At 44.5% G+C, this 72,089-nt stretch overlaps 1 protein-coding gene across 1 annotated transcript; it reads left to right on the forward strand.

Annotated features, from left to right (window-relative positions):
- Window positions 1-22,108: 22,108 nt before the first annotated feature.
- LOC109756787 (inactive protein kinase SELMODRAFT_444075) lies at window positions 22,109-27,260 on the forward strand. Its single transcript, XM_020315624.4, has 10 exons — window positions 22,109-22,375; window positions 23,258-23,503; window positions 23,790-23,929; window positions 24,115-24,209; window positions 24,303-25,315; window positions 25,491-25,654; window positions 26,000-26,076; window positions 26,154-26,301; window positions 26,561-26,710; window positions 26,812-27,260. The coding sequence occupies exons 1-10, from the start codon at window positions 22,372-22,374 to the stop codon at window positions 27,043-27,045; spliced, it is 2,271 nt and encodes a 756-aa protein (XP_020171213.1). The 5' UTR covers window positions 22,109-22,371; the 3' UTR covers window positions 27,046-27,260.
- Window positions 27,261-72,089: the final 44,829 nt, after the last annotated feature.

The following is a 72,089-nucleotide window of genomic DNA, read 5'->3' on the forward strand; positions in this document are numbered from 1 at the left end:
GGCAAGTCTCTTTACTCGTTTCGTAATACATCATCTCACAACTAACTCATTAGTCACATTGCTTGCAAGGCTTATAGTGATGTGCATTACCGAGAGGGCCCAGAGATACCTCTCTGATACACGGAGTGACAAATCATAATCTTGATCTATGCCAACTCAACAAACACCTTCGGAGACACCTATTGAGCATCTTTATAATCACCCAGATACATTGTGATGTTTGATAGCACACAAAGTGTTCCTCTGGTATTCGGGAGTTGCATAATCTCATAGTCAGAGGAATATGTATAAGTCATGAAGAAAGAAATAGCAATAAAACTATGGATCATCATTCTCTAATGATGTGATCCCGTTCATCAAATGACAACACATGTCTATGGTTAGGAAACTTAACCATCTTTGATTAACGAGCTAGTCAAGTAGAGGCATACTAGGGACACTCTGTTTGTCTATGTATTCACACATGTACTAAGTTTTCGGTTAATACAATTCTAGCATGAATAATAAACATTTATCATGATATAAGGAAATATAAATAACAACTTTATTATTGCCTCTGGGGCATATTTCCTTCACAATACCCCTCTGATCATGAACATTAATATGTTTTGTGAGTAGTTACTTTTGTTTATGAGGACATGGGTAAAGTCTTGTTGTAAGTAATCATGTGGATTTGGTATTCGTTCGATATTTTGATGAGATGTATGTTGTCTTTCCTCTAGTGGTGTTATTTGAACATAGACAACATGACGCTTCACCATGATTTGGCCCTAGGGGAAGGCACTAGCAAGTAGCAAGTAGATGATGGGCTGCTAGAGTGACGAAAGCTTAAACCCTAGTTTATGCGTTGCTTCGTAAGGGGCTGGTTTGGATCCACATGTTTAATGTTATGGTTAGATTTATCTTAATTCTTCTTTCGTAGTTGTGGATGCTTGCGAGAGGGGTTAATCATAAGTGGGAGGCTTGTCCAAGTAAGGACAGCACCCAAGCACCGGTCCACCCACATATCAAATTATCAAAGTAGCGAACGCGAATCATATGAGCATGATGAAAACTAACTTGATGATAATTCTCATGTGTCCACGGGAGCGCTTTGCTTTATATAAGAGTTCGTCCAGGCTTGTCCTTTGCTACAAAAAGGATTGGGCCACCTTACCGCGCCTTTGTTACACTTGTTACTTGTTACCCGTTAAAATTATCTTATCACAAAACTATCTGTTACTGATAATTTCATTGCTTGCAGAGAATACCTTGCTGAAAAACCACTTGTCATTTCCTTCTGCTCATCGTTGGGTTTGACACTCTTACTTATCGAAAGGACTACGATTCATCTCCTATACTTGTGGGTCATCAGTGGGCCAGGTTAGTCATACACGGGCGTGGCAAAGATCCAAACGCGCGGAAAGCCCCTAGTTTGTCTCGGGTTTGCGGGAAAAAGTAGGTTTCGACCGGTCGGTGAACCGATGTAGGACGGTGTTGTGTGGCAAAACACGTCCGGCTGCACGGTACAAACGGATGTGGGCGGTTTGAGGGTGGGGATGTCCCTTAATCAATTTTCTAAGAGCATCTACAATCGCAATACCCAAAAGTCAGCGCACAAACGCTCGCGAACGACCCAGGTTTTCCCAGGCCGGGGGCATTCACGGACATTTACCGGACACCACATCAAAGACGTCCTCCATAACCATGCATCTCAAACTTCATGCCTGAAATCCATAATACACATGCAAATAAAAGCATATGTACTACGTACATAAGTAAAACTACTCATCGCCGGAGATCTTGATGATCTTTGTGCCCCACGCGAGGTAGATAGGCAAGTGCGGAAGCTCCTGCGCTCGTGGAAGCTCCGACACCTCCTGCACCTCCGCCTCCGCGTCCAGTTCGGTGAACAGCGCCTCCGCCGCCGCCTGTTCTTGCGGATGAACTGCCAGTTGGCCTCTGCTAATTGTCCTCCCCAACCCAAACTTGTCCCAAATCTAGGCACAAATGGGTACGAAATGGACAGAAGCGGACGCTCTCGTCGACTGTTGTCGTCCGCTCGTGTTCGCCCTTGGTCCACCTAGCAGTGACTGCGCACGAGCTGGCGTCTACCCCCACAACCGCCGCGAGGAGGAGCGAGGCCACATGAGCAGACGGTCGACGCGCTCACCGGCGAGCCCCCCCCCCTGCGCAGGCCGCCGTCACGCTCACCGGGGAGATCTCCGCCGCCGCGCTCACCGGCGAGGACCCCTGCGCATGCCGCCGCCGCACTCACCGGTGAGATCTCCGCAGCCGCCCATCACCGCTTCCTGGTACTCCTCCTCGTGCTCACCCTGGCGCTGTCGCGAACCATGCTCATAGTCAGCGGACAAGCGAGGAAGACGTACATCTTCCGCGTCGACCATCGGGCCAAGCCGTCGGTGTTCCCGACCCACGCGCACGAGTACTCCTACTCGGCCTTTGCATCGGCAGCGGCTCTTGCGGGCGGTCCGCGTCGCGCGACGAGGAACTGCAACGCCACCCGGCCGTGCTCGCCGCGATGGGGATCTGGGGGGCCGACGGCGCGAGGGGAGCGAAGGGGCACAGTAGCGCGAGGGGGAGCGACGGGGCCCGACGGCGCGAGGGGGAGCGGAAGGTTACGGCAGCGCGAGGGGGAGAGGAGGGGCGGCACGAGGAAAAGGAGGCGGCGCGAGGAGGTGTTGTCCGGTCTGTCCGCTTTGTTCACGCGTTGGGTGCCCGCTGTGCCCGCCCCATAGCGGACAGGCGACCCAAACGAACAAAAAAAGAGACAAAACCCTGTTGACATCAGATTTTGGCGTGGTCAAGAACTTATTTAAGATGACCTCAAATGGAGAAGTGATCTACATCAAAGAGTTCCATATTGTTGATATGAACATCTTTGAAGTTTGGGCCATCGCCATCCAATCTCATCTCGAAGGCCGAAGTTGTGTTCGAAATACTGATATTTTGTATTCGGAACACTATTCGGCTCATTACGCCCCCAAGACTGTCTCATATGGAAAAATGATTTACATGGATTGTCTTCGTCTCGTAGAAACGATCGTTTTTGATATAAAACTTGTTCCAATCGGAGTTTTTATGCAAAAGTTAGAGCCATCAAAATGCGGCTCTGTCACGAGGCAGAAAATGGAGCGCCCCACCAGACACCCTGTCTGATGGGTAGCGCGAATAATAGCTTGTTTTGCGCGAGGTAGCGCGAATAATAGCCTGTTTTGCGCGAGCAATTTGACCTTCAAGATGACCTCTGATCAAAAAACGTTCAACATTAAAGTTGTTCGCCTCGTCAAAACGGTCAAGATGGCTTTTGGACTCGTTTTCATCCGAGGTCCTTTACTACCACAAAAAGGACCCGCAAGGTGCAGCCAGTTTAAACCGAACAGTTTTGGAAAGTTCAGACAAAACCAATCCGAATTTGACTAGGGTTTTGGACGTGAATCCAAGCATTTTCCTTGCACGGGAAGTCCAGCCGCCTCTTATATATCTAAGGGGTGACGGCCGATTGAACAACACACAATCGACAAAATCATCTACCACTTTTTATCTTTTATCTTTTCTCCTTAACCCTAATTCTTCTTCTTCCTCGTTCTTCGTTCGTTCTTCTTGTTGCAGGGCGGCGATCCACGAGGTCCTGGGGGCGATCAGGTCGACCTAGGGCAGCCCATAGCCGCCGCGCGTCCAGACGGGGTCCCTCCAGGGCGTGTGGGTTTCGGGTCTACAAAAGTGCCCCCCGGATTGCCTGCGTACCGCGCTTCCGGCCGGGTATCCTGCGACGTGAGCTGCAGTGCATCACCCTCGGCGTTGGAGGTACACGGTGACATGTTCGTGTGTGGACACACTTTTTGGCGACCCCGCTGGGGACCGAAGCTTTGAACGGTCTCCAGCTCGTTCTTGCTACGAAGAGATCGTCATCTAGGGTTTGCAATCTACAAAGGTAATATGAATACCCAATTCCCTACTATAAATGCAAATAATTCATATGGTGTTACTAGATCGTTCAATGAGTATACTCTATCGGCCAGCCCTAGTTTGTTCAATCATGCATATACTTATGTGCATAGGCCGATTCAAAGTAATTTACATGCTTCAACTTCTTATGATACTAGTAACATGCACCATATGTATCCCAACTCTCATGCATCGGCAACCCCACAAATCGTTATGCCGATGAACAACATGGTGAGTTTGGTTAATAAATTTGAAACACCTCATGTTAGAATTTCCAATGCCATGCAAGAAAGTGTTTCACTCTTTTATTCATCGGCAAGTAATGTGCAATATACTAATCCAACCATGCCGATGAACGAGAGAATTGGCCATGCTACTACTAGCTATTCGGCCAGTTATTCTCAACCGTCATATGCTACACCTCATGACAATAATTTTTCAGCACCATACACAACTGTAGATGTTCATAATTCGGCTTTCGACCTTCCTGGTCATAGCCGAATAAATGTAAATTTTACAGGAGCGGTTGAGCCCAATATTGCAGAAGATGAGGTAGTAGTGGCTGCATTGAAGAGTTTAGCCCAAAATAAGAGGATTAGTACTCTTTGCCTTGAACAACATGAAAAGGGGCTACTTCCTGATTATGTCGCAATAAAAGCTAGAGTTTTGCAAGAAGATGAATATTTGCCAATTGATAAAATTGGCGAGCAAAAATATGGTTTTACAGCAATGCATATGCCTTCACCTAGTACTACATCATATTATACACCCCCTACACTATTGCAAAATTTCGGCAACACCCGTGTGTCATTGCCGAAAGAATCTAAAAACATTGGGGGGCAATCATATCCAGAGTGGGCTAAAATTGAGAAAAAGCTTAAAGCCAACTTTGCCGCTCGCCGCTAGAAACAAATAGAAAAAGAATTGGCTCAGATAAAAGAAGCATTGCCAATTGGTAGTATCAATTAAAAGAAGGATGATTCGGAACTTGAAAGTGCTTCGGTTGAAAAAGCCGAATCAAGTAGTATATATTCCGAATCCATCAAATCCAAAGAGGCAAGCATTATTGAGAAAGGGCATGGCAAGCATAGCAAAACAACCATGCTTGATTTTTCTGAAGTTAATGGAACCTACTTCCTGCCCTATGAGTTTCGTGCCGTAGAAATTGACAAGCCTCAAGGAAAAGAGCAAGTAGCCAAAGAAAGTTCGGCTGATAAGGTTCTTGTAACATCCCAAAATTCTAAATTTTGGAATGTTATAATAAATAGATAGATTTGATTGATTGTTTGGTTGTTGTGTGATTGACTGACTGAAAGTGAGTGAAATTTGAAACTTTTTGAAAGTTAAATGAGAGGGAATGAAAGGACTTTCCCAAACTTTCATTTTGCATTTTATGATCTCCGTGAATTCAAATTCTTTTCACCACAAAACCCTGGAGAGAAGATGACATGACTTCTTCCATTTATTTAAATGAAAAGGGGTGTTGAAAATATTTGAATTCATTTGGAAATATTTTCCAACTCAGAAACTTTAAGCAACTCAATGATTTTCATGAGAGAAGATAAAATGACTTCTTCAAAACATATGAAATATGAGTTGGAAGTTCAAAAAGGATCGAATTCAAAGTCCTTTTGAAATTATTTTCAATTTGGAGTTATTTGGGTTTTATTCAAATTATTTTTCTCCAAAAATAAAATATACGAAAAATAGGGTAACATGATTCCCTACAATAAAAAAAATTGGAGACAAATTACTTTGAAATCATTTTGGTATTTTTTAAATGATTTTTAGTGGGTTTTATTGCACCAGAAGCACTCTTTGCTTTATTTGAATTTTTGAGGATTTTCTTTGATGTTGCTAAAATGTTCATGCTGTAGGAAATATTTTTCTGAAAATTTCGATATCTTATATGCCTATATAATATTTTTTATTTATATTGTTTTATTTGTTTTTTATCGTCTAGAAAATCTTTATTAAAAAAACTTCTTTCCCCGCGGGCCAACTGGGCCGAAGCCAAGCCAGCCGGCCAGCCCAGCGCCGCGCCCCGCTCGTCCCCGAGCTCGGGACGGACTCCCGCACCTGCACAGCGTCGCCGCCGCCGTACGCCGCCCGGACTCCCTCCGCGGCCTCTCCGTTGCCCCCTCGCCCACGCCTCGCGCCTCCTCCCCTCCATAAATAGCGCGCCCCGCCGCCGCGCCGCTCTCGCCTCGCTTCGCCTCGCCTCTCGCCGCCCGCTGCCGCAGCCGCTGCCGCCGAGGTCAACCGCCGCCCGCGCAGCTGCCTCCGCCGCCCACGCCGCAGACGCCCCGCTCGCCGGAGCCGTCCGCCGCTGCAACCGTCGCCGGAGCCGCTGCCCCGATCCAAACCGCCGTCGTCGGTTTATTCGCCCCAAGCCGGTAAAAAACCGATAAAACCGCCCCGGTTTTCTTTAGTTGGTTTGGTTTTATTCTTTCAAACGGTTTAGTTATTTTTGCGAGCGTTCATCAGTTAGGGTTCTGTAGTGAATGGTTTTCGTTCATTAGCGTTCGGTAGCGAACGTTCGGTATTTAGTTTTTCCTTTTTCTTTTTAATTTCGGCCAGGGACCTATCTGTGATGATTTTATTTACAGATTAGTCACTGATTTTCAAACGATCACTACTTTTTACTCGTTTGTCCAACTCTATCTAGTAATCCCAACGCTCGGTCAGGAACGATTTTCAAACGAAACCAACGCCCACTTCTTCGTTATGATCCCCTCTATCTAGTAATCCAACTCAAACATGTTTTTGAAAGTTTAAAATTTGAATTAGACCAGATTTGAAATCAAACTTCGTTTGATCGTAACTTGAGTTTCGTAGCTCCGTTTGAGTTGATTCTTTTTGTTAATCGAAGATCTTGACCTAAACTTTTTGATAAGTCCAAATTTACATAATTTTGGTACTGTTAGAAACTGTTTTATGTTGCAAGAGTTATTTCTTTGGTTTTGATGTTTTCCGAATCGTCTTCTTCGATCTTTCTGATCTTTTGAGTGAGTGCTTATGTGTGGTTACTATTGCTCGCTTACGATAGATTGACCGGAGTGTGAAGAGTAGAGCTATCAAGAGTTTTGAGTGCGAATCATCTTCATCAACATTGCAGGCAAGTTCACACTTTGATCATATCCCTTTCATACCCAGTTTTTATGCATTAGTTTCACCCTCAAACATTGCATGAGTAGGATTGATAACATGTGGGTATTGGGGAGTAGTTGATGAGGTAGGAACCTATTGCCATGCATTCAAACCTTGGGAGTTACTATTACGTTATGCTTATATTGCCATGCTATGCTCGTAGACGTGATTTGGGTTTGAGTGTATTCCATGACAGATGTGAGATGTTAATGAATGGTTCAACTTAAGGTGGCAACTTTAATACACATCTGGGTGGATTGAGGCACCTAGGGAATCCAGTGATTGCCTGTATTTTTGGAAATCCCAGGGTACCGTGTGATTCTCCTATGGACTGCCACCCAGGCTCAAAGGGATCATAAGATTATTCATGCTAGAAACTTCCGTGTGCAGCCACAAGCTATTATGGGCTCTAGCATAGTTGATTAAGTCGTGTGAACTCTTACAGTGGTAGACTAGCAGATGTAGGGGATGTAGGTGTACCGGTCTACCCATCGTAAGGTGCTAACGCTTCTGAAAGACTGTGTCTCGGTCATCCGTTTCTCAAACATTATGTAGTGCGAGAAATCCAACGGAGGAGATCGAGTCTTGTGGGGAAAAGTGCACAAACCTCTGCAGAGTGTACAAACTAATCATGATTAGCCGTGTCCCCGGTTATGGACATCTTAAGTATCTGGTTCTTGGATTATCATGTTGATCTCATCACTCTATAATTAATTTGTTGGGTTGTTAATGATTACTTTTAATTGGGATTGAGAGGGGGTTTACCTTCTCAATATTTTTCAACCAACTTTGTAGTTAAATAAAATATATTCCTTTGCAGTAGGGAAAAATTGGCTTTTCGCAAAAACCTTATAACCATAGAGCTTTTCCACCAACCATATATGCATGTAGTGATAGCCTTTGTTCATCATTTCTCTATGGTGTGAATTTGCCAGTACATTCAATGTACCGACCCTTTGTGGCTGCAACGTCTCATGTTGCAGGATTCTTACGACGAGTAAGTGATACGTTGGGGTTACGATTTCTACACTCAACTTTGCCTTGGTGTTGATGGGAATCCACAACCTTGTTACTTCCGCTATTTTGGATTGAGGTAATAGTATTTACGTTACTTTATACATGTGTTTTACCTCTGTTATAAATCCTCGACTACTATGTGTGTCAGCAAACCGATCCAGGGATGACACTTAAGCACAGAGACTTGACCGTCTGAGGTCGGGTCGCTACAGTTCTTCAAGGTAATGATGCACAGAACAAAGAAAAAGATGATGAAAAGGCGTTGGAGAGTCATCCAAAGACGAAGCTAGATATTGTTCAAGTCACACCACCATCATGCTCTCCCAACGTATTTGAAGAGGTATGCATAGCGAGTAATTTACCTATTTTCAGATTTGGTCGCAACTTCATTATTGATGCATCTATAAGAAATATTCTCATAAGTAATTTCGAAAGACCAATGAAGAAGGGTAATTTACTTGTTAGCAATAAAATTGTTATGGAACATATCGGTCAACCTATTGCGCCATTTATAAAGAGCGATGATGACTTATTGTTACAGCCAAAGCTTTCCCCGTTGCTTTATCTAAAGTTCATATCTAGTTGGGTAGCTTTGTTTATTTCGTACTTGGCTTGCACTTGGTCTCAACTGAGACATGTATGTTCTAAATATCTTCGTTTCAGAAATTTAAAGCCAAGGTTAAATTCTATTGAGAAAACCAATGCTAATATAATATCTTATCCAAAGACGTCGGAGATAGAGTGGAAAACACAATGCATAGCCGAATGGGAAGATTCCAAATTTGAACCATTCGTTTGCTTATCTCCAAAGCCGTTCACACAGCAAGATCGACTAGAAAACAAGAAGTATACCTTCAATTCAAGCATGTGTGATCAAATATTTGATTTGTTGCTCAAAAACATTACAATTCTTGATCACCATGTTAAGCCATCAATCCAAGAACGAATGTACTGTAAGTTGCATGATTCGCCCAAGCATATTGAGTATTGCAACATGTTTCGTCAAATAGTTAAATCGGCCATTGAAAAAGGACGATTGAAGTTTGTTGAAACACCAAGAGATGACCAGTCTATTCCGATTGGTCCCAATGGCAAAAAAAATTGCATCGGCTGCTTCAAGCCGATCCATTTAAAGAGAAGGTAAAAACTGCAGGTGATGGGATCAAGCTTTCAAGTAAAGAAGTTGTTGAGGAGCATAATGAACATAATCTTGAGGGCGAGAATTCCATCAAAGCTATAGTGGAGACGCCAAGGATTGGGGGCAGCAAGGAAATCCAATGATCGATGAAAGTAAACCAAAAGAAAACAAAGGCCGAAAGCGCAAGTGTAAGAGATCAAAAATCACCTTCGCTGAACTATTGGAAAAATATCAAAAGAAGAGTGAAGAAAAAAATGCTTATCAGCCAAATCATGCAAAGAAACCAAGATCACCACCAAGGCGCAAATATGAGGATAGGTATTGGCAAAGTGAGAATTTTAATGCAATATATTCATATCCTTATTTTGGGCGGCCAATGCCAATGTCGTGGATGCCTCCCTGTGCTCATATAGATCCATATCCATCATGGGACAGGTATGATACAAGGGCACATTCTCCATCTTATTTTAGACCATCTCACAAATATTATGCAGCTCCGAGAAGATCAACACTTGAACAATCACATGTTAAAGACCGTTTCAATCATAAGGAATCGATCCGGAACTCAAGGAAGAAGAAAAAGGTGGTCAAGCAAGTTTACCGTGTTAAAAGAGATGGTCGTAAGAGTGGAACTTCAGATTTGATCTCAAATGAAGAAGAGCCAGTTAAAGTGTTGACATTGGCTACTAAAGGCAATGAGACTAACCAGCCAATTACTGAGAATCAAAGTGCCAAATCTGAAGAAGAGAAGTGGAGAGTGCACAAGGCCGAAAAGGAATTGCCATTGGTAAAAACAGAATCACAGCCGAGATGCCCACTCGGCTTATCATATTAGCAAAATAAGGAATTACAAAATCTTAGTGCACAAGAGCTGAGACAGAAGAACATGGCATGGGTTCCCAAGAGGGTCATTCATAATAAAAATGATGTGCATGCTTCTATTGCGACAAGTGCAATAAAAGTGAAGAAAGAGAAGAATGGAAGCAACAAAAATTAAGCCGAAGGTGTGCATCACAACATCAAAATCTTCGGTTAACACATCATCCATTTTCTTCAACAATTCCATTGATGCCTTTGCCATGAAATTCATCCACAGGTATGATCAATTACCCTCCATGGACTTATTTTGGTCTATGGATGCAACATAATTTTCTATGTCATGACAGGGTACTACCAAATCACTATACATTTGGTTAGTTATATTATTGTTGCTAATACAAAGGGGCCGAAATATTTTATTGCTATTTCATTTGTTTATTTCGGTTATACATACTTTGGTGAGTGAATTCTACATGAACCTTGTGGTAATGGCCGATATTTATCTATCGCCCTAAGAATATATCTAAGAATGGCCGGTGTGGTATTCTAACATCGTCCTTAGTTTGAGTAGAGATTGAGATAAGTGCTTGCATAGAAATCTGTCAAATTGATGTCATTGAACATATTATGCATAGACCAATCCACCAAAACTGCAAAGTGGACTTACGTTTTGATTGGGTGTGCTTTGGCTTATTAGTTTTCAGAATTTATGTAAAGCCAAATCATGGTTGATTTTATTATTGAGCATCATATTGACATCATGCATAATACTGATGTTAGCTTTATCTCTCTAGTACCATGGTGATTATATATTGATGATTAAATTTGTAGCAATGGCCAAGGTCTTGGTGTTGTTTATATATCTCCTTATGGTGCTATTCTATGAAGCCTCATACCGCTTAAAATATTTATGCACAAATGATCAAAGCCGAATATGCAATGTTACTTGGTTTGGAGCTTTTTGGTGCCATAGGTGCTAATCATATTGAGGCTTTCAGTGATTCATTATGAGTAGTGCAACAAATATCCAAGGGTTATCAATGTTTTGACGAATCACTTATAGTTTACCTTGAGGTATGTCTAGATATAGAATTTACCTTGGGTTGCTTTAGTATTGTTCATATATTTAGACATGATAATTCGAATGAGTTGGCACAGCAAGCATCCGGCTACTATGTTAATCATGGTGTACTGCATTTCTCTCAATAGCCGATGCTTCGTCTCGCCAATATAGGTAAGGCCGAACCGAAGTCCACAGCTTCGGCCGCTAATGAAACTTTTATGCAGGCGAAATAAGGATAGGAGGAAGTTCATTCTTGATTATCTACAAAATCCTAGCAAAAGGGTGAACAATATGGTTCGGAGGATGGTTTTGATCTATGGAACTTTATCACCGGATTGTTATAGAAATTGAGAAGTTTTCACCCAAGTTTGCATCAAGAGGTTCAAACAAGCAATGGTCGATATAGAATTATCATCCTAAGAATATGCAAAATGGCCGATGGAGTGTTGACATCGTCCTTAGAGAGCAAGCTATGTGCAATTTATTTTTCGGCACACAAGCTTTGCCAAAAACAGGGGGGTATGTGTTGACACCATATTTTGGCACGGTCAAGAACTTATTTAAAATGACCTCAAATGGAGAAGTAATCTACATCAAAGAGTTCCATATTGTTGATATGAACATCTTTGAAGTTTGGGCCATCGCCATCCGATCTCATCTCGAAGGTCGAAGTTGTGTTTGAAATACTGATATTTTGTATTCAAAACACTATTCGGCTCATTACGCCCCCAAGACTGCCTCATATGGAAAAATGATTTCCATGGATTGTCTTCGTCTTGTCGAAACGATCGATTTTGATATAAAAATTATTCCAATCCGATTTCGTATGCAAAAGTTAGAGCCATCAGAATGCAGCTCTGTCACGAGGCAGAAAATGGCGCGCCCCACCAGACACCCTGTCTGATGGGTAGCACGAATAATAGTCTGTTTTTGCGCGAGGTAGCGCGAATAATAGCCTGTTTTGCGCGAGCGATTTGACCTTCAAGATGCCCTCTGATCAAAAAACGCTCAACACGAAAGTTGTTCGCCTCGTCGAAATGGTCAAGATTGCTTTTGGACTCGTTTTCATCCAAGATACCACAAAAAGGACCCGCAAGGTGCAGCCAGTTTAAACCGAACAGTTTTGGAAAGTTCGGACAAAACCAATCCGAATTTGACTAGGGTTTTGGACGTGAATCCAAGCATTTTCCTTGCACGGGAAGTCCAGCCGCCTCTTATATATCTAAGGGGCGACGGCCGATTGAACAACACACAATCGACAAAATCATCTACCACTTTTTATCTTTTATCTTTTCTCCTTGACCCTAATTTTTCTTCTTCCTCGTTCTTTGTTCGTTCTTCTTGTTGCAGGGCAGCGATCCACGAGGTTCTGGAGGCGATCAGGTTGAATTAGGGCAGCCCATAGCCGCCGCGCATCCAGACGGGGTCCCTCCCGGACGTGTAGGGTTTCGGGTCTACAAAAGCGCCGGCCGGATTGCCTGCGTACCGTGCTTCCGGTCGGGTCTCCTTCGACATGAGCTGTGGTGCATCACCCTCGACGTTGAAGATACACGGTGACGTGTTCGTGTGCAAACAAACCCGTATCGTTTGGGTCACTGCGTTGAAGTTGCTCAAACTCCGCATGCATTGACACGGAGCAACGCTGCTAACCGACCGCATCAATTGACAGGCAATCGGAGCAAACGCTGGTAACCGGACAAAATCGAGACAGTCCAAATCGGAGTAAGCACGACTCACAGGCGCGCTGTCCGTCCTGTATCCCAACGCCCCCCGATAGCCGGCGGTCCACGCAAGCATGAAAAGGCGCTCCGCCACCGGGACACATGCCGCGCTTCACGCCCCCAAACGACCCTCGCCGTAGAACAGACGCCGACCCGAACCCCAAATCCGGCGCGGCGCGCACACCGCACGACGGCCTACGAGAAAGCACGTGCAGCAGCGCGACCACTGCACAGCTGACCGCGGGTGCGGACAAAACGGCGTTTTGCACGCAGCCAGCAGGGAACGGTGGTGCCGGTCGGAGTCGGAGTGGCTGCCAAGAACAATCCATGGATCCAATTAATTAGTCGGTCGCATTGTTAGCTCTCGCTTAATTTATGTGGGCGGAGCAGCCTTCTGGAAATGCTCAATTATTGTCAGCTTCTGCTATCGCTCCAGAGTGGTGACAAAGTCACACCTTCTTTGTCATTTTTAATATCTGTAGACTTTTATTTTCGTTTGGCCGGGACCCGCAAAGCTAAGAAGGCGAGTTGTTGTCGACTCCCCCGGAAAGCAGAGTGTGTTTCAACGGGCACTGAGCGAAGTTAGATCCACATGCGACACCACAAGTATTTGAAAGATGCCTCCAAAATACTCAAGGACATTTCAGATTACTTGCGCGAGATACGGCATTTCAAGCCGTCTTTTCATTTCGAAAATGGTACTTCTAAGACAAGTCGCAGGGGCAGATCAGTTGCCACACCAAGGAGGCAAACCACTCGTTTATATAATTTCTTTTACACCCAAATAAAAAGGAGGCAACGACCAGACCCACAGCCTCCAAAGCTCCAAGGACAAAAGGCGGCAATAATTAACCAAACCGTCCTCGTAATTCATTGTCGTGCCACGAAAGCAGGCAACACCTCAGATTCAGTGGGTTCTCCCTCTCCCTGAAAGAAAATCTCGATCTTGTTTCTGATCCGCGGTTGGCGCGCAAACCACGACGTCAATACGGCGACGGCAGTTATGGTGTGACGGCGACTGCGGGCTGGACGCTCATGGGCGGGGTATGCTTAACGGCGTCAAGTACCAGTCTATGTGGGGCCCATTCGGCCTTGCACTATGGCACATGTACTAATCCACCCTGCCCTGCTCGTTGAAACCGGTGAAGGCTGACAAGCGATCATGGCCATGGGTGGTGCGGTTATTTACGGGAGTGCCGCTGTGAGGATGCGCTGCTCGCATGGCGCATGCGCGGGAAGCGGGTGATTCAGGTCATGTACTTCCTTCTTTTCGGTTTGTAAGGCTTGTCTTAAAAAAAAAATTGTTTTTCGATTTAGAGGGCTCATCTAATGGTCTGTAATTAATCCAAATTAATGTATGAGTTTAATTGGGGTAGTTCTTTAAAGTATGATATATATTTCTTCACTCACAAAATGCCTTGGTTGATGAGATTTGAGATTTGAGCCATATAAATCAAAAGGAAGGGAGTATTTATGTGTGCACAATTGACGCACGATCGCAGATTGGTCCGCGTACACTAGTGTACTGCTTTTATTGGCCTACCATGCTAGTGATAAGCTTTTATCACCTGGTTGATTACACTTTAACTACTTGACATTCATTAGTTCAATCATAAATTCAAAACACGTATCAACATCTATGGCTGCCACAAAAAGTTAATTACACTATAGTGCATGAACTTGCATGACATGTACACATTCAGCAACAACTTGAAAAATGACACAAATTGGTTGTCTAAATTGAGTTTCCGAAACATTTGAATACATTTGTCAGTCGCCGTCAAGTGGACTATTAACTGCAGCGTGCCCAAATTCCACGACACCCTGGCATCAGGTCCCACCTGTCAGTGGAGAGACAAAGAAATAGAAATACCTATATGCCACACCACCGTGGCATCAGGTATCACCCCTCAGTGGGACATAAAGAAATAAAAAATACCTATATGTCACACCACTATGGCATCAGGCCCCACCTGTTAGCAGGGAGAGAAATAAATAGAGAATAAAATGGTGCGCAACAAGACCTTGCATGATGTAGGTTCACATGCAAGCGCGGGTTAGCCAAGCGAACCGAAGCAAGTTGTTGTTGTATACAGAGATAGATTAGTTTCTATTATTATCGACCATATGTGCAGGTCCACTTTTCAGTGGGGGAGACAGAAAGAAACAGGCCCGGTCGTCTGGTCCAAGGAAATAAAATGGCACACGACGTAATGGGACCGCGGTCCTTGTGTTTGCATGCAATTTGTGCTGCTATAATGCTTGTGCTCATCAAGTGGATAAATAGTTGTTCAAAATGGCAATGCTTAAACAAGCTTGGTTTAAGTAATAAGCAAGTTTCTTAATAGCTCAATTAGTTCAGCCAAAAGAAGCATGAAAGGAAATTAATCTTGAGCACGTACACTCGCTACAACAAAACAACTGACTAATAAAAACATATGAACAAGCGATGAGCGTATATGCAGACCTGGATATTCTGTGCAATGCGTTCTAGAGTAGTCTTGGACACTGAATGCATGCATGTTCCTATAGCTTTGAGAAAGCAGTGTACACAACGTATACATATGTAATGGATCAGACAAATAATTTGGGCCTAAAGAGCAAAAATGGTACACACACACAGACCTTTTATAGAGTGTTACAAGTCCTCCCTTAAATCCTCTCCACCCCCATGATTTTCACCCCGGTGGGGTCACTCACCCCCCCCCCCCCCCCCTAATGTAATGAAAGCATGCCAATTGAGCACCAGCACGTAAACCTTAAGTAATTTGTCCGTTGATGTAGCATTTCTCGCCTAAAAGGGATATAGAATAGTTTAGCAAAATGGAGCATGTGGGTAGTGCTTTTCTTGTGTGAGCAGGTGTCTCCGGATTGAAACCCGGTTACAATTAATTTCTCTTGGTTGTTGCTCGGATGGATCCACATGATGACAGGAAGAGAATGTGGGCTTGCTGGCGTGCCATGTAACGACAAGTGACGGAAATGTACTCAAATGTTATCGAAACTCAAGTTATATGATAGATTTGTGTTATTTTCCAAGTTGTTGTAAGAGTTTGTACCCTCCATGAAAGTATGTGTACCGTAGGTGTAATTAACTCTACAACAAATGCTGAGATATGATGAGCGAAATTCATTTGATTTTTTATCCATTCGTAATCCTTATAGCGGAATTATTCCCATTTTGACAGTATTACTTATATAATCCTAGTATCCAAGGAATTTAGTACCTTCCCAAGAGTATGGAGACGAAACAATAGTAGATTATCAAGCCTTTTATATGTGAGAATATTACATTTAATGTACACAAAAAGGTGCATAAAATCCATATACTAATCAAGTGACTTTTCACTTAAGATTATCATTCCTCACCATCCACCACTCTACGCAATGATCGTGAATCTTATTGGCTACCGTGGTAGTAAGTAGAGAGAGTGTAGAGAGCAGAGGATCGCGAAGTTAACACCTTTCCTCAGCTTGGGAGAGACGCCCTATTAAAGAGCCAGCCACCAGGTGAGGACGTTGCTAGTAGCGTCAGACATCTAATTCGGCAGGCCGATCCAACTCAGGACATGAGCCTATACCTCATCCGCAAATACACAACACACCAACAAGTGCTTCCAAATGTGGAGATCTCAACTCCAATCGATGTGACCAATGAAAGCCATTTCATACACCAATCTGGTAGAATGCAACCTGGATGGCGTCCACTTCCATGTACAATTGTTCGTGCCAGGAAGAAGGGGGTAACAAGAGATCTTGGTCCAATAGTCAATGAGTTTGAGTATAACTGCATTCGACAAACGTCCCCGTAGGTCATCCATCTAGGAGGTTGTACAAGAGCTTGTACAATATTATTAGTTCCATGGTCTAATAACAAGAGGACGTAATATCTTAATTGTAGCTATTCATACATATCTGATTTATTTTCATATATCTATAAATCTCTACAAGGGATTGCTGCTAGTTTGCTTTGATATAGGTTTATGGGTTTTTTACACATGGTTGAGCTTAGCCTTGGCCACAACACAATATTCGGGCTTAGGATTGGGCCTAGGCTTGATAGTTGAAATTCGGGCTTGTAAATTTACAAGAGTATGCATAGGTTTACTACTTCCTAGGGCTCTTTACTTGTTTGTGTTAGTTGGGGTGTTTTTTTCAGAAAATGAGGAGAAATGCCTTTTGGACTCTACATCAATTGACGCACATTACCTTCTATTGTTGCAACATTCCAACACCCAACTTGTTAGTCATGGCGCATGCGTGGAAGAAGGTATATGATGCTAGAAGCAGTTGTGTATTCCTATTTAGGATTGTGTTTTGTTGTTATTGTTAAATGTCTTTGAATATGCATGTTAAAATGTTCCATTGAGATAAGATGTTGAAGTCCAAGTTTTGACTAATTTCGAACAAGTAATATAAGTGTTGATCCACAAATTCAAGCGGTGGTTGCAGATATATTCAAGATTTTAAGCAAAATCTGAGGTGTTTCTAGATTCTTGTAGTTATACTAGAGCAATGCCCGTGCGTTGCAACGGGATATTAATATTCTAGCACGTTAGCTTGTGATTTATTTGTCAATAATAATGCGATTGTGTAAATAAATGTTCATTAAATTTTGACCGTGAATTACCTTATATTTTGATTAGAAGTTTGATAAGTAAATTAAAGTGCAATTGGTTCAGAAGGCAAGTAAATTAAGGTGATTGATTATCATATGCATGGAAGATTGGACGAAGGGGTGGTGGGAAGAAAGGTGAAATGGGAACCTTACATTTTTTTTAAGTAGTAGATATTTATTTGCAAGGTCCGACCTCAAACATCAACATGTACCACAAGAAGGCCTCAATGACATTGTCGGGCCTGCCCATGACGACATTTATATACTTTTTGGTTGTCACCATTGGAGCCCATTTTTCAAAGGCTGGATTTAGGATACCCAGTAATTTGCGGAATATAGAGCGTGGGAGCGAGGGATCTCTCTACCGCACAATATCCAATTGTTCGTGACATATTGTTTGAAAGTTGATGTAATTGTGTAGCTCAAGTGTTTACTCCTAAAATGACAAACATCCTTTTGGCTCTAATTTCATAAAGGAGCATATGTAAATGGAGGAGATATTTTAAAATTGATGTAACTTTTTCTGTAACAAAAAGCATTAGGTGTAGTTACACACAAATTAGCGAGCAATATATAGAGCAATCAATACCAATCAAAAATCACATATGACAGTAAGGGCTTCTTTTATTCGTAGGATTCTAAAAACACGGGAACAGGAAAAACATAGGATTGAAATGTCATGGCCATCTCAATCCTACATGATTTTCTGTTGTTTGATTGCATCATAGAAAAAATAAAGGTTCCTCCAAAGAGGTTTGAGTGGATGCTAGAAATCCTATGGGAAATAGTACAAAGAAACCTTAGAAAAAATTCCTATATGATTAAATCCTATGAATCAAACAACCAACAAAGGGAAAAAATCCTAAGAATTATAATCCTCCAAATTCCTATCAAAAAAATCTTTGAATCAAAGGGCCCTAAGAGATCTTGAGTTCCCGTGATCTCGGGTAAAAAATAATAATTTCTGACATCAAGTAAAAAGAAAATCAAGTATGCACAAATCGCTATGGAAGGGGGAAGTCGAGCAAGTGAATACTCAAATTTGTAGCACTAAATTTTGCTTTAGGCCCCTTTCTACGGTTATTGTGGGCCAATCATGAATCAAAATTGTTTTCACGAAATTTTGCAGCGCCATATTGTATTCCCATGTTTACATGTGAGACTATCTTCATTTTTGGGTGGAACTTGAAACCTAATATCTTGAAGGGAAAAAGATAACGAAAATGCTAGCATCCACTCGACTGACGGAGCTGTGCGTTTCGACCACTTGCACATCCATCATACCCATTTCTGATCGGAAGGCTTGTGACCATCTCCACACCTTTGCAAATTGCCTCCTATTGGAAAGAAAAGAGGGCAACATGGCCATTATTGTAAAGCTTCTCCTCAAACCGGTTGATTCCAACGCTCCATCAGTCGCTGTTTCATCGCAACTGCCGCTTTCCCAACATCCACGACTACCTGTTCGAGCCCAGTGAGTTGTGCCGCCCCTTTCCCCTCAACCGTTGTTGTAGGCCTCGCCTCGCTTGGAATCAAGCTCGGCGCCGAGCGCCAAGGCCGTCGTGGAATAGATTTGACGGTCCGCGCCGCCGGCGAGTCCCCACTCCCCAGTTGCGCCTTGTGCTCCAGCATGCCCGTATGGGCCGACACATGCCCATGAGCTGGTTCGGTGCTCTCCGCGTGCTCCTCCGGCGAGCCGTCGTGCGCTCCGTTGGAACAACGGTGTTGCAAACAGTGGCGGTGAATGATGGCATTGTGACAAGGGACTGAGAGTTGTGATGAATTTTTGTGTGCAACAAGGGCCCTGTTGCTATTGCAAGAACAAGACTCTTGTTGCCCGAGCCACAGAGCCTTTTGGCAATAAGACTCTTGTAACAAGAACATGTTGCGACCAATGCGATCAGCGCACGTGTGCAGATAGGACGACCAGCGACCGAGCAAATCTTTTAAAAAAAATCTGCTGACCGACACGTAGTACGCGCCATAAGATAAAGAAGCCATAAGAACTTGGAAGCCAAAATTCATCTCTCCTTTTTTTAAAAGAAAACTTCTAATCTATTTATCTTCAATCATGATAGTACAACAAACATTAGAAATAATAAAAATTAGATCCAGATCTGTAGACCACCTAGCGACGACTACAAGCACTGAAGCAAGCCGAAGGCACGCCGCCGTCATCGCCCCTCCCTCGCAGGAGCCGGACAAACCTTGGTGTAGTAGACAGTCGGGAAGTCGTCGTGCTAATGCCCATAGGACCAGAGCACCCGAACAACAACCGCCGCCGTTGAAGAGTAGCATATATCATAAAGATTCAACCTGAAGACGCATGAACGTCGACAAACTACGACAAGATCTGAGCAAATCCACCAAGGACAGATCCACCGGAGACACACCTCCACACACCCACCGACAATGCTAGACGCACCACCGGAACGGGGACTAGGCGGGGAGAACCTTATTACATCTTCAGAAAGCCGCCCCGTCTCGTCTTTCTAGCGGGACACAAAGCCTAACAAAAATTGAAGGAACATCTAAAGACGGAGCCCTCCGCGGGCAAGGGCCGTGATCCACCGCACCGCCATGGCCCTAAGGCTACCGGAGACGAGGCGGACCGGCGGCAGAGCCGGCAGGAGACGGTGGAAGCCTAGCCTTTTCTTTTCTTTAGGGAGGTGCCTGTCAATCTATTCTACACTTCCATTTTTTTGGATATCCTCCACAACGTCCATTTATGTATAGTGAGTATTTAATTTGAAAGGATAGTGAGTATTTCTTGTTGATGTTGTATACTGCGCAGATGGCTCTTCAGTGACACATATTGTACGTTTAGCGTGGAAAATAGTGTTAGGCTGGTCATAGTGGGGAGTATCATATACTAGTATCATGCATATGATACTAGTGTATGATACTACATTCATAGTGCATAGTAACATAGATTAGTATCATAGGTGGTCTCATTTATTGCCATGCATGACACATACTCCCTCCTTTCCGGTTTGTAGGGCTTATCTTAAAATTTTAGTTTTTTCATTTTATAAGGCTTAATTTGATTGTTTCCCATCACATGTTCAGATTCCAAGGTGCATTAAATTATTGCATGCAAGTATTAAGAGAAAATTGACCAATGCATGTAATTTATGCATGCATGTATTGCAATTAATGCATTGGTAAACATATTTTTTTAGGAAAACAAGAGCATTAATTGGGTGCTTTTGCAAACTATAAAAAGTATTTCACCACTCACCATCTACCTTGGTTGGTGAGATTTTTGAACTAAGCCTTATAAACCGGAAAGAAGGGAGTAGTAGCATAACATTAATTATATTACGTTATCTATCTATGTTACTATAACTATCTCTCTCCTTTAATTGACTGCCACATAATCATGTTTGTGAGTCTCAAGTACATGTTACTACTTATGTTACCCTACTATGGCCAGCCTTACAAGACAGGCAAGAATACACCTACAAACCTACTACGGATCGGAGGGCCACTGAATTGTCTGCAAGCGTACCAGCAGTACCACTTGAGTGGGGACATCGGCGGTACGTTTCAAAGGGCAGCCGGAGCTCATCATATTTTCTTGTACATATATATAGTGCACACAGTATACACGCTGACACATAGGTAGATAATTGGATTGTTAAAACGCTACGCACATAGCCAAACTGTTGGTTGCAATCATCTTTTGGGCGTCGCCAACGGTACACGGCTCTTTGCATGCTCACTTAGATAATAATACTCTCTCTGATACAACAGCTCTAATACAACTTTGATATGTAGTATTAATATTCCTATAGTGTAGTGATATCATCTAAAAACAATCTACCTGGGTCCTCATCTCATGTTTTCATTTTCTTCCAGTCGAATGGCCAAGGCAAAAACGTTTTGCACCTACATAAGCAGTGGCGGAGCTAGACCAGGAAGATTGTGTGTGTGGGGGGGGGGGGGCAAAGAGAAAAGACAGTGGAAAACATCTCTATTTTTTAATCTAAATCTCTCTATAAAGGGGCCATGGCACCTGCAGGATGCACATAGCTCCGCCAGTGTACATAAGAGTATACGTAAAAAGGGTTTTAACCCATTGCCTTGTCACCTTTTACTAGTTTTAACCCATAGCATCCGTTCGTCGATAGCACCACTGCTCTCACATCACATCGCAATGGAAAGTACAACACACAATAAACACAAAAAGACATGTAAGTCCCTATACAAGGTAGCCCCTACGGGTTGCTGCATCCATCCAAGGGAAGAAAAGCCTGTAAAAAGGCTGGGAAATTTTCCGCCAAACTGCAGCAAAAGTTCAGAAATCAGATCAACCCTGTAGTAGGAGTAGGAACGAGGCGACGGCGATGGCCCACCAGGACCATGTCAGCGCCCTGCTCGTGCACCGGGACCACGCCGGGGCCGTGCACTGCCTGACACTGTCGCGTGGTCCCCACCTGGAAGCTGGGACCGCCTGCTCACGAGACAGCACCCTGAGCCGCATTCAATCCTGCGAGACTCCTCGGCCGTCCGATCCCAATCAGATGGCCGGCGATGGCGACCGGTTTTCAAACGCGTCGCATTTGAGTGGCAGCGCCGTTAATGCGACCAAGCCTGGAGGGTAGAACGGGTAGGCTACTCCTGGACGGCGAACGACGGTACCACTAGTAGGAACTGAAGCCTGAAGAGGTTAGCGTCACGCACAGCAATGGAGGTTTAATTGCTTGCGCTCCTTGGCTCTTTAATGGCCACCGCCTCCACCCGCCCCCGCTCCCACACGTACGGCACTATAGCGCCCTAGGTTTCGCATCGTACCCAGGTCAGGTCGTAGGAGGGGCGGCAGCGCGCGAGGCGGAGCTTCCTCTTCGTCGTCTTCTCCGGCGGCGGGCCGGGCGCTCCTCGTCTTATCTTCTCGATGGGTCTCTTCTCTTTCCCCATTTTGATTGAGCTGTCGTTTTCGTTTTTTGAATAGCTTCGATTCGCGTCGGTTCAGATGCCCCCGAAGTCCGCCCTGGAATGGCGGGCAAGTTTCCCGGGTATTTGAGAAGAGTAGGTGTTCGTTTATGGAAGGCAATGCGAGTCAAATATCGCGTCGGAGATCTGCTTTTGCATATGGAATGGGGAAATTTCCGTAGAAATTGACTCCATTTTGTCCCACTCGTGGTCGTGGAGGCCAATTTCGAGGCGGAGAGCGCGGCGAGATCTGTGCGAAGATTCGAACGATTTTTCAATGATTTGGGGATTCCTACGGCGTGCTGGGAATCGTGTAGGCTGGGAGGACGAGGCGGCACTGTGCAATCTGACCGGTTTGGCGCAACGGGGAGGCGGGGTCACCTCGTCGTCTCATCCCAGACAGCGAGAGCGAGCTGGAGCTGGAGCTGGGCTCTCTCCCCTTCCCCGTCTCCCTATTCCGGCTACAGTGGCGGCGAGGACATCCATTCACAGGCGGCAGTGGTGCCCGCTCTGCGGCCAGCCATAAAGTGGGCGATCTTTCTCTCAATCCGCAGCAGCTTGGTCGTCGAGAATCCGGGACCCAGCTGAGGAGGAAAGGCCGTCTCCTTTTTACTGCCTTGCCGCCATCTTTACTGGTCTTTGGCTGCCTTTTGGTTCTGTGAACAGAGTTCGGTGTCCAACGCCGCTGGCAACTGTCAGTAGCTCCTCCTATCTCATTTGCATTTAAGCACTTGGGGCTGGTTGTTGCGTTGTTTGTACTAGGCATTACTACTCCTACTTGTTTGCTTCTTGGGTTTGGCCAGCACTTCCGTGGTTCGGCTGTTTAGAGGGAGCTTCTTGATTTGTAGGCATCGCCGGAGAGGAGGTGATGGCGAGCTCTATCAAGCAGCAGCAGCTGCTGTTGCAGCAGAGGAAGGGGAAGGCCGTCGCCGACAAGGGCGCACCGGCTGCTGCTGCCGAGGAGAAGGTGGTGGTGGCGGTGCGTGCTGCCATTAGGGAGATCTCCAAGACAGCCATCGTCTGGGCTTTGACGCACGTCGTGCAGCCCGGCGGCAGCATCATACTCCTCGTTGTCATCCCGGCACAGAGCTCTGGTATTGTTTCCTTTCCTTGCAATCCTGTCCGTCCTTCGCAAATGCAGTTTTCTACTTTTGTTGTACTGCGGTGTTGTTTTGGGGGCTTAGCTATAATAGTGCATCCTATATGCACATTAGTTGCACAGCTAAATGCATATATGGGTTGCCATCATTGGTCTCTAAACTCTTCTGTTACCATGATCACTGAAGTTGCTGCACTTTGTCCAGTACCTTCCACGAGTTCTGGGTTGAGTTTTGAATTTTGTGGTAGTGGCCTTAATGCACTATGGTTTCCCTCTTTCAGGCAGGAAGTTCTGGGGCTTTCCTCTATTTGCGGGAGATTGCGCAAGTGGCCATAAGACCATGTTGGATCAGAAGTCAGATGTCTCAGAGCTGTGTTCGCAAATGATGCTCAAACTTCATGATGTTTATGATGCAAGCAAGGTTTGTACATGCTTCTGTACATGTTTTTTTTTGTGCGGTGGAAATGGGAGCTTTATTGATTAAGTGACAGAATAACAATCGGTAGCCAGCAGGCTAATCAGGATCACTGTTAATGCTTCTGTACATGTTTTCTTGACTCCTATCATATACTGCAATCTTTTTTATGACGATTCTCATTTGTGCAGATAAATGTTAAGGTTAAGGTTGTTTCTGGATCTCCTCCTGGTGTCGTAGCTGCTGAATCTAAGCGAGCACAAGCAAGCTGGGTTGTGCTAGATAAGTAATGATCAACACTTACTACTGTAATTTTCTTTTGTACGTTCAAGTATCTTGTGTTTTCTCTTTGCTTAGCTGCCCATGCTGCTGCTCTTAGGGAGTTGAAGCATGAAGAGAAGCGTTGCATGGAAGAGTTACAGTGCAACATTGTTGTCATGAAGCGTTCTCAGCCTAAAGTTCTCCGTCTGAATCTTATGGGATCTCCCGATAAAGAGTCCAAAGGATCCTGTTCACTTCCAGCAGTGTTGGATAGTTCTGTTGGTAAAACAGCAACTGATGTAAAGGAGCCGCGGAGTTCAGTTCGAGGACCAGCTGTAACACCAAATAGCAGCCCAGACTTAGAGACGCCTTTTGGAAGTACCGAAGCGGGAACATCCTCAGTCTCAAGTTCAGATCCAGGGACTTCCCCATTTTGTGCTTCTGAAACAACTGTTTCTCTAAAGAAAGAGGTACAAGCAACAAAGGATAAGATCCAGCATTCGGATGTCAATATTTCTGATACCGACAGTGAAATATTGAGCCCCTCAGCAACCTTCTCGCTTCAGCCATGGATGGTCGACATTCTACAGGGATCTGCATCCTCAAAACCACCACGAAAAACTCGCACACCAACTGCAGATACTTTGCTTGAGAAGATCTCCAAGCTAGATCTTTTGCATGAAATAAGTTCTATGAGAAGCAGATCAGACTTAAACTTTAGAGGAAATGTCAGGGACGCTGTCTCGTTAGCAAGGAGCGCACCTCCTGGGCCGCCTCCGTTGTGTTCGATATGTCAGCATAAGGCTCCTGTGTTTGGGAAACCTCCTCGGTGGTTTAGTTACGCTGAACTCGAACTTGCAACCGGTGGTTTCTCCCAGGCAAATTTCCTGGCTGAAGGTGGATTTGGATCTGTTCATCGAGGCGTCCTTCCTGATGGCCAGGCAATTGCTGTCAAGCAACATAAGCTTGCTAGTTCCCAGGGTGATGTTGAATTTTGCTCAGAGGTGGAAGTTCTGAGCTGTGCACAACACCGTAATGTTGTAATGCTCATTGGTTTTTGTGTTGAGGAAAGGAGGCGTTTATTGGTTTATGAGTACATCTGCAATGGATCCTTGGACTCGCATCTTTATGGTATGATTTTTCTCTCTCTTGCACGTATATATAGACACATTTTCCAGTCTGCAGGCTCACTATTGCACTTAGTATTCATTACATGCGTATTGTTGTTCTGCCTTTTACCAGTAGTGAGCAAAAGTTAGTGATAATGTTTGTTTACCTGTTAAGCTGTTTGTGAAATATCTTTCAGGTCGCAATAATAAAGACACACTGGAATGGGCAGCTAGACAAAAGATTGCTGTTGGTGCTGCTCGAGGGTTGCGGTATCTACATGAGGAATGTAGAGTTGGCTGCATTATCCATCGGGACATGAGACCAAACAACATCCTTGTCACACATGATTTTGAACCTCTGGTATGGACTACACTATTGGAATTTACTAATCAGCATTTGTCCTCTGGTATTGCATTGAACGTCTTTCCAGATATGATGTTAAATTTGTGTGCCTGATGCAAAGATGAAGCCATTCCGTATACTTAATTGGGTTGGCCTATCTTGTAACTACAATTTTCTAGACCATAATAGCGTCTTGTCTTGTGTAAATTTGATTAAATTGCAATACTTTCTGTTTAACTTCCCCAGTATTATCTTACAGACCTTTTTTTTTTAATTATGCCAATATCCAGTCTTATATTATGCTTGGCCACCAAGCATATAATTTCCTGACATGGTTGTGTGTTTTCAACCATGTTCTGATAGGTTGGAGATTTTGGTCTAGCGCGATGGCAACCCGATGGAGACATGGGTGTTGAAACAAGAGTCATTGGCACATTTGGGTATGTACTGGAATTTCCAATAATTTGTCACCTTAAGCAATTTGGAGCACTCGATGATTCTTAACGACTCGTTGCAGTTATCTGGCACCAGAGTATGCTCAGAGTGGACAAATAACAGAGAAGGCTGATGTATACAGTTTTGGTGTCGTGTTGGTAGAACTTGTCACTGGGCGCAAGGCTGTTGACATTAACCGACCTAAGGGCCAGCAGTTTCTAACTGAATGGGTGAGTTTCTTTGCAAGACGACTCCTTTTTTGCATAGTTAGCACGCTTAAGGTTGGTGTTAATGATATATGGTCTATGGCCTCCATCTTCTCGCAAATTGTCATAGTTTTTGTTGCGAAATGGCAATCAAGTCTTTTTGACTAATAAAACTTACGCTCAAGGATTTCAGAGTTGGCTACAATGCTAGTGCATGTCAAAACTGTGTGCACGGTGTGATTGGAGTATTAATGAGTATTAATGAAGTTTTTATGTATGATAGGCACGCCATCTCTTGGAGGATAATGCAGTCGACGAGCTGATAGACCCATGCTTGGGGGACCGATACAGCGAAAATGAGGTCCGTTGCATGTTGCATGCCGCAAACCTGTGCATACGACGTGATCCTCATTCAAGGCCTCGCATGTCTCATGTAAGTTCTTTCTGGGCTCGACCTTCAGTTATTTTGTGTAAATGCCTGTTGGGAAACTAAAATTTGCCAACTTGTACCGTTTTCCCATATCTTTCTTTTAGGTTCTTCGCTTGCTCGAGGGCGACATGGTTGTCGATTCCGTCTCCGTTTCGGCCCCGAGTAGCGATTCTGCGAGCAGGAGCTGGCGAAAGGCAAATGATCAACAGCATTATCAGGACTACAGCAGCCCAGCCCGGCAAGATTCGCAGCGAGTGGTTGGAAGGAAACAACAATCTTACGACGCTTTGAGGGCTGCCTGGGACCGAGACAAGAAGAGCATCTCTAACCGATATTAATGCTCTTCCCTTCCCTTAGCAACTCAATTATGTATTATTCCCTCCCCCTCTGCTTTTGAGTAATCGTAGGCCCAAAGCTTTTGCTGCTACCTTGTTCTCGTGTATAGTAGGAATGCCAATAGGTTTACAAGTATATTGAGCTCTGAGTTAGCTCTTCTTTTGTGTATCAGCCGACGAAACGACATCTAGTTGTGCGAAGATCTTAGTTGTGATAACTATTGCAATCGTCAGTCACCCTGATGAGAATGGCAGCCATGCAGTGTGCGCCGTTTGTAGATCTCGATGTGGTCTCCGCACTGCTGCGCCTACTGGGCTTCGGGGGCATTGCCCGCTGTTTGTCAATCAATAATGGCGTTGTTTTGTTTTGTGGTGGTATTTTTCTTATTCTTCTCTTTCGGGGGTGCATGTAATCAGTTGCTTCTCAGCAAGGTCACATGGCATGAATAGTTGCCTCACACTGAACGGAGGAGAGGAGGGGCCCTGAGCTGTTATGTTTGTGCATATGGCAGCTCGAAAATCTTGGACGGAGATACGCAGCAGTGTGGCCGGTGGGGGTGCGTGCGACTATTCAAGGGTCTTCTTGTACTACTCCCTGTGGACCAACCAATAGTATGCTGAAAAAAGAGATCTACAATTCTGCTATTTCTATAAGAACACAAACTCGCATTTGAGATGACTTAAACCTGGGAGGCTGGGTTGTATATGCAGGACGCAGCTTCTGGCTTCGTGATGCCAAGTCTCGCCGTAACTTAGCCTTCCTCTATCAGCCATCCATTAAATATCCGACGTACCAGATTGATTTTCCAAAGTGAAATTTTTTAAGCATTCAGATCTTTTTGAAAAAACCCAATAAATCATAAATGTTTCATTTATATTGAGGTAATATCACCGAAAGTCACATAATTTGCGTTCGACGTTCAGTTTGGTGCTAAAACTTTAAAAATACAGATTTATGGTCATTTAACTTGCGTTCTCGTACAAATACAGTCACTTCTCTGATATTCAGAGGTATCCTGCGCTTATGTGACACGACAACGTGGCTATGCCCCCTTTCAGTGATTAGAGCTACTCTATGCGGCGTGCACAATTTTGTTTTGCATAATCACCCTTTGTATTTAATTAAACAGAAGCCCATCAATAACACATGTGGGCCCACACATATTTTTGCATAATCACCTCTCGCTCTGTATTTAATTAAGCAGAAGCCCCCCAATAGCACGTATGGGTCCTACCAGCACGGACGGTGGGAGAAATGAGAATAAAAAGAGGGTGTTGGGGGTTTCAAACTCCCGACCTCATATAGAGTGCACACACTAGCCAACAACTACACCGACTACATACTCATGACTATTCGAACTCCCGACCTCATATACAATGTACATACTTCTTTTTCTAGACTCCTTTTTTCTCCGGTTTCCAGAAAATATTGCCTTTTTGGGCCCAAAAAAAGGCGTCAAAACATATAATGCTTTTAGGGGAAAATATATAATGTTTAATCCATTACGTACAAAACTTTTCTGCAAGCGAGATGTTTTTATTCCTTTTTTCCGGAAGGGGCTGGAAAATCCGGGTTTCAAAATATCTCAATAATTCTAATTTTTCGCCTAAAATTTTGAAATGAATTTTGATTTCATTTTTTAACATCTAAAAATATTTAGTTTGACAATTTTTTTTAAATAAGTTAACATAACTTCGTCCGAGAGAGAAAAACAGAAATATGAGTAGTTGTCATCGCAAAATTATCAAATTAAGTGTTCCTCTTTGTGGGTAGTAACATGTGCTTGGTGTTGTGGTTGGCTCGTGCACTAACACGCTCGAAGTCAAGAGATCAATTCCGTTCATTCCCCTATTTTTCTGCAAAATTATCCATGCGGCCGAACTTCAATCTAACACACGGACTGATGGGCCCTGCGTAAATTAGTCTAATTACCTGTTTAGCCTAACCCGTTGTTAGTATCCCACTGACTAGCGACCCCACCCCTAAATTACCCATTAAACATATGGGCCTATGAAAGGATCGATATAGTTGACTAGGGGGGGGGGGGCTCTGAATAGGCAACTAACAATTTTTATCTTTTCTTTACCAAATTAAACTTTGCATCAAAGTAGGTTGTCTAGATATGCAATTAGGTGAGCAACCTATATGATGCAACAACAACAAGCACACAAGCAAGCAAGGGATACAACACAATATAAGCTTGCACAAGTAAAGGTGAGAGATAACCAAGTGTGGAGCCGGTGGAGACGAGGGTGTGTTACCGAAGTTCCTTCCCTTTGAGAGGAATTACGTCTTCATTGGAGCGGTGTGGAGGCACAATGCTCCCCAAGAAGCCACTAGGGCCACTGTATTCTCCTCACGCCCTCACACAATGCGAGATGTCGTGATTCCACTATTGGTGCCCTTGGAGGCGGCGACCGAACCTTTACAAAAAAGGTTGGGGCAATCTCCACAACTTAATTGGAGGCTCCCAACGACACCACGAAGCTTCACCACAGTGGAATATGGCTCCGCGGTGACCTCAATCGTCTAGGGTGCTCAAACACCCAAGAGTAACAAGATCCGCAAGGGATTAGTGGGGGGAATCAATTTTCTCTTGGTGGAAGTGTAGATCAGGGCCTTCTCAACCAATCCCTAGAAAATCAACAAGTTTGATTGGCTAGGGAGAGAGATCGGGTGAAAATGGAGCTTTGAGCAACAATGGAGCTTGGGGAAGGAAGAGGTAGTCAACTTGGGGAAGAAGACTGTGACGCCCCCGATTCAATCGTACACTAATCATACACGCAAACGTGTACGATCAAGATCAGGAACTCACGGGAAGATATCACAACACAACTCTAAAAATAAAATAAGTCATACAAGCATCATATTATAAGCCAGGGGGCTCGAGGGCTCGAATACAAGAGCTCGATCATAGACGAGTCAGCGAAAACAACAATATCTGAGTACAGACATAAGTTAAACAAGTTGCCATAAGATGGCTAGCACAAACTAGGATACAGATCGAAAGAGGCGCAGGCCTCCTGCCTGGGATCCTCCTAAACTACTCCTGGTCGTCGTCGGCAGCCTGCACGTAGTAGTAGGCACCTCCGGTGTAGTAGGAGTCGTCGTTGACGGTGGCGTCTGGCTCCTGGGCTCCAGCATCTGGTTGCGACAACCGAGAGGAAAGGAAAGGGGGAAAAGAGGGAGCAAAGCAACTGTGAGCACTCATCCAAAGTACTCGCAAGCAAGGATCTATACTACATATGCATGGGTATTAGTGTAAAGGGGCAATATCGGTGGACTGAACTGCAGAATGCCATAATAAGAGGGGAATAGCTAGTCCTGTCGAAGACTACGCTTCTGGCAGCCTCTATCTTGCAGCATGTAGAAGAGAGTAGATGGTAAGTTCACCAAGTATCATCGCATAGCATAATCCTACCCGGTGATCCTCTCCTCGTCGCCCTGTGAGAGAGTTATCACCGGGTTGTATCTCGCACTTGAAAGGGTGTGTTTTATTAAGTATCTGGTTCTAGTTGTCATAAGGTCAAGGTACAACTCTGGGTCGTCCTTTTACCGAGGGACATGGCTATTCGAATAGATAAACTTCCCTGCAGGGGTGCACCACATAACCCAACACGCTTGATCCCTCTGGTCGGACACACTTTTCTGGGTCATGCCCGGCCTCGGTACATCAACACGTCGCAGCCCTACCTAGGCACAACAGAGAGGCCAGCACGCCGGTCTAAATCCTATGCGCGCAGGGGTCTGGGCCCATCGCCCATTGCACACCTGCACGTTGCGTGGGCGGCCGGTGAGCAGACCTAGCAACCTCCATTAAAAAGGAAGTTGCGTTACGCGGTCTAACCCGGCGCGCGCTGCTCAGTCGCTGACGTCAAGAATGCTTCGGCTGATACCACGACGTCGAGTGCCCATAACTGTTCCTGCTTAGTTGGTTAGTGCGTAGAGGCCAGTGGCCAGACTCAGATCAAATACCAAGATCTCCTTAAGCGTGTTAATTGACGTAACCGCGGACGCCGACCAGGGCCAGGCCCACCTCTCACCTAGATGGTCTCAACCTGCCCTGTCGCTCCGCCACAAAGTAATAGTCGGGGGCCGTTGGGAACCCAGGGCCACCACTACCGGGTGGAACCACCTGTCCTTTCAGCCCCCACATCGGAATCACTTGCGGGTACTCTACGAGCCGACCCGACTTTAGTCACCACATGTATCACATAATATCTATGTAAGTATATACCCAGGATCAGCTCCCGAGTGATCACGGCCCGGTAGTATAGCATGGCAAACGGACAAGAATGTAGGGCCACTGATGATAATCTAGCATCCTATACTAAGCATTTAGGATTGCAGGTAAGGGTAACAATTGTAGCAACAATGATAGGCTATGCAGCAGAATAGGATTAACCGAAAGCAGTAACATGCTACACTACTCTAATGCAAGCAGTAGAGAGAAGGAATAGGCGATATCTGGTGATCAGGGGGGAGCTTGCCTGGTTCCTCTGGCAAGAAGGAAGGGTCGTCAACACCGTAGTCGTACTGGGTAGCAGTGGCGTCGGTCTCGAGGTCTAGCGAGAGAAGAGGGGGAAGAAACAATAAATATAATGCAAACATTTGCATGACGATGCATGACATGACAATGAGCGATGTTAGGTGTGCCCTAACACGGCAGTAGGTGATACCGGCGAAGGGGGAAACATCTGGGAAAGTATTCCCGGTGTTTCGCGTTTTTGACAACTGAACCAGAGGGAAAAAGTTGCATGTTTGCTATGCTAGGGGCGCGCGGCGGACGAACGGGCTGCGTATTCGGATTTGTCTCGTCGTTCTGAGCAACTTTCATGTACAAAGTTTTTCCATCCGAGTTACTGATTATTTTATATTAATTTTTAAAGATTTAATCATTTTTAAATTGTTATTGTTAAATTAATTCGAAAAATAGCATTATTGCATCAGCATGATGTCAGCATGACATCAGCAGTCAACAGAGGTGTTGACTGGGTGAAACTGACATGTGGGGTCCGCATGTCATTGTCTAAGGCTAACTAAACATGTTTAATTAGTTTATTTAATTGATTAGGTTAATTAAACACAATTAATTAAGTTAATTAATTAATTAATATTTGTATTCATTATTATTTTTAATTCTTTTTTCGATATCTTTTTTAACGTTCTGGGGGTGGGGCCCCTTTGTCATAGGCCCTTGGGGCGGGCCCAGCTATCAAAGGTCCCTGAGACCTTAACGGGCGTTGGGTCGCAGCGGGGGACGGATGCGGGGGACGGGTCGCCTGGACACGGGCGCGCGGTTTTGCTGGCGGCCATGGCGGGGCACGACGCCTGCCATGGAAGGGAACGGGCCGCAGCGGATGCGTCGGCCAGGGCGGTAGCTGGGGCGGCCGGAGGCGGGAGCACGCGGGCGGAGGCGGGATGCAGGGGGCCGGCAAGAGCGGCGGCAGTGGGCGCGAGGTGAGCACGGCCACGGCGCCGGCGGCCTCGGAGGCGCGGGGGAAAACGGGGACATGCCAGTGCGGCGACGACCGAAGCAAGCCACAGAAGAGGCGGGCAGAGGGGGGGTGCCATAGAGCAGCGGTTGTGGCAGTAGCGCAGCAGCAGCAGCAGAGCAGGAGGCGGGGCGGCGCGGCCGCAGCGGAGCGGGAGCCGCAACGGGGCAAACGGTGGGCGCAGCCGGGCGCGGCCACCGCGCGTGTGAGCGGCCAGGGCGAGTGGCGGGCGAGGCCAGCGCGGGCGGGCGGTGCAGCGCGTGGCCGATGTGGCCGTGATGAGCGGGGGCGGGCGCGGGGGCGCCGCAGCAAGGCCACGGCGGGTGCGCGCGTGCACGACTACTGGGCGGCGCGAGGAGCAGAAAGGAAGAGAGGCGGGGCTCACTGGGGCAGTAGGGAATGGGCAGTGGGGCGCGGGGAGGATGTCGGGGACGACGTGCGATGGGGTGGCAGTCCGGCGAGGTGGCTCTGGCGTCGGCGGGGTCCAGCGAGGGGCGTCGGCGTGGTGGCGACGGAAATCGGCGGCGGCGGCGTCGTCGGCACGGTTCGGTTGCCCTTCCCAATCCAGATTTGGATCGGGGAAGGAGGAGAGAGCGACATGAGGAAAGGGAGAAGTGGGAGCGGTCGTGGGTTAGGGTTTGATCGGGGTGGGGGGTTATGGAGGAGTGAGGGGGCGGCTTGGGCCGGTTTGGGCCGGCCCGGCTAGCAGCTGGGCCGACTGGCCCAGTAGGGGGTTCCCTTTTTTTTTCTGTTTTCGTTTAGTCCTTTTTTTATTTCCTTTTCTGTTTTAATTCATTTTAAAGTATTTAGGCATTCTGTAAAGGTGTGGTTTCTTCACCATAAATACCTAGGCATTAATTGGCACACTCCGAACATTTTAGTTTATTGTTTGAAATTTTTTGATGTTTGACAAAAATTCAAATTTGAATTTGAATCGTTTTGAATTAACGCGAGATTAGCGACAGTAACGGAGGTGAAATGGCATCATTAGCGGAGGTTCACTCTAGATTAATTATCCGGGCGTCACAATTCTCCTCCACTACAAGAAATCTTGTCCCGAGATTTAAGAGGTAGAGTAAGGGGGGAAAGTCTGGTTACGAAATTCTAACGGATCTTCTCGGTCTTGGCTGCTCTTCTTGAAGAAGTTAATCCCTTTCGTTGATGTCTTCAATTCTCTATTTCAGGTCATCATGATGAAGTCGACATCTCTTTTTTTGGGAACTCCATCGTACTTACGAAAGAATAAAGGGTGGCTATTCCGGGAGAACGGACCTCTACAAGGTTGACTATCTGGTCGATAACATCGGGGAAGGTGGAGGAAAGTAACTCTCGAATTGAAACTTAAGAAAATATCAAGAGTAAAGTAAGGAGGTATCATGGGAAGTTTCGAGCGGGCAGGCAATCGTTCGTTGCCTGAAACAGGGCATGAAAGGGGTTCCAAGCAACGGGAGTAAGTATTGTGTCTGATACCAGAATTGATGATCTCTCAGACAGTGGCTCGTGAATTACATACGAGGCCGCACGCGAGGAATAACTTCGGGAACAGGGGGTGTACAGGAGAGTCAGGTTTCGATCCTGTGGAGCTGTGGGTTATGGGCCCACCATGCGGGTTAAAAGCAAGGAGGGCGTTGTCATCTTGCACAATCATGAGAGCAAGGCATGTCAGAGAAGAGACTATCAGTTATGTCGGCAACAATATCGGTACCAAGGGTGAGGGATGAAGAGAACCAATTTCCTACTCGTTGAACGAGGTGGACCAATAGGCAAAGTTCTCGTCCATCGGTGGTTACCGGATTGTCATCAACACTAGTAACAGGGTCTTACTGACAGATTTGTACACCGAGGTGTTTGCATAAGCAGAAAATATTACTGCTTAGATCATATAGATCACAATAAAAGTTAAACAAGACAATGGAAAGGAAAATTTGATTATTAGATTAAACATAACAATGGAAAGGTAAATGTGTTTAAACACATATTTCGGGGGTATATCCTTCCCAAGGACAAGCAGAGCATGATATCCACGACAGGATATAAAGTAGAAAACCCTTTAGGTAAGGGGAGAGAAATTTCATGACATTGCCCATACAATGGTGGTTGGATAATTGATAAAGAAATTTTAGCATTGTGCTTCGAATGTTCTTATTTGAAGATCAGAGTACCACAAACATGCTTCGAGATAGCATTGACATGGTTTTCAAGTAAAGGTCGGACTCTGGATCCACAAAGGACTTATTAGGAACAACTTATAGAATAAGTCTTACAATTTCCTCATGGAAGAATGGTTAACCTTGCTAAAGAGGAAACTATAACAATAGGTCCTCTGGTCAGGTGTGCTAGGCATGACATCACCTTAATGGGCCATATAACGAAAAAATATTATAACTCTTGGAAATATGTTCCAACCATCATATCTGACCAAGATTCAAATCTGATTGGTGTCAGGATACCTCAGACTCAGGAGGCCTGAGAAGGAAAGGTGCAACACAAATTGTCGAGATGACATTGTAAGATTCTCGGGGAATGAACTATGGAAGCGAGTTCCGAAACAAGAGTTCATCATTAAACCAAGGAGAGAGTGAGGAGTTGGCTGATAGACTTAGCGACAATTCATCAAGAATTCCAACAAGATGGATTTCCACAATTATGTGAACAAGGAGATAACATTGGTTAGATCAAAAGATGTAATGATGTATGCTCGAGGAGAACATCCACGAGTAAACATTGGTTGAAAGGTGCACCCAAAATATGGGCTTAGGTAGCATGATCAATGTTAGAATGGTGATTCGATAACCAAAAGACTTAGAATGAATCTATCGACCATTCACTTCAAAGCAATAGAGTTGCTAGAAGTTTTGAATTCACGCATCATAGTTCAGTTCTCGGTATTCCGGTTAGAAACAACACGGGGACCAATAATGAATGAAGATGGCAAGAAGTATCACTTGTATTAAGAATTCTTATTAGGTGATGAAATTCTCGCTACATTCTTGACATAAAAGATGGCAATACTGAAAGGTAAAGAAGAACAAATGCTGGATAGCATGGAACTCAAGGTATAACACAAAACACGAGCAAGTTTGTGTTGAGCGGAAGGCAATAAAATGGCCAATGATAACACAAATCATCGAGGGCAAGGATGGTATTTCTCATCATGAATTCAATCGATATACTGGAAGAGCTCAGAATGCTGATGATGATCATGACACATTTGCCGAGAGATTTCATGATGATGTAATCGATCGGTGATGACATCAAGTCAAAGGAATGATGAAGCAAAAGGTTATTGGAACCAAGGGTACAACCCAAACTCGAAATTGATCTTGCTGTTCAAGGTTAAATGATTAGACGAGGAAGATTGGCATAAGGTTATCTCATCGTCGAAAATTGTGCTCCGAGAAGAAGGACCGGGTAGCACAGTTAAAATTTAGCACAAAATGATATAGCCGATCAGGCTAGGAATGACGTGATGTAGTATTAAACTTCTCAACCACAAAGTACCAGGAGTACTGAATCACATGGGTGATTCGATTCACTAATCGGTGTTCTCGGTTGACGACAACCCAGAACCCATGGAGTGACTATGACGGGGAAAGGCACTACTTCATCAGAAATGCATAAGATGCAGTGCAATCGGTTGATATCCTCGAGGTACCAGGAGGTAATACTCGAAGGTAGATCAAAATAGAGGTTGAGCAGGTATATTGATCTGCAGAAGGCAAGTACTTTAACCTGCCCTAGAAATAGAATCAAAGGAGAATCAATCATGGTCGGAACAACGGCTGCAAAGGACCAAACATAGATACAAGATGGACTTATAACAAGGGGAATATTATTATCACAAGAAGCTTCCATGATAAGATCCACATCGTGTCCATGGGCATGAACACAAAGTTCAAGGTCGACTCCCACTTCCCCAATGCATAACCGTTCATTCACTTCTCACTTTCAATGAAGTTGTAGTGTTGAAATATTATCTGGCAAATCACCAGAAGAGTATGACTCGTGAAAACTCTCGGGTGCATACGGTTAGGGAAGGTATAGGTTCAACCCATAGGGGCATCTTAGGAACATATACCACAAACTTCAGGAGCAAATAACTCCAGCTCGGAAGTAGAGCATGGTTGACAAAGCAGAAGATACAGATCGTCAAAGATATTATGTATCATGGGATGTGAAGGATACTAACGGATAATAACCCAACAATGGGCCTGGCGGTGGACAACGGAGTTGATATGAGTATCGGTACTCAATAAGAGGAGGAAAGAATGCAAATGCATCGGATTATAAAACATCTGAATAATTCGATGCTTTGATAACAAAGGAATTATGAATTCCAAAATGAAGGATCAGAAGCAGACGCTCTGATCAAAGATGGATAGTAGAATAGACATAGGGGCATACAATCGACGGCAAATTGATTGGTCAAGAACCATCTCATGTCCGGAGTGACGTCTGAGCTGAAGGGAAGAATTCTAATTGCTTGATGATTGCGAGCATTCGCAAACATATCAAATTAGTGTACTCAAAATAATAGTGACAAAGGGTGCCAATAAGATTACTAGACTTATGGGATTAACCATAATGCAAGCAAGCAAGGATTTCAAGAATAAAAGGCTGTTGAGGATTTTCGAAAGATCGAATAGTATTTCGTAGACTTTTGTGAGACACGTGAACAAATGGGGAGAAACAAACCCTCGGTATGTGTGAGGATTAATTTGTTGGTGTATTCGGGTGACAAGGAACTGCAAGGCAGTAGGCACAAAGGATCCTCGGAATAGCGGGAAGTAGTTCAGGGTATCTTGTACTAAAAAGAGTAATTGGGAATGAAGGTATAGACGGCAAGTGGAAGTAGCTATTGAAAGATCGTGGATGTTGCCTAGAGGGGGGGGGGGGGGGGTGAATAGGCAATTTGAAATAATTATGGTTTAGGCTTGAACAAATGCGGAATAAACCTAGCGGTTAATTTGTCAAGCACAAAACCTACAACAACTCTGCTCACCTATGTGCACCAACAACTTATACTAAGCAAGATAAACAACTATGTGATAGCAAGATATATGACAAGAAACAATATAGCTATCAGAAAGTAAAGTGCATAAGTAAATGGCTCGGGTAAGAGATAACTGAGGCACGCGGAGACGACGATGTATCCCGAAGTTCACACCCTTGCGGATGCTAATCTCTGTTTGGAGCGGTGTGGAGGCACAATGCTCCCCAAGAAGCCACTAGGGCCACCGTAATCTCCTCACGCCCTCGCACAATGCAAGATGCTGTGATTCCACTAAGGGACCCTTGAGGGTGATCACCGAACCCGTACAAATGGCAACCCTTGGGGGCGGTCACCGAACCCGTACACTTTGGCAACCCTTGGGGGGCGGTCACCGGTACCCGTCAAATTGCTCGAGGCGGTCTCCACAACCTAATTGGAGACCTCGACGTTTGCCCGGAGCTTTACACCACAATGATTGAGCTCCGAACACCACCACTATCTAGGGCGCCCGAGCACCCAAGAGGAACAAGCTCAAGGGTACCAAGCACCCAAGAGTAATAAGCTTCTCAACTTGTAACTTCCACGTATCACCGTGGAGAACTCAAACCGATGCACCAAATGCAATGGCAAGGGCACGCGGAGTGCCCAAGTCCTTCTCTCCCAAATCCCACCAAAGCAACTAATGTTAGGGAGGAAAATAAGAGGAAGAACAAGAAGGAGAACACCAAGAACTCCAAGATCTACATCCAAGGGGTTCCCCTCACATAGAGGAGAAAGTGATTGGTGGAAATGTGGATCTAGATCTCCTCTCCCCCCCAAAACTAGCAAGAATCCATGGAGGGATTGAGAGATAGAAAGCTCGAAGAAGGTCAACAATGGGGGAAGAACACGAGCTTAAAGGATAAGGCTCAATGGGGAAGAAGACCCCCTTTGATAGGACCTCCCGAATCCAACCGTTATGTGCTCACGTCGTGCACAAGCGGTACTACCGCTTGGAGGAGCGGTACTACCGCTTAACACGGTCAAAACAGCCAACGAGAGAGAAAAACACGAGCTGTAGTTCTGCCAGAGAGGTAGTACCACTTACCACTTATAAGAGGTACTACCGCTCAGGAGGAGAGGTAGTACCGCTTACCACTTATAAGAGGTACTACCGCTCGGGTGGAGAGGTAATACCGCTTACCGCTTATAGGAGGTACTACCGCTCTACTACCGCGAAACCCGACATGAAAAGACGCATCCCCAGAAGCAGCGGTAGTACGCGCGGCACAGGGCTGCGGTACTGCCGCTTACAAGCGGTACTACCGCTCTAGAGAGCAGTACTACCGCTTGAGGCTTTCAGGAACACAAGAGAGAAAACAGAGGATGCAATAAAGCCTAAACTGCCACAACTTCTGCATATGAGCTCCGAATTGAGCAAACTCAAGCTTGTTGGATAGATGATGACGAGTAGCATCCAATAACGACTGATTATAGTAAGAAGTGGCAGGGGAGGTATGCCTAATTAAATAGAAGAGTGAAACCTCCAACAGAGAAGAATCGACATAACCTCCAACATCGAAAACATCATAGAAGATGCATGGGAACTCCGTTTTTTATGAACTCGAGCTTGTCATGAAAATGACCATAAGCTCCAAATCTCACAAGGAGAAGAACCAAACAAGAACCAATAAAGATGATGCAAGGATGCAATGGTTTGAGCTCTCTACGAACGATACGATCAAACTACTCATCGAGAGCCCCCCTTGATAGTACAACAATCGAACCTATAACCCGGTCTCCCAACTACCACCATGAGACCGGTAAAATAGAAAACCTATCAAGGGCAAACCTTTGCCTTGCACAAGGTCCACTTGAGCTAGATGATGACGAACTTGACTCCCTCAAGATGGACCACTTTTCTTGATTGTGTTGGCTCGATGAAGACTAGTTGATTGCGCCCCCATACTCAACTATGGGTAAGCCACTCTTCCACACATCTTCACAAGTCCATTTTCACCACAATGGACGGCAAGCTTCAAGCATTTGATATCTTCATGTTGCTCCGCTTGAACTTGCACACCGCAACCTAACCCCACAAAGAACTCTCACGAATACCATGGGTTAGTGCACAAAGCGTAATGGACAATGCTTACCATACCATGGGATCACTTGATCCCTCGGTACATCTAGTACGCTTTGTGTGTTGATCAACTTGATTCACTCTTGACTTAGTCTTGATCAACCTTGATTCTTTCCAACTCTCTTCATTTGGATGATGTCTAGAAGGTAAACATGGATGATCACACAATCTTCTTCTTCAAGACATGCTTGCAATAAGCTCAACTCTCACATGACCAATCTTTGGATAATTCCTTAATAGAACCTTGGTCACCACATAAACTCCTTGAAACCAACACATGGACTTCAAGAAATGCCTATGGACAAATCCTTCAAATATAACTCAAGGCAACCATTAGTCCATAGAGATTGTCATTAATTACCAAAACCAAACATGGGGGCACCGCATGTTCTTTCAATCTCCCCATTTTGGTAATTGATGACAATCACTTTCAAGAGAGTTTATATAAGGAATTATGCATCACCATGCAATGCAACAACCAATAATGCATGCATATGAGATGCAAAGCTAAGGAGACAAAAACCAAAGCAAGAATAAATAAGTATCTTAACTTCTCCACAAAACTCTCTTCTGAAACTTCTCCCCCATTGGCATCGATTGCCAAAATGGGCGAAAAGCTTAGAAGGCCAATATAAATTGTGGTCCTCCATAAATTGTGTATTTCTCAACAAGAGAGTGGAATGCAATACACATATCCAAAGATAAATACTTGGAGGAAGACAAACTATATTGATGCCCAAAGATTGCAAAAGAAAGAAACAAGCAATCAAACAATCAAAAGATACCAATTGAAGCAAGCTATCAAAAGATACCAAATTAACCAACTAGACCAATGATCCTACATGCCACATGAATAAAGGATATTACGATATGAGCAAAGGAGTGTTCTAAAGAAACTAGAGAAGCTCCCCATGATTTGTGCACACATAAGAATTTTTGTATTTGGATACACCGTACACAAAATAGGATCATAGCGCCCCCAAAATCAATAGAAACTCACAACAAGTGCAAGTGAGCATATAGGAATCAAAGCCTAGCAGTGGCAATAAACAAATGGTTGAGCAACATGTAAAAGAGGCAACTTAAGAATAGGCTCAACCAAAATGATGTGTGCGAGTCATGACAAAGCACTTGAGAAGACTAATAAGGATGCGCATAAAGCATCAACATAGTCTTGGATAAATGACATACACGGTGCATGACATGTCCTCCCCCCACACACCCAACAAGCAAATGGGTTCACAAGCTCACTAAAATGTGAATTAACAACAAGGCTTGCGACAACCCATGGTGAAGATAGAAAGTGAAAGCCTTATCAAGACGACGGATACCAATTAAGATGGCAAAAAGCCTCGTCAAGACAAGCATGATGAAAAAGATCTTCACCACACAAGAGTGCAACAATTGCAAAGATATAATATCCGCACTCAAGACAAATCCTTTCACGGAACCACCAAAGTAAAGGTGGATGTGAAAGAATAAGGATATCACCTAGAGATGTAACTTCTCTGAAGTGTACAAGATTCTAGGTAGATGAAAATCATGATGATATCAATCCACAAAGAAGGATGTACACATGAAATGGTTACACAAGGAAATAACAAGATATCCCCAAGGAAGTCATAAATATACCAATAATATATTTGCTTGAAAGCATAGCACATGGCTAGATATGGTCTTATTGTATATAAATGAAGTCCAATCACACGAACATCAAAGACATCACAACTAGCAACAAGAGATCATTGTTGGTATGCTTTGAGAAAGGGAACAAGTATCACAAGAAGGAATGAATTACATGCCATGATACAACCTACACAAGGTTGATGCAAGAAATGTATGCATGACGTAGATGATGATACTTGTTACCGAGATAACATTGGAATGATGTAGTAGATACCAATTGAATGTAGTAGATAATAGTTCATTAATCATCCTAGCTTGACTCCAATAAGCACATGGTGACACCACCTTCCTTGTGAGTGAGTCGAACCTCCAATGCATCTCCAATTGTTCCTAGAACAACACCACAACCAAAATGGTACCCAAACTCATTGGGACCAAAGAGTTAGAAACACCAATACATAGGACAAACTCCACATAAATATGTGCACATAGATATGAAAATAAATATCATGCACATCTCATCCAATTTGAGACTTGGTGGAGTTTCCCCTATATATTGGGTCAAAGAAAGAAAGCATGCCAAAGAAACTACATGAAGTTAATATGCATGCTCAAGACTTTCAAGAAACGATACCAAATGAAAAAGAAATACAGATCGAAAGAGGCGCAGGCATCCTGCCTGGGATCCTCCTAAACTACTCCTGGTCGTTGTCAGCAGCCCGCACGTAGTAGTAGGTACCTCAGGCGTAGTAGGAGTCGTCGTCGACGGTGGCGTCTGGCTCCTAGGCTCCAGCATGTGGTTGCGACAACCGAGAGAAAGGAAAGCGGGAAAAGAGGGAGCAAAGAAACCGTGAGTACTCATCCAAAGTACTCGCAAGCAAGGATCTACACTAAATATGTATGGGTATCAGTGTAAAGGGGCAATATCGGTGGACTGAACTGCGGAATGCCAGAATAAGAGGGGGATAGCTAGTCCTGTTGAAGACTACACTTCTGGTAGCCTCCATCTTGCAGCATGTAGAAGAGAGTAGATGGTAAGTTCACCAAGTATCATCGCATAACATAATCCTACCCGGCGATCCTCTCCTCATCGCCCTGTGAGAGAGTGATCACTGGGTTGTATCTAGCACTTGAAAGGGTGTTTTTATTATCCGGTTCTAGTTGTCATAAGGTCAAGGTACAACTCCGGGTCGTCCTTTCACCGAGGGACACGGCTATTCGAATAGATAAACTTCCTTGCAGGGGTGCACCACATAACCCAACACGCTCGATCCCTCTGGCCGGACACACTTTCCTGGGTCATGCCCGGCCTCGGTAGATCAACACGTCGCAGCCCTACCTAGGCACAACAGAGAGGTCAGCACGCTGGTCTAAATCCTATGCGCGCAGGGGTCTAGGCCCATCGCCCATTGCACACCTGCATGTTGCATGGGCGGCCGGTGAGCAGACCTAGCAACCTCCATTACAAAGGAAGTTGCGTTACGCAGTCCAACCCAGCGCGCGCCGCTTAGTCGCTGACGTCAAGAAGGCTTTGACTGATACCACGACGTCGAGTGCCCATAACTGTTCCCGCGTAGTTGGTTAGTGCGTATAGGCTAGTGGCCAGACTCAGATCAAATACCAAGATCTCCTTAAGCGTGTTAATTGATGTAATCGCGGACGTCAACCAGGGCCAGGCCCACCTCTGACCTAGGTGGTGTCAACCTGCCCTGTCGCTCCGCCACAGAGTAACAGTCGGGGGCCGTCTGGAACCCAGGCCCACCACTACCGGGATGGAACCACTTGTCCTTTCAGCCCCCACATTGCAATCACTTGCGGGTACTCTACGAGCTGACCCGACTTTAGTCACCACATGTATCATATAATATGTATGTAAGTATATGCCTGTGATCAGCTCCCGAGTGATCACGGACCGGTAGTATAGCATGGCAGACGAACAAGAATGTAGGGCCACTGATGATAATCTAGCATCCTATACTAAGCATTTAGGATTGCAGGTAAGGGTAACAACTATAGCAACAATGACAGGCTATGCAGCAGAATAGGATTAACCGAAAGCAGTAACATGCTACACTACTCTAATGCAAGCAGTAGAGAGAAGGAATAGGTGATATCTGGTGATCAGGGGGGGCTTGCCTGGTTGCTCTGGCAAGAAGGAAGGGTCGTCAACACCGTAGTCGTACTGGGTAGCAGTGGTGTCGGTCTCGAGGTCTAGCGAGAGAAGAGGGGGAAGAAACAATAAATATAATGCAAACATATGCATGATGATGCATGACATGACAACGAGCGGTGTTAGGTGTGCCCTAACACGGCATTAGGTGATACCGGCGAAGGGGGAAGCATCCGGGAAAGTATTCCCGGTGTTTCGCGTTTTCGGGCAGATGAACCAGAGGGAAAAAGTTGCATGTTTGCTATGCTAGGGGCACGTGGTGGACAAACCGGCTACATATTCGGATTTGTCTCGTCGTTCTGAGCAACTTTCATGTGCAAAGTTTTTCCATCCGAGTTACAGATTATTTATATTAATTTTTAAAATTTTAACCATTTTTTCAAATTATTATTATTAAATTAATTCGAAAATAGCATTATTGCATCAGCATGATGCTAGCATGACATCAGCAGTCAACAGAGGTGTTGACTGGGTCAAACTGACATGTGGGGTCCGCATGTCATTGTCTAAGGCTAACTAAACAAGTTTAATTAGTTTAGTTAATTGATTAAGTTAATTAAACACAATTAATTCATATATATATTTATTATTATTATTTTCATTCTTTTTTGATATCTTTTTATTAACATTCTGGGGGGTGGGGCCCCTTTGTCATAGGCCCCTGGGGCGGGGCCCAGCTGTCAAAGGTCTCTGAGACCTTAACGGGCGTTGGGTCGCAGAGGGGGACGGGTGCAGGCGCCGGGTCGCCTGGACCCGGGCGTGTAGTCTTGCTGGCGGCCATGGCGGGGCACGACGCCGGCCATGAAAGGGAGCAGGCCGCAGCGGATGCGGCGGCCAGGGCGGTAGCTGGGGCGGCCGGAGGCGGGAGCACGGCGAGAGCGGCGGCAGTGGGTGCGAGGTGAGCGGCCAGGGCGAGCGGCGGGCGAGGCCAGCGCAGGCGGTCGGTGCAGCGCGTGGCCGATGTGGCCGTGACGAGCGGGGGCGCCACAGCAAGGCCACGGCGACGTGTGGTCGCATCCCACGGCGGGTGCACGCGTGCACGACTGCGGGGCGGCGCGAGGAGCAGAGAGGAAGAGAGGCGGGGCTCACTGAGGCCGTAGGGAATGGGCAGTGGGGCGTGGGGAAGAGGTCTGGGACGATGTGCGATGGGGTGGCAGTCCGGCGAGGTGGCTCCGGTGTCGGCGGGGTCTAGCGAGGGGCGCCGGCGTGGTGGCGACGAAAATCGACGGCGGCGTCGGCGCGGTTCCGTTCCCCTTCCCGATCCAGATTTGGATCGGGGAAGGAGGAGAGGGCGACGTGGGGAGAGGGGAGAAGTGGGAGCGGTCGTGGGTTAGGGTTTGATAGGGGTGGGGGTTATGGAGGAGTGAGGGGGCGGCCTGGGCCGGTTTGGGCCGGCCTGGCTAGCAGCTGGGCCGACTGGCCCAGTAGGGGGTTCCTTTTTTTCTGTTTTTGTTTAGTCCTTTTCTTTTTTATTTATTTCCTTTTCTGTTTTAATTCATTTAAAGTATTTAGGCATTATTTAAAGGCGTGGTTTCTTCACCATAAATACCTAGGCGTTAATTGGCACACTCCGAACATTTTAGTTTTAATGTTTGAAATTTTTTGATGTTTGACAAAAAATCAAATTTGAATTTGAATTGTTTTGAATTAACACGAGATTAGTGATAGTAACGGAGGTGACGTGGCATCATTAGCGGAGGTTCACTGTAGCTTAATTATCCGGGTGTCACAAAGACCCCCTTTATATAGTGGGAGGAAAGATCCAACCGTTACCCACTTATTCAACCCGCGGCATGAGGTACTACCGCACATACACACGGTACTACCGCAAGGGAATGTGGTACTACCGCCAGGCAGCGCCGCACTACCGCTCGTGCGGCAGGGGCTAGACGAGGCCCTGCGTATAGCAACGAGCGGTAGAACCGCCGGAGCGGTACTACCGCGCGCCCTTGCGGTACTACCGCAAGGCAGGGTTCAATCTGGGCTGGGAAGGCACGGACTAATAAAATTACATCTGTGGCTACTTCCGCTGAGTTTCGGTCTGTGCGAAAATCCTGCATAGTACTACTGCTCACAGGGAGCGGTACTACCGCGTAGGGTGCGGAAGTAAAAAATTACTTTCGCCCATACTTCCGCGCATGCCAGCGTTCTGGGCTAGAGTCCACGGTACCACCGCTCGCTGGGAGCGGTACTACCGCACAACGCGGTACTACCGTGGACAACTGCGGTACTACTGCCACCTTGAGCAGTACTACCGCACGCCACAAAACAATAGCAGTTGGAGGCCTTCATCTTCGCAAAGACAAGGGAAAACGATCGATGCTCCAAAGAAGCGAAGGAAAGGTGGTGCAAAGGAACATATGTGTACGTGTTGATTCCACCCTAACCTTTCCGAAGCGGACTCCCTCTTAATAGTACAGCTTTCCTACGACTCAAATCCACCAAAAAGAAACGTAGATAAACGCCATCTTCGATAGGATCCGAGGGGCTCCGAATCATCTTGTGCCTAGACATGAGATATATGAAATGCTCAATGCACACGATTAGTCCGCAAATGCATTGTCACCAATCACCAAAACCACATAGGGAGAAATATGCCCTTACAATCTCCCCCTTTTTGGTGGATTGATGACAATACGGGATTTGCACATAGGGATATAAAATGAATATAAGCAAACCCAACATCTATAAAATATAGATATGCTCCCCCTACATGTGTGCACTCTATAGAAATGATTTGGACTGCACGGCACACATTCTAGGATAAATACCCCCCCTATATTTTATAGACAAGGCAATCCTTGCAACAATATAAATGACACTAAGCAAGGAGGCAAGGTAAAGTAATGAGCATGAAGTAAAGGGCACACGATAACATAAGCTCACAATCTACTAAACATACTAGACAATAAGTTAAGCTTGAGGGCATATGTCTCACACCATATGATAGTCTCCTGGTCTCACACGAACACAACCAAAAACCAAAGCAACGAAGGATCAACGAAAAGAAAGCAAAGCGACACAAGACATGAACAAGACTCGCAAATCCTACACTCTCTCCCCCTTTGGCATCGAGACACCAAAAAGGAAAAGAGGACACCTACGACACAAGTGGTGGTAGAACTCCAAGGCATCACCAGTCATGTTCCTCCTCCTCTGACTCCTCTGCAGCACGGGATGAAGAGGGAACTCCAGTATCCTCCTCAGACTCACTCCACCACCAGTGCTGTCTGGTCCATTGTTCCTCATCTGTGATGCTCTCCTCAGAGCCATCCTGGACCTCAAGGCCAACCTGCCTCATAATAGCCTTGTTGCGATGACGAGCCATCTTGGCGTTCACATGAGCCTGGTACTGTCCCTTGGCCTGCATGCAGAGCAGAGCCTTCATCTTGGCCTTGAGCTTCTTAGCCCAAGTTGGCTCAGTAGATGGAGGAGCGTACCCCTCAGAACTGTCCTCAGCCACCTCCTCCTCAAACTCATCCTCATCCTCATCGACATCCATCCGTGCAGCTTCGGCCTCAGCCCGGGTCGTGGTATTGGCCCACTTGCTCTTGATGCATAGCTTGATAGGCTCATGGCGAACCCAGTTGGGAGCAGAAAACTCTTCACCCGAAAAGAGCTTCTCCCAAGTCTTCGAGATCAAGAGAAACAGGTAAGGTCCATAGATGGGCACCTTACGATTGAACACAACAAACTGTAGCTCACACAACATGATATGAGAGACATCAAGTGGTTCCGTCTGTTGGAGACGCGCCTTCTCACATATGAGCATCATGTCCACAAGATAGGCATGCACCTTGTCCTTGTCGCCTATGCGAGGAAAAAGTGAGTTGTGGAAGATCCGGTGCATGATGTCAAGGAATGGGTTCAACACCCAAGTCTTCTTGTCAGTGGCTAACTTCTTCTCAACAAGATAAGGTTGAAGCTTGTTCTTGTTGGCCGACTCGGGGTTGGCATGTGGGCGGACACCAACGGGCACATTGAGCCCCTCATCATGAACGTGCAACAACTCCATGAACTCCTTCCACTTCGCAGACATCCTCTTCCCATTAGTCATCCAAGTCATGGTCCACTGCTCATCCGTGTGGAAGTGGACAGAAGCAAAGAACTGAGCCACAATCTCCGGGTCAAAGTCCATGTGGAACGTGAGTAACTCCTCAATGCCAGACTACTCCACCAAGTACAAAGGCTCACCAAAATATGCCCGCTTGCTGTCCTTCTTCATATGATGCATGTCAATCCACTGCACCGGCACATAGGTGTTTTGCTTGGCCTTGATCACATCTAGGAAGATGAGATTCTTCTGCTTGGTCGAAAACAAGTCATTGCCCCTTGTGACCTCCCTAGGGTTGACGTAGGGGTTGAGCTTCCTACGAAGCAGAAACGCCGCCTGAGGCATTTCATCCATGCCAACATTTGGCTCCTTGATCTTTTTCGCTGAGGTCTTGACATTGCGTTGTGGGGCACTGGAGCCCTCAGGTGCTTCTTGGTTGCGAAGCCGCTTGGAGCTCGTGTCGCAGCTGGGATTCGAGCGACGGACTTTGGATCCACCACCTATGACACACAACACAAACACACAAGAAGAACGAGAAGGATCATTGCAAAGACCAAGGCCAAAACCAAACGTAACATGTAGAAATGAGATTGAGTGGACAAAACAAAGTAATTTTTAACTCAGCGGTAGTACCGGGCCGGGATGCGGTTGTAAAATTTTACAGCCGCTCTAGCCGCGGTAGTACCGTGCCGGGGTGGCACGGTAGTACCGCGCCTGGAGCGGAAGTAAAATTTTACTTCTGCGCCTCGGGCGGTAGTACCGCTCTAGCAGAGCGGTAGTACCGCACGGGGCGGTTCTCGTATGAGCGAGCGGTTACCGCTCCAGGAGGAGCGGTAGTACCGCACGGAACCACATCGCACAAGAACAGCATCTACGGATCTAGAAACATCCACAAAAGTAGATCGGTACTACCGTTGATCAAAACTACACTGTTGCATCACACCAAATAGCATATCTACTACACTAGCACTCTCCTACAATCTCCTCTTGCAAAGATTTAGCCGAAAATCACAAGAGCTACACATGCATCTCCCCAAGACCTAGAAGCACAACAACGGGGCAAAAAGAGGGGGACTAGGGGAGATACCGGGGTCCATGGCAAGAGGGCGAGGTGGGGATCGATCCCACTGGTCGGAATGTGAGGAGAGAGGCCGGAGACGGAGATCTGGCGAGGTCCTCTAGCGCCGTTCTTGGGTAGGAGAGAGAGAGACGAAGTGGGGAAAAGAAATGAATGGATATGGGGGAGTTGGAACTCCCCCTGCCCGCTCTTAACCCCCACGCGCTCGCGACGGCGCGGTAGTACCGCGGGTCATCGTGGTAGTACCACCCGGGCGGAAGTACCGCACACAGGGCGGTAGTACCGCTCTTCCAGCGGTAGTAAAAAATTACTGCCGTGGTGGAAGCGGTAGTACCGTGCCTGGGATGTAGCTGTGCACGCACAAGGCAACCCATCTCCAGCGGTAGTACCGTGGCTTGCCACAGTAGTACCGTAAACCCAGGAAAGTGCATGTTTCGACAAAAATAGAAAAGCACGACCTTTGCAATGCAACCTTCAAGCAACCGGACACGCAAAAGAGCACTTGCACGAGCCAACTCAGACACAAACACGGCTTAAAAGAAGGCAAAAGACAACAAGGACCAAACACAAAACAAAACCTCTCAAAAAGAGAGGGCGGTGGCCGGAGCCACCTATGTTTGAGTCAATTGATATGGCACCACGAAGAATTATCCTTGGGCCCATGACCAAAAATCATATTTGAAGCACAAGTACCATAAAAAATGGCTATGAAAGAGTTGATCAATTTATGCATAATGGGGGGAGGGAGAGTTCATTGAGAGAACAACACTCCCCCTATGTCCATGCCTACACCTAAACAAGACATCAAGATGAGTATGGTGGGGTGTGCAAGGGTTCAAGCCACATTGCTTGAATCAACGATATTTAGCTCATGCTTTAACTCGCGAAATCTTGCTTCATCCAAGGGTTTCGTGAAGATATCTGCAAGGTTATCATGAGTGTTGACATAGTTGAGCTCGATCTCCCCTCGCCTAATGTGATCTCGGATGAAGTGATTGATGGGGAACGTAGTAATTCAAAAATTTCCTACGATCACGCAAGATCTGTCTAGGAGAAGCATAGCAACGGGCGGGGAGAGTGTGTCCATGTACCCTCGTAGACTGAAAGCGGAATCGTTAAGTAACGCAGTTGAAGTAGTCGAACGTCTTCGCGATCCAACCGATCAAGCACCGAACGCATGGCACCTCCGTGATCTGCACACGTACAGCTCGATGATGCCCCTCGAACTCTTGATCTAGTTGAGGCCGAGGTAGAGTTTCGTCAGCATGACAGCGTGGTGACAGTGATGATGAAGTTACCGGCGCAGGGCTTTGCCTAAGCACTACGACAATATGACCGAGCTATGTTTCTATGGAGGGGGCCACCGCACACGGCTAAAAGAATTGTCAACTTGTGTGTCCTAGGGTGCCCCCTGCCCCCGTATATATAGGAGCAAGGGGGAGGCTGGCTAGCCCTATAGGGCGCGCCCAAGGGGGGCAATCCTACTCCTAGTGGGAGTTGGATTCCCCCCTTTCCTAGTCCTACTAGGAGAAGAAGGAAGGAGAGGGGAAGGAGAAGGAAGGAGGGGGCGCCGCCCCTCCCCCTAGTCCAATTCGGACTAGGCCCATGTGGGGGGGGGGGGGGGCAGCCCTTGGCTGCTCCCTCTCTCTCCCTTAAGGCCCGATAAGGCCCATAACTTCCCCGGTGGTTCCGATAACCCTTCCGGCACTCCGATATTTATCCGGTAACCCTCGAAACTATTTTGGTGTCCGAATATAGTCATCCAATATATCAATCTTTATTTCTCAACCATTTCGAGACTCCTCGTCATGTTCGTGATCTCATCCGGGACTCCAAACTACCTTCGGTACACCAAAGCATATAAACTCATAATACCGATCGTCATTGAACGTTAAGCGTGCGGATCCTACGGGTTCGAGAACTATGTAGACATGACAGAGACACATCTCTGGTCAATAACAAATAGCGGAACCTGGATGCTCATATTGGCTTCGACATATTCTACAAAGATCTTTATCAGTCAAACCGCATAACAGCATACGTTGTTCCCTTTGTCATCGGTATGTTACTTGCCCGAGATTCGATCGTCGGTATCAACGTACCTAGTTCAATCTCGTTACCGGCAAGTCTCTTTACTCGTTCTGTAATGCATCATGCCATAACTAAGTCATTAGTCACATTGCTTTCAAGGCTTATAGTGATGGTCATTACCGAGAGGGCCTAGAGATACCTCTCCGATACACGGAGTGACAAATCCTAATCTCGATCTATGCCAACCCAACAAACACCTTCGGAGACACCTGTAGAGCATCTTTATAATCACCCAGTTACATTGTGACGTTTGATAGCACACAAGGTGTTCCTCCGGTATTCGGGAGTGGCATAATCTCATAGTCAGAGGAACATGTATAAGTCATGAAGAAAGCAATAGCAATAAAACTTAACGATCATGATGCTAAGCTAACGGATGGGTCTTGTCCGTCACATCATTCTCTAATGATGTGATCTCATTCATTAAATGACAACACATGTCTATGGCTAGGAAACATAACCATCTTTGATAAACAAGCTAGTCAAGTAGAGGCATACTGGGGACACTCTGTCTTGTCTATGTATTCACACATGTACTAAGTTTCCGATTAATACAATTCTAGCATGAATAATAAACATTTATCATGATATAAGGAAATATAAATAACAACTTTATATTGCCTCTAGGGCATATTTCCTTCAGTCTCCCACTTGCACTAGAGTCAATTATCTAGTTCACATCGCCATGTGATTTAACACCAATAGTTCAAATCTTTATGTGATTAACACCCATAGTTCACATCGCCATGTGACCAACACTCAAAGGGTTTACTAGAGTGAATAATCTAGTTCACATCGCTATGTGATTAACACCCAAAGAGTACTTAGGTGTGATCATGTTTTGTTTGTGAGAGAAGTTTAGTCTACGGGTCTGCCACATTCAGATCTGTATGTATTTTGCATAATTTCTATGTCTACAATGCTCTGCACGAAGCTACTCTAGCTAATCACTCCCACTTTCAATATGTATCTAGATCGAGACTTAGAGTCATCTAGATCGGTGTCAAAGCTTGCATCGATGTAACTCTTTACGACGAACTATTTGTCACCTCCATAACCGAGAAACATTTCCTTATTCCACTAAGGATAATTTTGACCGATGTTCAGTTCTCCACTCCTGGATCACTATTGTACCCTCTTGGCAAACTCATGGTGAGGTACACAATAGGTTTGGTACACAACATAGCATACTTTATAGAACCTATGACTGAGGTATAGGGAATGACTTTTCATTCTCTTTCTATTTTCTGTCGTGGTCGGGTTTTTGAGTCTTTGCTCAACTTCACACCTTGTAACACAGGCAAGAACTCCTTCTTTGACTGTTCCATTTTGAACTACTTAAAAACCTTGTGAAGGTATGTACTCATTAAAATTTTTATCAAACGTCTTGATCTATCTCTATAGATCTTGATGCTCAATATGTAAGCAACTTCACTGAGGTCTTTCTTTGAAAAACTCCTTTCAAAAACTCCTTTATGCTTTCCAGAAAATTCTACATTATTTCTGATCAACAATATGTCATTCACATATACTTATCAGAAATGATGTAGTGCTCCCACTCACATTTTTGTAAATACAGACTTTACCGCAAGTCTGTATAAAACTATATATGCTTTGATCAACTCATCAAAGCGTATATTCCAACTCCAAGATGCTTGCACCAGTCCATAGATGGATCGTTGGAGCTTGCACACTTTGTTAGCACCTTTAGGATTGACAAAACCTTCTTGTTGTATCATATACAACTCTTCTTTAAGAAATCCATTAAGGAATGCATTTTTGACATCCATTTGCTAGATTTCATAAAATGTGGCAATTGCTAACATGATTCGGACAGACTTAAGCATCGCTACGAGTGAGAAAATCTCACCGTAGTCAACACCTTGAACTTGTCGAAAACTTTTTGCGACAATTCGAGCTTTGTAGATAGTAACACTACTATAAGCGTCCGTCTTCCTCTTGAAGATCCATTTATTCTCAATGGCTAGCCGATCATCGGGCAAGTCAATCAAAATCCATACTTTGTTCTCATACATGGATCCCATCTCAGATTTCATGGCCTCAAGCCATTTCACGGAATCTGGGCTCATCATCGCTTCCTCGTAGTCCGTAGGTTTGTCATGGTCAAGTAACAAGACCTCCAGAACAGGATTACCGTACCACTCTGGTGTGGATCTTACTCTGGTTGACCTACGAGGTTCGGTAGTAACTTGATCAGAAGTTTTCATGATCATCATCGTTAGCTTCCTCACTAATTGGTGTAGGAATCACTGGAACTGATTTCTGTGATGAACTACTTTCCAATAAGGGAGCAGGTACAATTACCTCATCAAGTTCTACTTTCCTCCCACTCACTTCTTTCGAGAGAAACTCCTTCTCTAGAAAGGATCCACTCTTAGCAATAAAGATCTTGCCTTCGGATCTGTGATAGAAGGTGTACCCAACAGTTTATTTTGGGTATCCTATGAAGATATACTTCTCTGATTTGGGTTTGAGCTTATCAGGTTGAAACATTTTCACATAAGCATCGCAACCCCAAATTTTAAGAAACGACAACTTAGGTTTCTTGCTAAACCACAGTTCATACGGTGTCGTCTCAACGGATTTTTAGACGGTGCCCTTTTTAACGTGAATGCAACTGTCTCTAATGCATAACCCCAAAACGATAGTGGTAATTCAGTAAGAGACATCATAGATTGCACCATATCTAATAAAGTACGGTTATGATGTTCGGACACACCATTACGCTGTGGTGTTCCAGGTGGCGTGAGTTGTGAAACTATTTCACATTGTTTCAAATGAAGACCAAACTCGTAACTCCAATATTCGTCTCCGCGATCAGATTGTAGAAACTTTATTTTCTTGTTACGATGATTTTCCACTTCACTCTGAAATTCTTTGAACTTTTCAAATGTTTCAGACTTATGTTTCATCAAGTAGATATACCCATATCTGCTCAAATCATCTGTGAAGGTCAGAAAAATAACGATACCCGCCGCGAGCCTCAACACTCATCGGATCGCATACATCAGTATGTAATATTTCCAATAAGTCAGTTTCTCGCTCTATTGTTCCGGAGAACGGAGTTTTAGTCATCTTACCCATGAGGAATGGTTCGCAAGCATCAAGTGATTCATAATCAAGTGATTCGAAAAGCCCATCAGCATGAAGTTTCTTCATGCGCTTTACACCAATATGACCTAAACGGTAGTGCCACAAATATGTTGCACTATCATTATCAACTTTGCATCTTTTGGCATCAATATTATGAATATGTGTATTAGTACGATCGAGATTCAATAAACCATTCACCCTGGGTGTATGACCACATAAGGTTTTATTCATGTAAACAGAATAACACTTATTCTTTGACTTAAATGAATAACCGTATTGCAATAAACATGATCCCATCATATTATGCTCAACGCAAACCAAATAACATTTATTTTAGGTTCAACACTAATCCCGAAGGTAAAGGGAGTGTGCGATGGTGATCTTATCAACCTTGGAATCACTTCCAACACACATCGTCACCTTGCCCTCAACTAGTCTTTGTTCATTTTGTAACTCCTGTTTTGAGTTGCTAATCATAGAAACTGAACCAGTATCAAATACCCAAGGCCTACTATGAACACTAGTAAAGTAGACATCAATAACATGTATATCATATATGCTTTTGTTCACTTTGCCATCCTTCTTATCCGCCAAATATTTGGGGCAGTTCCGCTTCCAGTGACCATTTCCTTCACAGTAGAAGCACTCAGTTTCTAGCTTAGGTCTAGCTTTGGGCTTCTTCATGGGAGTGGCAACTTGCTTGCCATTCTTTCTTGAAGTTCCCTTTCTTTTCCTTTGACCCTTTTTCTTGAAACTAGTGGTCTTGTTAACCATCAACACTTGATGCTCTTTCTTGACTTCTACCTTCGCCGATTTTAGCATCGCGAAGAGCTCGGGAATCGTTTTCATCACCCCTTGCACATTATAGTTCATCACGAAGTTCCAATAACTTGGTGATTGTGACTAGAGAACTCTGTCAATCACTATTTTATCTGGAAGATTAACTCCCACTTGATTAAAGCGATTGTAGTACTCAGACAATCCGAGCATATGCTCACTGGTTGAGCTATTCTCCTCCATCTTGTAGGCAGAGTACTTGTCATAGGTCTCATACCTCTCGACTCGGGCATGAGTCTGAAATACCAATTTCAGCTCTTGGAACATCTTATATGCTCCGTGGCGTTCAAAACTTTTTTGAAGTCCCGGTTCCAAGCCGTAAAGCATGGCGCACTAAACTATCAAGTAGTTATCATACCGAGCTTGCCAAACGTTCATAACGTCTGCATCTGCTCCTGCAATAGGTCTGTCACCTAGCGGTGCATCAAGGACATAATTCTTGTGTGCAGCAATGAGGATAATCCTCAGATCACGGACCTAGTCCGCATCATTGCTACTATCATATTTCAACATAGTTTTTCTCTAGGAACATATCAAAAATAAACGGGGAGCTACATCACGAGCTATTGAGTGATACGTCTCCAACGTATCTATAATTTTTTATTGTTCCATGCTATTATATATTCTGTTTTGGATGTTTAATGGGCTTTATTATACACTTTTATATTATTTTTGGGACTAACCTATTAACCGGAGGCCCAGCCCAAATTGCTGTTTTTTTGCCTATTTCAGTGTTTCGCAGAAAAGGAATATCAAACAGAGTCCAAACGGAATGAAACCTTCGGGAACGTGATTTTTGGAACAAACGTGATCCAGAGGACTTGGAGTGGACGTCAAGAAACGAACGAGGAGGCCACGAGGCAGGGGGCACGCCTACCCCCTGGGCGCGCCCTCCACCCTCGTGGGCCCCTCGTAGCTCCACCGACCTACTTCTTCCTCCTTTATATACCTACGTACCCCCAAACCATCAGAAGAGGAGCCAAAAACCTAATTCCACCGCCGCAACCTTCTGTACCCGTGAGATCCCATCTTGGGGCCTTTTTCGGTGCTCCGTCGGAGGGGGCATTGATCACGGAGGGCTTCTATATCAACACCATAGCCTCTCCGATGATGTGTGAGTAGTTTACCACAGACCTTCGGGTCCATATTTATTAGCTAGATGGCTTCTTCTCTCTCTCTTTGGATCTCAATACAAAGTTCTCCTCGATTCTCTTGGAGATCTATTTGATGTAACTCTTCTTTTGCGGTGTGTTTGTCGGGATCCGATGAATTGTGGGTTTATGATCAAGATTATCTATGAACAATATTTGAATCTCCTCTGAATTCTTTTATGTATGATTGGTTATCTTTGCAAGTCTCTTCGAATTATCAGTTTGGTTTGGTTTACTAGATTGATCTTTCTTGCAATGGGAGAAGTGCTTAGCTTTGGGTTCAATCTTGCGGTGCTCGATCCTAGTGACAGTAGGGGAAACGACACGTATTGTATTGTTGCCATCGAGGATAAAAAGATGGGGTTTATATCATATTGCATGAGTTTATCCCTCTACATCATGTCATCTTGCCTAAAGTGTTACTCTGTTCTTATGAACTTAATACTCTAGATGCATGCTGGATAGCGGTCGATGTGTGGAGTAATAGCAGTAGATGCAGGCAGGAGTCGGTCTACTTGTCACGGACGTGATGCCTATATACATGATCATACCTAGATATTCTCATAACTATGCTCAATTCTATCAATTGCTCGACAGTAATTCGTTTACCCACCGTAATACTTATGCTATCTTGAGAGAAGCCACTAGTGAAACCTATGGCCCCCGGGTCTATTTTCCATCATATTAATCTTCCATCAACAAGCTATTTCTATCTTTGTTTATTTTGCAATCTTTACTTTTACTCTTTATTATAAAAATACCAAAAATATTATCTTATCATCTCTATCAGATCTCACTCTCGTAAGTGACCGTGAAGGGATTGACAACCCCTTTATAGCGTTGGTTGCGAGGTTCTTATTTGTTTGTGTAGGTGCGTGGGACTCGAGCGTGGTCTCCTACTGGATTGATACCTTGGTTCTCAAAAACTAAGGGAAATACTTACACTACTTTATTGCATCACCCTTTCCTCTTCAAGGGAAAACCAACGCAGTGCTCAAGAGGTAGCAAGAAGGATTTCTGGCGCCGTTGCTGGGGAGTCTACGTAAAAGTCAAGACATACCAAGTACCCATCACGAACTCTTATCCCTCGCATTACATTATTTGCCATTTGCCTCTCGTTATCCTCTCCCCCACTTCACCCTTGCCGTTTTATTTGCCCTCTTTTTCCGCTCGCCTTTCCTTTGCCATGGCCGAATCAAAAGGGGCTAGGGGTTCTTTCCTAGGTTTCAATGCCTTGGATAGCCCTTCCGTCCTCTCTAAGCTCATAAAAAATGATGCTATGGAAAACTTACCGGGGTTGTCAATAAGAATCTGAATAATTTCGATGAAGATGATCCCGGAATATTTCGTTATTTACTTGATGAGTCTTTGAAAGATGCTTGGGATAGGTTACTGAGAATTCGGGCTAGCTTTGTGCCCCTATATCAAATTGAAATATATTTAAAAAGCTTTTATGTTGCCTTACCTTCGTCGTTTAAGCATGTCCTAGACTCTATTTTTGAAGAAGGTTTTCTTGAAGGGGATACCGTAGATACCTATGAAAATATGAAAACCATATTTGGGCACCCCATGAATGAGAAGGTCGAATCTACCTCTCTTTTGCTTTCCTATCAAAACGAAACTATCAAAGAGATGAAGGCTAGCTTAGATGCAAATTTCCGTAATGTGCTTAATCTTTCCTCTACCATTAATAGCCATGTGCTTTATCAAAACAAAAAGATTAATTCCATAGATAACAAGTTTGCTCTTTTCTTTCCTAAAAATAAAAATGACAATACCTAGATCTATCCTCGCTTTTATGCCTAGCTAGGGGCGTTAAACGATAGCGCTTGTTGGGAGGCAACCCAATTTTATTTCAGTTTTTTTGCTTTTTGGTTCTGTTTAGTAATAAATAATCCATCTAGCTTCTGTTTAGATGTGGTTTTGTGTTTTAATTAGTGTTTGTGCCAAGTAGAACCTTTGGGAAGACTTGGGGAAAGTCTTTGCGATCTTGCTGTAAAAAACAGAAACTTTAGCGCTCACGAGATTAGCTTCAACTTTTTACTGGAGAGTGATATTTAGTTGATTATTTTTGCAGATGATTAATAGATAAATTCCTCACGTCCAGCGATTTATTTTAGAATTTTTGGAGTTCCAGAAGTTTGCGTTAGTTACAGATTACTACAGACTGTTCTGTTTTTGACAGATTCTGTTTTTTCGTGTGTTGTTTGCTTATTTTGATGAATCTATGGCTAGTAAAATAGTTTATAAACCATAGATAAGTTGGAATACAGTAGGTTTAACACCAATATAAATAAAGAATGAGTTCATTACAGTACCTTGAAGTGGTGTTTTGTTTTCTTTCTCTAATGGAGCTCACGAGATTTTCTGTTAAGTTTTGTGTTGTGAAGTTTTCAAGTTTTGGGTGAAGATTTGACGGATTATGGGACAAAGAGTGGCAAGAGACTAATCTTGGGGATGCCCAAGACACCCCAAGGTAAATTCAAGGACACCAAAAAGCCAAAGCTTGGGGATTCCCCGGAAGGCATCCCCTCTTTTGTCTTCGTCCATCGATAACTTTACTTGGAGCTATATTTTTATTCACCACATAATATGTGTTTTGCTTGGAGCGTCTTGTATAATTTGAGTCTTTGTTTTTAGTTTACCACAATCATCCTTGCTGTACACACCTTTTGAGAGAGACACACATGATTCGGAATTTATTAGAATACTCTATGTGCTTCACTTATATCTTTTGAGCTATATAGTTTTTGCTCTAGTGCTTCACTTATTTCTTTTAGAGCACGGCGGTGGTTTGTTTTATAGAAACTATTGTTCTCTCATGCTTCACATATATTATTTTGAGAGTTCTACAAAACAGCATGGTAATTTGCTTTAATTGTGAAAGTAGTCCTAATATGATAGGCATACAAGATTGGTAAAAACTTTCTTATAAGTGCGTTGAATACTAAGAGAAGTTTGATGCTTGATAATTGTTTTGAGATATGAAGATGATGATATTAGAGTCATGCTAGTTGAGTAGTTATAAATTTGAGAAATACTTGTGTTAAAGTTTGTGATTCCCATAGCATGCACGTATGGTGAACCGTTATGTGATGAAGTCGGAGCATGATTTATTTATTGATTGTCTTCCTTATGAGTGGCGGTCGGGGACGAGCGATGGTATTTTCCTACCAATCTATCCCCCTAGGAGCATGCGCGTAATACTTTGTTTTGATAACTAATATATTTTTGCAACAAGTATATGAGTTCTTTATGATTAATGTTGAGTCCATGGATTATATGCACTCTTATCCTTCCACCATTGCTAGCCTCTCTATTACCGTGCACTTTCCGCCGGTATCATACACCCACCATATACCTTCCTCAAAACAGCCACCATACCTACCTATCATGGCATTTCCATAGGCATTCCGAGATATATTGCCATGCAACTTACCACTGTTCCGTTTACTATGACACGCTCCATCATTGTCATATTGCTTCGCATGATCATGTAGTTGACATCGTATTTGTGGCAAAGCCACCGTTCATTATCTTCATACATTTCACTCTTGATTCATTGCATATCCCGGTACTCCGCCGGAGGCATTCATATAGAGTCATATTTTGTTCTAAGTATTGAGTTGTAATACTTGAGTTGTAAGTAAATAAAAGTGTGATGGTCATCATTATTAGAGCGTTGTCCCAAGTGAGGAAAGGATGATGGAGACTATGATTCCCCCACAAGTCGGGATGAGACTCCGGACTAAAAAAAAATAGGCCATAAAAAAGAGAGAGAAAAGGCCCAACAAAAAAAAGAGAGAAAAGAGAGAAGGGACAATGCTACTATCCTTTTTCCACACGTGTGCTTCAAAGTAGCACCATGATCTTTATGATAGAGTCTCTTGTTTTGTCACTTTCATATACTAGTGGGAATTTTTTCAATATAGAACTTGGCTTGTATATTCCAATGATGGGCTTCCTCAAAATGCCCTAGGTCTTCGTGAGCAAGCAAGTTGGATGCACACCCACTTAGTTTTCATTGTTGAGCTTTCATACACTTATAGCTCTAGTGCATCCGTTGCATGGCAATCCCTACTCACACACATTGATATCTATTAATGGGCATCTCCATAGCCCGTTGATACGCCTAGTTAATGTGAGACTATCTTCTCCTTTTTTGTCTTCTCCACAACCACCGTTCTATTCCACCTATAGTGTTATATCCATGGCTCACGCTCATGTATTGCGTGAAGATTGAAAAAGTTTGAGAACACCAAAAGTATGAAACAATTGCTTGGCTTTGTCATCGGGGTGGTGCATGATTTAAATATTTTGTGTGGTGAAGATAGAGCATAGCTAGAATATATGATTTGTAGGGATAACTTTCTTTGGCCATGTTATTTTGAGAAGACATGATTGCTTTATTAGTATGCTTGAAGTATTATTACTTTTATGTCAATATTAAACTTTTATCCTGAATCTTTCGGATCTGAATATTCATACCACAAATAAGAGAATTACATTGAAAATTATGCCAAGTAGCATTCCACATCAAAAATTCCATTTTTATCATTTACCTACTAGAGGACGAGCAGGAATTAAGCTTGGGGATGCTCGATACGTCTCCAACGTATCTATAATTTTTGATTGTTCCATGCTATTATATATTCTGTTTTGGATGTTTAATGGGCTTTCTTATACACTTTTATATTATTTTTGGGACTAACCTATTAACCGGAGGCCCAACCCAAATTGCTGTTTTTTGCCTATTTCAGTGTTTCGCAGAAAAGGAATATCAAACGGAGTCCAAACGGAATGAAACCTTCGGGAACGTGATTTTTGGAACAAACGCGATCCAGAGGACTTCGAGTGGACTTCAAGAAACGAACAAGGAGGCCACGAGGCAGGGGGCGCACCCTCCACCCTCGTGGGCCCCTCGTAGCTCCACCGTCTTCCTCCTATATATACCTACGTACCCCCAAACCATCAAAAGAGGAGCCAAAAACCTAATTCCACCGCCGCAACCTTCTTTACCCGTGAGATCCCATCTTGGGGCCTTTTCCGGCGCTCCGCCGGAGGGGGCATTGATCACGGAGGGCTTCTACATCAACACCATAGCCTCTCTGATGATGTGTGAGTAGTTTACCACAGACCTTCGGGTCCATAGTTATTAGCTAGATGGCTTCTTCTCTCTCTTTGGATCTCAATACAAATTTCTCCTCGATCTTCTTGGAGATCTATTCGATGTAATCTTCTTTTGCCGTGTGTTTGTCGAGATCCGATGAATTGTGGGTTTATGATCAAGTTTATCTATGAGCAATATTTGAATCTTCTCTGAATTCTTTTATGTCTGATTGGTTATCTTTGCAAGTCTCTTCGAATTATCAGTTTGGTTTGGCCTACTAGATTGATCTTTCTTGCAATGGGAGAAGTGCTTAGCTTTGGATTGAATCTTGCGGTGTCCTTTCCCAGTGACAGCAGGGGCAGCAAGGCACGTATTGTATTGTTGCCATCGAGGATAAAAAGATGGGGTTTATATCATATTGCATGAGTTTATCCCTCTACATCATGTCGTCTTGCCTAAAGCGTGACTCTGTTCTTATGAACTTAATACTCTAGATGCATGCTGGATAGCGGTCGATGTGTGGAGAAATAGTAGTAGATGCAGGCAGGAGTCGGTCTATTGTCACGGATGTGATTCCTATATACATGATCATACCTAGATATTCTCATAACTATGCTCAGTTCTATCAATTGCTCGACAGTAATTCGTTTACCCACCGTAATACTTATGCTATCTTGAGAGAAGCCACTAGTGAAACCTATGGCCCCCGGGTCTATTTTCCATCATATTAATCTTCCGTCAACAAGATATTTCTATCTTTGTTTATTTTGCAATCTTTACTTTTACTATTTATTATAAAAATACCAAAAATATTATCTTATAATCTCTATCAGATCTCACTCTCGTAAGTGACCGTGAAGGGATTGACAACCCCTTTATCGCGTTGGTTGCGAGGTTCTTATTTGTTTGTGTAGGTGCGTGGGACTCGAGCGTGGTCTCCTACTGGATTGATACCTTGGTTCTCAAAAACTGAGGGAAATACTTACGCTACTTTACTACATCACCCTTTCCTCTTCAAGGGATGTAGCGACCAGACCTCAAATGGCCTATGCTGCTGTGCACCAGTGTCATCCCTGGATCAGTAATGCTGACACACACAGTACAAATGGAAGATTTATAACAGAGTAGCAATCACACACTTATTACAACGAATAACTCCGAAGAGTTTAAGTATGATAAACATGGCTTAAGGCCATCTAAAACGATAACAGCGGAAGACTTGGAAGATAAGTGAGTCCATCACTCCAGCGGCATCACTGAGTATAAGACCACGACCTAAGGCACCTTACTCGTCGTCTGAAAAGTCTGCAACATGAAACGTTGCAGCCCGAAAACGGGTCAGCACATAGAATATGCAGGCAAAGTAACACATAGAGAGCAATGAACAATAATAATGCTATACTATATGCATATATGGCTGGTGGAAAGCTCTATGGTTACAGTTTTTGCGAAAAGCCAATTTTATCCTACTGCAAAGGAATAAATTTTATTTAACTATCATGGTGGTTGAAACATTGAGAAGGTACCTCCAACTCAATCCCAATTAAGTATCATCATTAACCCAACAAAATTAATTATAAGTATCACGGTGATGAGATTCAAATGATAATCCAAGTACTAGATACTCAAGTTGTCCATAACCGGGGACACGGCTAACCATGATTAGTTTGTACACTCTGCAGAGGTTTGCGCACTTTTCCCCACAAGACTCGATCGCCTCCGCTTGATTCTCGCACTGCATGATGTTTGAGAAACGGATGACCGAGACACAGTCTTTCAGAAACAATCACTCTTTACTCTGGATGGACCGGTACACCTACTTTCCCCTACATCTGCTAGTCCACCTCTTCAAGAGATCCTGTAACCTACTCAGCTATGCTAGAGCCCATAATAGCTTGTGGCTGCACACGGAAGTTTCTAGCATGAATAATCTTATGATCCTTTTGAGCCTGGGTGGCGGACCTTATACATACAGGCATCACTGGGTTCTCCAGGTGCCTCAATCCACCCAGATGTGAGTTTTAGTTGCCACCTTAAGTTGAACCATTAATAAACATCTCACATCTGTCATGAATATCACTCAAACCCAAATCCACGTCTACGAGCATAGCATGGCAATAATAAAAGCAACGTAGAAGTAACTCCCAAGGGTTTGATAAGAAAACAGGTAATAGGTACTACCTCAACTACTTCCCAGTACCCACAATTTAATTAGATCCTAATCATGCAATGTGTTTGAGGAAAACAGATCTAATGCAATAAAAACTGGGTATGGAAGGTATGATCAAAGTGTTACTTGCTTTGCTGATGATCCGCAAAACCTAGCGAGTCGAAGTAACAAGCGGCACACTCCGGGTACTCTATCGCAAACAAACAAGCATACAATCAGCACTCATCTAATGCACAGGTAAAACTCGAATGAAAGAACCAACCAGAAAGTTCAACTTAAGAACTCCGGTTTGCAAAAAGAATCAACTCGAAAGAAGCAACGAAAGTCAAACGACGAAAGAAAGAAACTTCGTTTGCTAATCTGGATCTAGGTCAAATTTTACTGTAACAAAAACTTGTTTGAGTAGATTAAACGGAAAGAGAATTTCGAGACGAAACTCTAGGCGCTTGAATCGCCTGATTCCGATAAACGAGCGAGAAGTTAAACAGAATCGAAGATTTGATCAGAAATCGAATCTGAGAAAATAACGAGAAATATCCGACGAAAAAGAAAAACGGTCGAACGGTTAAATAACGGACGTTCGTTATCAGAGAAAAACCGACGAACGCGTTTGTTAAAACGGACGGTTCGGTGAACGCTCGCAAAATAATAAAACCGAAAAAAAACCGATCTAGGGTTTTTTTAAAACGAAGGGTTTTTTTAAACGAAAATCGGCAAAGGTCAACGGGCATCGGGCAGTACCTCGTTGGGCTACTCCGGCGAGGGGCTCCGGCGGGGCTCCGGCTCGGGGTCGGGGGGGGGGGGGGGCGCGAGGGGCGGCGGCTCCGGCGACGAACGGGCGGCGGCGGGCGCGACTCCGGCGGCGGCGGCGGTGAGATGCGGGCGGCGGCGGCGGCGGTGAGTGCGGCGGCGGCGGCTCGGGTTGAGGGAGAGAGAGGGGGGGGGCTATTTAAGGAGGGGCGGGGGGTCCGAAGCTTGGGGAAGGGGGCGGCCGGGGCGGCGTGGCCGGGGCGGACTCCGGCGGCGGCTCGGCGTCGTGCAGGAAGAGGAGAGGCGCGAGGCGGGCCGGCGCTCGGCTGGGCTTCGGCCCGGTCGGGCGTCGCGCTTTTTTTTTAAATAAGTTCCGCGGAAAATAATACGTAGAAAAATAAATAAAAATCGGAAAAATATGATATAAATTTTCCCCGTCTTGTTAGAAAATCTAGAATAGGGTGAACATTTTTTTAAATCAAACTAAATATTTTGAAAACATGCAATATTTTTAATGCAATAAAAATTGCAAATAAAATCCAAATAAATTCCAAATAATGATTTTAACACTTTTCCTCCAGTATTTCAATTGTTTTGGAGAAGTCATATTTTCTCCTCTCATTTATTTTAAAATGAAATATTTTTCCGGAGTGAAAATAATTAAAACCACAATCCTCGTCTTATTATTTGTTGAAAATCAAATATGAAAATTCGAGAAAATCCCCAACTCTCTCCGAGGGTCCTTGAGTTGCTTAGGATTTATCGAGGATTTGTCAAAATGCAATAAAACATGATATGCAATGATGATCTATGTATAACATACCAAATTGAAAATTTGGGATGTTACAAACCTACCCCCCTTAAGATGAATCTCGCCCTCGAGATTCGGGTTGGCTAGAAAACAGGTGGGAGTGGTCTTTCCGTAGATCTTCCTCTCGCTCCCAGGTGGCTTCATCTTCTGTGTGGTGACTCCACTGAACTTTGCAAAACTTGATAACCTTGCTGCGGGTAACTCGGCTGGCATACTCGAGAATCTTAACTGGTTTCTCCTCATAAGTCAAATCACTTTCCAACTGAATCGCTTCCAGTGGCACAGTATCTCTCAGTGGTATCTCAGCCATCTCCGCGTGGCACTTCTTCAACTGCGAAACGTGAAATACATCATGTACTCCAGACAATCCTTCGGGCAATTCCAGCTTGTAAGCAACTTCTCCCATACGTTCCAACACTCTGTATGGTCCGATAAAACGGGGCGCTAACTTTCCTTTAACTCCAGAGCGCTTCACTCCACGAAGTGGTGATACTCGAAGATACACTCTGTCTCCGATTTCGTGAACTGTCTCCTTTCGTTTAGAATCGGCATAGCTCTTCTGTCTGGACTGGGCTACCTTGAGCCTATCGCGAATCATCCTCACTTTCTGTTCAGACTCCTTAATCAAATCTGGTCCAAACAACTGACGGTCTCCAACTTCGTCCCATAACAACGGTGTTCTACACCTCCTTCCGTACAAGGCTTCGAAAGGGGCCATCTTCAAACTGGTTTGATAACTGTTGTTATATGAAAACTCCGCATATGGCAAATTGTCGTCCCAACTAGATCCATAATCTAGTGCACATGCTCTCAACATGTCCTCCAAAATCTGGTTGACTCTCTCGGTCTGTCCATCTGTCTGTGGGTGAAATGCTGTACTAAATTCCAGCCTGGTTCCCAATGTTTCATGTAACTGCTTCCAAAACTTCGAGGTAAATTGGGTTCCTCTGTCTGATACAATGGTCCTCGGAACTCCATGCAAACATACGATCCTGGTCATGTATATCTTTGCCAACTTAGCACTGGTGTAAGTGGTCTTCACTGGAATGAAATGAGCCACTTTCGTCAAACGATCGACTACAACCCATATCGAGTCATAGCCTGAACGAGTCCTGGGTAATCCTGTGATAAAATCCATGCCTATTTTATCCCACTTCCATTCGGGTATCGGCAATGGCTGTAGCAATCCTGCTGGCTTTTGATGCTCTGCCTTCACTCTCTGACATACATCACAAACTGCTACATACTCCGCAATATCCTTCTTCATTCCGGTCCACCAGAAAGTATTCTTCAAATCCAAATACATCTTGGTATTCCCTGGGTGAATCGAGTACGGTGAGTCATGGGCTTCTTGCAAAATCAACTTCCTGATCTCTGGATCATTTGGCACATATACGCGGTCCTCGCACCAGAAGGTATCGTGCTCATCCTCACGAAATCCCTTGGCTTTTCCTTTGCTCATCTTCTCCTTTATCTCTTCAATCTCCTTGTCTGTCTTCTGAGCTTCTCTGATTCTTTCCATCAAGGTAGACTGAATCTCCAATGTTGCTAAATAGCCTCTTGGGACTATCTCCAAACATAACTCGCGAAGGTCCTCGGCTATCTCCTGAGGTAATTCTCCTGTCATGAGGGTGTTGACATGACTCTTGCGGCTCAACGCGTCTGCTACTACGTTAGCCTTTCCAGGGTGATAATGCAATCTCATATCATAATCTTTAATGAGCTCCAACCATCTTCTCTGTCTGAGATTTAACTCCTTCTGCGTGAAAATATACTTCAAACTCTTGTGATCCGTGTACACTTCACAATAGTTTCCGATGAGAAAATGTCTCCATGTTTTCAATGCATGCACCACGGCTGCTAATTCCAAATCATGCGTAGCATAATTCTTCTCATGGGGTTTAAGTTGTCGTGAAGCATATGACACAACTCTTCCTTCCTGCATAAGCACTGCTCCAAGTCCTCGACGAGAAGCGTCGCAATAAACTTCATAGTCCTTGCGTTGATCGGGCAGAATCAACACTGGTGATGTAACCAATCGTTTCTTCAACTCCTGGAAACTATCTTCACATTCCTCAATCCAATTGAATTTGGTGTCCTTCTTCAATAGCTCAGTCATGGGCTTAGCAATCTTCGAGAAATTCTCGATGAATCTCCGGTAGTATCCTGCAAGTCCAAGAAAACTCCGGATTTCTCCAACTGGCGTGGGTGATTCCCAACTTGTCACTGTGTCAACCTTGGCAGGGTCTACTGCTATTCCTTCTCCAGAAATAACATGTCCAAGGAATCCAACTTCCTTCAACCAAAACTCACATTTGCTGGACTTGGCATATAACTGATGTTCTCTGAGCTTCTCAAGTACCATCGTAAATGCTCCTCATGCTCTTCTTCATCCTTGGAAAAGATTAAAATATCATCAATGAACACCACGACGAACTTATCCAAAAACTCCATAAACACTTTGTTCATCAGGTTCATGAAATAGGCAGGTGCGTTAGTCAGACCAAATGACATAACGGTATACTCATACAATCCATATCTGGTGGTAAATGCCATCTTGGGTATATCCTGCTCTCGAATCTTTAACTGATGGTATCCTGATCGTAAATCGATCTTGGAAAATACTTTAGCTCCTTGCAAGCGGTCAAACAAATCATTGATCATCGGCAGTGGGTACTTGTTCTTGATGGTCACTTCATTCAATCCTCGGTAATCAACAACCATCCTCAGCGATCCATCTTTTTTCTCCACTAGAAGTACTGGTGATCCCCAAGGTGACGAACTTGGGCGAATATATCCTTTATCCAGTAACTCCTTGATCTGCTTCTTAATTTCCTCCAAATCCTTTGCGGGCATCCTGTACGGTCTCTTAGATATTGGCCCTATGCCTGGCAAAAGTTCAATCAAAAACTCAATGTCTCTATCTGGTGGCATGCCTGGCAACTCTTCTGGAAATACATCCGGATAATCTTTCACCACTGGTACTTCCTCCTGTACAACTCCTGATAAGGAATTTACTTGAGTCCTCTTCGGCATATGCCGGGATACATACTTGATCCTTTTTCCTTCCGGGGTGGTAAGCAAAATCGTCTTGCTGGCACAATCGATGTTTCCTCCATACAACGATAGCCAATCCATTCCCAAAATCACATCCAAACCTTGCGATTCCAAAACAATGAGGTCTGAGGGGAAAACATGCCTACCAATGGCCAATGGTATCTGAAAACATCCTTGGGTGGCCATATACTCTGCTCCTGGCGAGGTTACTAACATAGGGGTTTTGAGAACTTGGGTGGACATCTTAAACTTGTTTACGAATCCCCTTGATATGTATGAATGCGATGCACCAGTATCGAAAAGAACGGTTGCAGTAAATGACTTAACCAAAAACTTACCTATTACTGCATCAGGCTGAGCTTCAACCTCCTCCACGCTCACGTGGTTCACATGTCCTTTGTTGAACGGGTTCGGCTTCTTCCCAGAGCTTCCATTGCCATTTCCATTTTGGGCTTCGGGACAATCCGTAGCATAATGTCCCGTCTTCTGGCACTTGAAACAAGTAATGTGACTTAGATCTCTCTTGGTTGGGGTAGATGGGTTGGTACGGTTCTGTCCGTTTCCTCCTCCATTCCCATTACCATTCTTGGAGCCATTATGGTGGTGCGAACTACCTCCTCCATGGGTATGCTGAAACTGTCCTCCCGACTTCGGGGTAAATCGTGGCTTCTGCTGGGCTCTAGAATTGTACTTCCCTTGTCCATACTTCCTCTTACGATTTTCAATCTGCTGTTGCTTCCCTTCAATCATGAGAGCTCTATCTACCAGCTCCTGGTAGTTGTTGAAGGTTGCTACCATCAACTGCATACTCAGCTCATCATTCAATCCTTCCAAAAACTTCTCCTGCTTGGCTGCATCTGTAGCAACGTCATCCGGTGCATAACGTGCTAGCTTACTGAATTCCTCCACATACTGGCCTACGGTGCGTCCTCCTTGGCGTAGGTTATGAAACTCACGCTTCTTCATAGCCATAGCTCCTGCTGAAACATGAGCTGTACGGAAAGCTTGCTGAAACTGGTCCCATGTGACAGTGTCAATAGGGTGCGTGGCTGTATAATTCCCCCACCATGATGCTGCGGGTCCATCAAGCTGATGTGCGGCAAAACGCACTCTTTCCGCATCTGTGCATCCTGCAGTGGTCAACTCCCTTCCAACTTTGCGGAGCCAATCATCTGCAACAATCGGCTCGGTGCTACTGGAAAACACCGGCGGGTTTAGCCTTAAGAAGCGGGCTAAGTGATCAACAGGTGGTGGTGGCGGTGGGTTGTTGTTGTTGTTGTTGTTGTTGCCTTGGTTCTGCACTAACACTTGCATCAGGGCATTCTGTTGCTGAATCAACTGGGTGATCTCTGGCGGGAAAACAAATCCGGTGTCGCGTCTCGGAGGCATCTGATAGGTTTAGAAAAGATGAGAGTTAAGAATAGAATGAGGTCTAGAGAGAAAACACTACCCATATGCTCATGAGACAAATTCAATCAATATCACTCAATCAATCCAAACAAGGCAAAACAATCGATCTAACTAGCGTTACATAGTGCTTGAGCTATACTATTAAATGGGGGAAAACTACTACTGATATGGTGGTCTACTAGAAATTCTGATCCGTTGAAGACTCCATGATGTCTGCTCCAGCTTCATCAATCCATTCGTCTTCACTTGGTTCCGAGTCGGTGTCGTCGATGATGATGTAGTTATCCGGACAAGTGCATTCATCGACTTCTGCTTTTGGCACTGGATTTCCAACGAATGCTCCAATCTTATTCTCCAGGTCGTCAATCTTCCCTACTAGTGCGTTGATTTCCTCCAAGTAATCTTCGCGTGTAGCCTTGAGTTCTTCTTGGAGTTCCTTGATCTTTGTTAATGCCTTCTTCAGTTCTTCCTTGTCCGTGCACATCTGGTTCTCCTGGCGTCGAATATGTTGGTTCTGCTCCTGGATGAAAGCTGCAATTGATCCATCCTTCTTGGTCTTCATCATCTCCCATTGCGCGTCTCGACGTCCACAAATCTGATAAATTGTATCCTTAAGCTCCTGATGGTAGACTTCTCCAATGCGTCCCATGGCGATGTGTGCGGCCATGCTCTTCCCTAAACTCCAAGTTGGTGCTTCGAAAACCAATCTCATGGGTTCCGTAATTGGCATAAACGTCCTTCCTGGAATGATAACTTGAATCTTCCAGCTCTCCTCTTCAGGTAAAGTGGCGTTGTAGGTTCCGGTGATGCTTGGTATTCCTATGTTCAAGTACTTGGTGACTTCCTTCAAGTGTCGACCAAACGGCGTGTCTTCATCTGGTTGCATGAACTTGCTCCTTGCATTCGCCATTCCTAAAAGAGTAGAAAGTGGAGAGGGGTCAGAAATGAGAAGAGAGAAGCTTTCTAGGGCTTAAGCTTAGTGGTCGTGTCCTATAGTCAGCGTGTGCTCTGATACCAACTTTGTAGCGACCAGATCTCAAATGGCCTGTGCTGCTGTGCACCAGTGTCATCCCTGGATCAGTAATGCTGACACGCACAGTACAAATTGAGGATTTATAACAGAGTAGCAATCACACACTTATTACAAAGAATAACTCCGAAGAGTTTAAGTATGATAAACATGGCTTAAGGCCATCTAAAACGATAACAGCGGAAGACTTGGAAGATAAGTGAGTCCATCACTCCAGCGGCATCACTGAGTATAAGACCACGACCTAAGGCACCTTACTCGTCGTCTGAAAAGTCTGCAACATGAAACGTTGCAGCCCGAAAATGGGTCAGCACATAGAATATGCAGGCAAAGTAACACATAGAGAGCAATGAACAATAATAATGCTATACTATATGCATATATGGCTGGTGGAAAGCTCTATGGTTACAGTTTTTGCGAAAAGCCAATTTTATCCTACTGCAAAGGAATAAATTTTATTTAACTATCATGGTGGTTGAAACATTGAGAAGGTACCTCCAACTCAATCCCAATTAAGTATCATCATTAACCCAACAAAATTAATTATAAGTATCACGGTGATGAGATTCAAATGATAATCCAAGTACTAGATACTCAAGTTGTCCATAACCGGGGACACGGCTAACCATGATTAGTTTGTACACTCTGCAGAGGTTTGCGCACTTTTCCCCACAAGACTCGATCGCCTCCGCTTGATTCTCGCACTGCATGATGTTTGAGAAACGGATGACCGAGACACAGTCTTTCAGAAACAATCACTCTTTACTCTGGATGGACCGGTACACCTACTTTCCCCTACATCTGCTAGTCCACCTCTTCAAGAGATCCTGTAACCTACTCAGCTATGCTAGAGCCCATAATAGCTTGTGGCTGCACACGGAAGTTTCTAGCATGAATAATCTTATGATCCCTTTGAGCCTGGGTGGCGGACCTTATACATACAGGCATCACTGGGTTCTCCAGGTGCCTCAATCCACCCAGATGTGAGTTTTAGTTGCCACCTTAAGTTGAACCATTAATAAACATCTCACATCTGTCATGAATATCACTCAAACCCAAATCCACGTCTACGAGCATAGCATGACAATAATAAAAGCAACGTAGAAGGAACTCCCAAGGGTTTGATAAGAAAACAGGTAATAGGTACTACCTCAACTACTTCCCAGTACCCACAATTTAATTAGATCCTAATCATGCAATGTGTTTGAGGAAAACAGATCTAATGCAATAAAAACTGGGTATGGAAGGTATGATCAAAGTGTTACTTGCTTTGCTGATGATCCGCAAAACCTAGCGAGTCGAAGTAACAAGCGGCACACTCCGGGTACTCTATCGCAAACAAACAAGCATACAATCAGCACTCATCTAATGCACAGATAAAACTCGAATGAAATAACCAACCAGAAAGTTCAACTTAAGAACTCCGGTTTGCAAAAAGAATCAACTCGAAAGAAGCAACGAAAGTCAAACGACGAAAGAAAGAAACTTTGTTTGCTAATCTGGATCTAGGTCAAATTTTACTGTAACAAAAACTTGTTTGAGTAGATTAAACGGAAAGAGAATTTCGAGACGAAACTCTAGGCGCTTGAATCGCCTGATTCCGATAAACGAGCGAGAAGTTAAACAGAATCGAAGATTTGATCAGAAATCGAATCTGAGAAAATAACGAGAAAAATCCGACGAAAAAGAAAAACGGTTGAACGGGTAAATAACGGACGTTCGTTATCAGAGAAAAACCGACGAACGCGTTCGTTAAAACGGACGGTTCGGTGAACGCTCGCAAAATAATAAAACCGAAAAAAAACCGATCTAGGGTTTTTTTTAAACGAAGGGGTTTTTTTTAAAACGAAAACCGGCAAAGGTCAACGGGCATCGGGCAGTACCTCGTCGGGCTACTCCGGCGAGGGGCTCCGGCGGGGCTGTAGCGACCAGACCTCAAATGGCCTGTGCTGCTGTGCACCAGTGTCATCCCTGGAT

This window comes from Aegilops tauschii, chromosome 3, assembly GCF_002575655.3.
Source record: "Aegilops tauschii subsp. strangulata cultivar AL8/78 chromosome 3, Aet v6.0, whole genome shotgun sequence".
NCBI classification, from domain to species: domain Eukaryota; kingdom Viridiplantae; phylum Streptophyta; class Magnoliopsida; order Poales; family Poaceae; genus Aegilops; species Aegilops tauschii.

Excerpts from the sequence above, each read along its gene's own strand:
- LOC109756787 (XM_020315624.4), top strand. Across the intron at positions 26,077-26,153 it reads AGAGTCATTGGCACATTTGG|TTATCTGGCACCAGAGTATG; the intron begins GTATGTACTGGA and ends GACTCGTTGCAG. Across the intron at positions 26,302-26,560 it reads AGCAGTTTCTAACTGAATGG|GCACGCCATCTCTTGGAGGA; the intron begins GTGAGTTTCTTT and ends TATGTATGATAG.